Below are 72,089 nucleotides of genomic sequence, written 5' to 3'. Positions count from 1 at the left end.
GTCATTGTTCTCCTCCTCTTTTGTGAATTTTATGCCACTAAGTATATTGTTGATAGTGTAATACGTTCCCTCTAATTTGTTTCATTTAGTGATGACAAAGGTGTCATCCACGTAGTGGTCCAAAAGTTTGGCTTGGATGGTAGGGAGGGCTGTTTGTTTGAGTCTCTGCATTAGTGCTCCTGCTAGGAACCCTGATATTGGTGATCCCAGTGGGTTTCCAATGATTTGTTTATAGGTCTTGTTATTGAATGTGAAGTGGATGGTCAGGCACTTTTTTGTGAATTTTTCCACTGTGATCATTACTGTGGTGAAGGTGCATTTATTGCACACCATTGTCATTATCTCATACACAATATATCAGTGAGAGCTGGCCTGTAAATGAACATATACTTGGAGAATCCCCTCCCCCACTTTCTGTGATGTAAACATAGGTCTCACGGAATAGTCATGACTGGACGCTATGGAACCACAACACGCCAGACAATGATGTCACACTTGACTTTCTTTTCAACATTCCTGTTATTAAAACAAAAGGAGTTTCTTTCACATACTGCTGGAAACTTACATCAGGACAGTCACCTTAAAAAAAAATCACAGTCTCTGGGACAGGCACAATGTCAATGCCGATATACAGCAAGGAACACTGGATACCAGCATAGCAGAAGACAGGAGAGTCATTTCGAAATTTGGAAATAAGCAAGTCCTGTTCATAGACTAGATTACTTATAGTGTGGAAACAGACCCTTTGGCCCAAAAAGTCAACACTGACCTGGCAAAGCACACCCAGCCATACATTTACCCCTTCCACTACAGGCAATTTAGCAGGGCCAATTCACCTGACCTGCACATCTTTGGACTATGGGAGGAAACTGGAGCACCCAGAGGAAACCCACACAGACACAGGGAAAATGTGCAAACTCCACACAGTCAGTCACCTGAGGCAGGAATGGAACCCAGGTCTCTGGCGCTGTGAGACAGCAGTGCTAACTGCTGTGCCACTGTGCAGCCCACCCGAGAGAACAAACACAAAGATCTGGTCAGGCCTTTCTTGTGACAGGACCATTGAGTTACTTTAACTTGGCAGCTGCACAGACCTCCAATCACTCTCATTGTCATGTATTCAAAAGAATTTCTGAACCATCAGGCCCATTACCAGGAGAAAGTGGAAATGCTGTAAGTGTTTCCTTCACCAACTGGCAGCTCTCAGGCATGTCGAAAAGCCACAGCTTACATTGAGGAGTCTGGTGCACACAGTCTTATCAATGGAAGCTATGATGTGGAGGTGCCGGTGTTGGACTGGAGTAGACCAAGTTTTTTAAAAAATTACAACATCAGATCATAGTCCAACAGGTTTAATTGGAAGCTTGTACTTTCAAATAAACCTGTTGAACTATCACCTGCTGTTGTGTGATTTTTAACTTTATCAATGGAATGCTGGGCCAAGCCATGCAGTTGGGGCACAGTTGCTGTTGCAGCCAATGGGGCAAACATTTACCTCTAAAGGTTGTCCTAATTATTAATGACAAGCATCTACATTTACCAGCACTGAGGCACAGAAATAAACAAACCCACCGTGCAAGTACAATATTCTTGGGGAATACCTATAACAAGAGGCAGAGATGAACACACACAGTCCTGGCACTTCAGCATGAGTTATCAGTGATACTCTAATCATTGCTTTTAATGGGTTTTGTGCTTTATATACTTTTCTTTTTGGAAGATTTTGGATCTAATTGAAAGACAAATTTCGCTTTTACTTACTTCATCAAATTTCTCATTCTTTTCAATGCATTAGATTGCTGATCGCATTTGATGCATCTGAACATTTACGTATTTCCTTGTCAGTGTTTAATTCTGATGTTATCAAGTGCATTCAATATGCTTTTTGCATTTTTGAATATATTTGATGCGAAAAATGGCAATGGTACTGAAAACAAACTCCAAATTATCGTACTTGATGTCAAATGATGGCTCATTATTTTTGAGCATATTTGAATATAATGACATTTTTTAATCATTTGTCGGACATGGAGATGGCTGGCTAGGCTGGCATTTGTTGCCTGTTCATACTGTGTCATATTCCAGGATTTAGTCCTTGTGACAGTGAAGGGGCAGTGAGATATTTCCAAATCAGAACAGTGAGCGATTTGGAGGGGAACTTGCAGGGATGATATTTCCATGCACCTGATGCCCTTGTCATTCTAGATGGTACTGTTTGTGGGACTGGATGTGTTGTCTCAGGAACCTTGGGGAATATCTGCAGTCCATTTTGGAGATAGCACACACTGCTGCTGTAGATCATGGGAGGAGAAGGGAGTGAATATTTCTGGATGTGGTAGCAAGAGAACAGGCAGCTTTGTCCTGATTGCTGTCACATTTCTTGTGTCATGTTGGAACGTCATCCATCTCAGTACACAAAGAATATTCCATCACGTTCCTGACTTGTACTTTTGAAATGGTGGACAGACTTTGTGGAGTCAGGAAATAGATTACTCGCTGCAGGGTTCCTTGCCTCTGACTTGAATGTGTAGCCATTGTATTTATATGGTGAGGATCGTTTCTTTTCTGTTCAGTGGTAACCTGCAATGTGTTGATGGCGGGGAACTCTGTCATGGTAATGCTATTGAACATCAAAAGGTTAGATTCTATCATTGCTTATTATTTGTGTGGCATCAGTGTTACTTGCCACTTGTCAGCCAAAGCCTTGATATTGTCCAAGTGTTGCCTCATCAGGGCATGAACAGCTTCAGTACCTGATGAGTAGCAAATGGTGCTGAACTTTGTGCAATCATCAGCAAACATGCCGACTTCTGACCTTATGATGAAGGGAAGGTCATTGATGAAGCAGCTGAAGATGGTTGTGCCAAGGACACCATCCTGCAAATTCCTTCCTCTGATATCCTGGAACTCAGATGATTTGCCTGCAACAGCCACTACCAGCCTCTATCTGTGCTGAGTATGACTCTAACCAGTGGAGATTGATCCTCCTGATTCCCATTGACTGCAGTTTTGCCAGGGCTCCCCCATGCCACCTCAGTCAAATGCAGCCTTGACTTTAAGGGCAGTCACTGTAACCTCACCCCTGAAATTCACTTCATTTTCCATGTTTCAACCTGACTGTAATGAGGTCAGGACCTGAGTGGAACCCAAACTCGGTGTTACTGAGCAGGTTGTCACTGAGTAGAGTCTACTCTACTCGCGGGACTGGACTCCACAGCGCCACAGAACAAGCAGTTGGGCTGGGAGTCCATGAACCACCGCAACCTGCAGTTGCAGGGGACTGCTGCGTGCAGCACCCTACACCCCAGATCCCCGAGAGAAAGGGGGAGGACTCCTGTGTAGAGAGACCTCCACTGGGGATCTCCATCGCCCGGTGGCAAGTGGGCACGCCAAGGCGTGTCCGGACGGTGGATGAGGGAGAAGAGGTGGACGGTGTGCAGCAGTAGTCTTTTCAGGGCCCTCCTTTTTGCATCCTTGAAAGAGACAAAATTAAAATTCCAGAGGCAGCTCAGGTTGTGGGGCACAGGCTCCCGCGGGAAGTATGGGACCTTGGGGCCAACGTGAAATTCCGTCCAGGCTGGGGTGAGTGCGGACGGGATCCCACCGCACACCTGAGCGTCCTCCAATTGGTGCACTACGTTGGGTCCAAGCACCACTGTTTTAAGGCGTCGGATGGCGGTGGCCACATACCGGACGTCTACCGCTGCCCTGCTCGCTATGTCCTGCAGCAGCGTCCAGCCCAGGCCCCTGGCACCCAGCACGGCCCCGACCCTGGTCACCCTCGCCGCCATGGCCCTCCCCTCCGACAGCCATTCGAACCCGCGAGTACGGAGGTGTGGATTCCTGAGCAATGGCTCCCTGATGACAGCTGCAACTCCAGCCGGAGGGTAAGGTTAGTTGGTGTTCACGGATGCGGATCATTAGATGTCTTCCTGTTTGTCCTATATAGTGTTTTGTGCAGTCCTTGCATAGGATTTTGTAAAATACATTGGTTTTGCTCATGCTGGGTATCAGGTCCTTCATTCTGGTGAGTTCTTGTCTGGGGGTGGCTGTGGTTTGTGTGCTGTTATGAGTCCTACTGGTGGTAGTAGTCTGACTGTCAGTTCGGAAATGTTCTTGATGTATGGTAGTGTGGCGAGTCCTTTGGGTTGTGGCATGTCCTCATTCTGTTCTCTTTCACTAAGGCATCTGTTGATGAAATTGCGGGGGTATCCGTTTTTGGGGAATACATTGTATAGGTGTTCTTCTTCCTCTTTTTTGCAATTCAAGTGTACTGCAGTATGTTGTGGCCCTTTTGAACAGTGTCTTGATGCAACTTCTTTTGTGTGTGTTGGGTGGTTGCTTTCGTAGTTTAGGACTTGGTCTGTGTGTGTGGCTTTCCTGTAAACCTTTGTGGTGAATTCTCCGTTCGGTGTTCTCTGTACCATCACGTCTAGGAATGGGAGTTGGTTGTCCTTTTCATCCTCTCGAATGTCACCCAGACAGGGGACGAAACGTCTGCAACACAAATTCCCAGCTCGGCAAACAGAACCACAACAACAAGCACCGGAGCTACAAATCTTCTCACAAAGTTTGAACACCAAAAGGTTGACACATATTTTTGCGTCCTTACCATTCCTTTGGTCTGTTAGGTGCAGAAACCCATGTTAACCCAGTCATATCTACGTGTTGTGAAGGTCAGTGGCTCCCTGCTACGAATCGAGAGTGAGGTGCTGGAAAAGCACAGCAAGTCAGGCAGCATCCGAAGAGCAGGAGAATCGACATTTCGCTTTTGCCTGAAACGTCGATTCTCCTGCTCCACGGATGCTGTCTGACCCGCTGTGCTTTTCCAGCACCACACTCTCGACTCTGATCTCCAGCATATGCAGCCCTCACTTTCTCCTCCCTGATCAACGTAACCGGGGACTAGTGTTAAGTTTCAGTTTCTATTGTCACTCCTCAACCATCCTTCTAAAGTGCATCCATTTCCATCCCCCTGTTCATTCCCATCTGTCCTGTCTCCGCTCATTTCACCACATCTTCCCGTGGGTCTGTTACTGTCAGGCTCACTGTTTCAGTTTGGAGTTAGTTCAGGAGGAAGTTTGTGGAAAGCGAACGACACGTTCTTTAAAGAAAAGCCGTTCAGTGAAATTGCAGATGAGGATTTATTTCCTGGTTAATACAGAGGCTGTCAGCGGGGACAGTGAGCACTGAAATCAATTCTTAAATATTCCAGCAAAGTCAAATTCATTACATCGACTGTTCAATAATTACAGACTGAGTGATAATCATCTCAGTCGCTGATAGCGCCCTGCCTGTCAGAAAGTTTAAAGGCACTGACACAGTGTGGAGAGCAATGACAGATGTTAATCACTCTGGTAACGCTCTAATAATAATTCTGCTGATAAATCCTGTTCTGAAAGTTCTCAGGGGGCCCAAGGCCTCGTATTAAATACTCACGTTGCCGGCTGTTATTGCCTTTTCACAAATTGTTTTCTGTGGGTTCCTCTGAGTAAGTGACTGAAGTTCCCAGTGCTGTGTTTATTAACAGTGAAGGGGGTCTGGATAAACACAGGAAGGGAGCACGGATCTCAGGATGCGAACTCGAGCTTGTCTAGGCGGTCGGACACCTGAGCAGGATTTTGATCAGTGTGTTTGCTGGAGAGCACACAGACATTGGAGAGCGTGTGTGAACAGGAAACTAACCGGCTCAGTGGATCCAAGAGGAGTGACAGCAGAAAATGCAAGTCTTTTCTGGATAGTGGACATGATTTGGAGATGCCGGTGTTGGACTGGAGTGTACAGAGTTAAAAATCACACTACATCAGGTTATAGTCCAACAGGTTTAATTGGAAGCTTCCAATTATGTATAGTGGAGGCCGCGTTGTGTCCTGACAATATATGAATGGTGGCAAATGGAATTTAGTCCCTATAATTATGAAGTGATACATTGTGGGACAACCAACAAGGCAAGTGATTACATGGTGAATGGTAGGACCCAGTAGGTTCAGAGGATCAGAGGGATTTTGGTGTGCATCTCCACAGCTCATTGAAGGCAGCAGGACAGTTCGGTGATGGTATATGAGATATTTGTTTCTCTTACTCAGGGCACTGAGTACAAGAACAAAGAGGTCTGGATTTGTCTGTAATACATACAAAATAATACTTTTCACTGTATATAGGTACATGTAACAATAATTAATCAATTCAATATTATAATTAGATCACTTACAGTGTGAAAACAGGCCCTTTGGCCCAACAAGCCCACACAGACGCATTCGTTGGACAGACAATCGCCCATAGTGGGAAGTGAACACATGACCCTGAGGCTGCAGTGCTAAGCACTGTGCCACTGTGCCACCGTGACACCCCACATGAGCACTGTATGTAACATTCTTATATGCAAAATAAAAATCTGATTGCTTTTCTTTAGAGAGAATTACTTCAGTAGAAAACATTTGATTTTAGCACTGGTACAAACCTCTCATATATTAGAGTCGATCTTTCTCTGCACCTTCTCTTTAGTTATAGGATTATATTCTGCATTCTATTCTATTACCCTGATGTACTTCTGTAAGGTGTCATTTGCCTGGACAGCATGCACAACAATACTTTTACAGTATGTTGGTACACGTGGCAATAATGAATCATATCAAATTGAACTTTCATATCTACTTAATCGGCAAGAAGTTCATGGATATTCTGGATTTCTCAAGGTTGATCTGTTATAAAGAACATAGAGATATACACCAGAGGATTAGGCTCTTCAGCCTTCCAAGCCTGTACCAATCATCATGGCCAAGCTAATCTAAAAAAATCTGCCCTTATTCAGTTTGTATCTCTCTATTCCCTCCCCATTCATGTTACTATCCAGATGTTTCACCAATGTGCCTGCTTCCACCATCTCTTATGGCAACGTGTTCCAGGCACCGATCACTGTCTGTGTCTAAAATGTCTTCACTCATCCCCCTTAAACTTTCCCCCTCTCAACTTGAATCTGAGCCCCCTTGTAATTGAAATTTTAACCCTGGAAAAATTCCTCTGACTGTATACCCTATCTATGCCTCTCATAATGGTGTAGACCTCGATAAGTCTTCTCTCAGCTGCCATTTTTGCAGGGAAAGCAATCCTAGTTTTTTTTTAACATTTTCTCATTGCCAATGCCCTGAGACCAGACAACATCCTGGCACACCTTCTCTGCACTCCTTCCAAAGTTTCCATATCCTTCTGGTAGAGTGATGATCAAAACTGCATATAATGCTCCAAATGCAGCCAAGCAAGTGTTTTGGTTGGAACCATTTGTACCACTGCAGTCGGCAACTGCCTACACTGAGAAGAGTTGCCAAAAGCAACCAAGGGTAGCCTGACATTATTAAGAAAGTTCCTAAGAAATTTGCTCATTTTGGCCAGAGATGATAAACTTGGCATTTCACACCAAGTAGTTTTCAAGAGCAAGAAAGTGATAATATCAAAAGCATTACACCAAGATATTATGGCCATGTTATACCAAGAATAACAGGTACTGAACATACAGAAGGCTAGCACATGAATCTTTAAACTGGCCAGGGATGAATGGGGATATCCAACAACTCATGAATGCACATGAAGCACACCAAATGATTAACCTCCCTTCCTTTCCCCCGACCCCCTTTCCAAACCATCCTCCTTCCTCCCAATCCTCTGTGTGATCCTTCCCTCCAGCTCCCAACTGGATTCATTCCTCCCATCTGCCAATCAGGTCAGACCCTCTACCTGTGTTCATCTGTCACTACCTCATCACTTCCCCTCCGCCCTTCTCCCCACCAAAACCTCCCCCTCTTCCCCCCACTCCATTTTCTGCAGCTCCCCTTTACCCCACCCCATTCTGAAGAAGGATTATATCCGAAATATTGACTTCTCCAAATCCTGATCATGCCTCGCTTCTTGTGTTCTTCCAGCCTCCTGGCTGTTTGAAAATGATTAACCCGAGCAATGGGAGGTGCTTCTACATCCATACATTGTTATTTCCAGTCTTCGGGAAAAAAATAGTAACAGATTTACTGACAGTACATGGGGAAAATCACATCTTTGTGACATTGCTTTTGTAAATTTCTTAAAGTTCAATGGTCTGAGCAACAAAATGAGTGCAACCATCATTGAAACAAAGACTTCGATTATCAGCTTATTCACTGTGCCAAAGCAAATTGTATCTGACAAAAAACACATTTCACTGGCAAAGCATATCAAGATGTATGCTAATTGGGGAGTTACTCATATCATATTGTCATCCCATAATCAAGTTTAGTTTGGTGCATACATCAAATTCATATACTTCAAGTGTCGACCATAAAAACAAGATTTTCTCATTGCAATGCCAAATGTTCAACACTAATTGGGAAAGGACTATCATCCCCAACACAACTTAGACTTGGAAGGACCACCACAATTAGGCACCGGACACAGAGAATGGTTCAGAAATCCAGTCACAAGTGCTTGGATACCAGGAAACGTTTCTAAGATATACAATCAACCCATGTTGTATGAGATCATGATTGATCACCACGCTACATTGTAAAACAACAAAAGCCAACTCCAGAGCAATGTCAGATGTGCTGAGAGTTCGGAATAGAAGACTAAAGGTCATGATTGTGTGATGATGCCAGCATCAAGATGACCAAGAGGAACCGTAAATAACACATACCTCTCCAAATGGGCATATAATTATCAGATCAGGGCATACTGTGAAAAATATTATGTCAAAATTTAAGTTGTTAATCTTGTTAACTTTGTTCATACATATCTGTATAGGTACAGAATTGACAATGTGTAGTTATGCACAACATTGTTTATCGATGTGGGATATCTTTTTGGAAACGTTTGAAAAATTGTGTTATGTCTCACAGCTGAAGTCTAATGTACCTTCAATAACATGTTCATATCATCACTATATCATAACATGTGACTTGAAGCTCTCAGTCTCTAACTTACTGAACTCGGTCCTTTTGCAACATGACATGCCAAGTGAAGCATGCAGTAATGCATATGAATTGTTCAGCTTAAGCCTGGTCGTGCAAATGGATTTAGTGGTGGTGCAGATAACAAGTACTGGACTAAAAATTGCTTGAATTCTTCAGGCCAGGACTTGTACACTTCAGAGTAAGATCCTGGGGAGTGTTGCTAAACAAAGAGACCTTGAGTGCAGATATTTCCTTGAGGGTGGAGTCACATGTAGGCAGGAGAGTGAAGGGGGAGTTTGGTATGCTTGCATTTATTGGTCATTAGATTGAAAAAGGAGTTGGGAGGTAATGTTGTGGCTGTACAGGACATTCTTTAGGCCACTTTTGGATTATTGTGTGCAATTCTGGTCTCTCCCCTATGAGAAAGATGACAAACTTGTGGGGGTTCAGATGAGATCCGCAGGGCTGTTGCTTGGATTGAAGAGTTGGAGCTGTATGAAGACACTGGATAGGTTGGGGCTGTTTTCCCTGGAGAGTCGACAGCTGCGTATTTCAAAAAGTCATGGATAGGGTAAATCGACAAGGACTTTTTCCTGGGTTGGGTGCGTCCAGGACGAGAGTTTCAGGGTGAGAGGGCAAAGATCTAAAAGGGACCTAAGGTGCAACTCTTTCACGCAGAGGGATGTGCATAGATGGAATGAGCTGCTCAAGAAAATGGTGCAGATTGGTACATTTACTACACTGAAAAGGTACCTGGATGGGTTTATGAATTGAAAGGGTTAGAGAGGTATGGGTCAAGTGCTAACAAATAGGACTAGATTTATTTAGGATTTCTGGTCAGCAGGCACAAGTTGGACTGAAGGGTTTGTTTCTGTGCTGTACATCCCTACGAATCTATCTTTTGGCCAAACTAAACTGGGGTCCGTTCAGTTATCGGACCCTCCTGCTCCCTCCAGTAAATAGGATATTGCACATGTAAAAGACTCCATGGTTTGTTCGTTGGAACTGTTGGGAAAGTCTTTGTTCTCCAAAGACTGAACAGACTTGAACGGCTTCAGTGACTGTGCATGTATTTTGTTTTACTGAATGAAGTAAATTTTTGACATAAAAAAGAAATCTGGAGGGGGAAGCAAGATGCAGATTCATAAAGCTAAACCTTGCAGCCTTTTGTGCAGTTCGTGAACATCTAACCAGAGAGGAGACACACGGTGAGTGCCCTCTTGATAGTGGAGGCAATGGCCTAATGGTATTATCGCTGGACCTGTTAATCCAGAAACCCTGGTCATGGTCGAGGGACCCGGTTCAAATACCACTATGGAAGATGGTGACATTTGTATTCAACAAAAATCTGGTAACTTGGGAGTTTAATGAGGACCATGAATTCACTGTTGATTGTTAGTAAAACCCACTTAGTTCACTAATGTCCTTTAGGGAAGAAAACTGCCATCCTGACCTGGTCTGGCCAACATGTGACCCTAGATCCACAGCAATGTGGTTGATTCTTAACTGCTCTCTGGGCAATTAGTGATGGACAATAAATGCTGCCTGAGGCCCTCATCACGTGAACGAATTTAAAAAAAACACAGTGCCTCAATCCATCCCAGAAAATGACTCCCTCGGAAATGAATGAAGGAAATGGAGCGGGCAATGTGTACAAAGTGCGATCCTGAAAAGTAAAATCAGAAAATGAAATGAGTAAACAGTGAATCCTTTTGCAAGTGAGGGTTGCTGGATGATCATCACTGAGAAATATGAACTGGAAGCAGCATAATGAATATCACATCATAGAGTCATAGAGATGTACAGCATGGAAACAGACCCTTTGGTCCAATCCGTCCATGTCGACCATTTATCTCAACCCAATCTAGTCTCACCTACCCGCACCCGGCTCATATATCCATCCAAATGCCTCTTAAATGTTGCAAATTTACCAGCCTCCACTACTTCCTCTGGCAGCTCATTCCATATCTGTACCACCCTCTGTGTGAAAAAGTTGCCCCTTAGGTCTCTTTTATATCTTTCCCCTCTCACCCAAAACCTATGTCCTCTAGCTCTGGACGCCCTGACCCCAGGGAAAAGATTTTGCCTATTTACCCTATCCTGCCCCTCATAATTTTGCAAACCTCTATAAGGTCACCTCTCAGCCTCTGAGGCTCCAGAGAAAACAGCCCCAGCCTGTTCAGCCTCTCCCTATAGCTCAAATCCTCCTGGCAATATCCTTGTAAATCATTTCTGAACCCTTTCAAGTTTCAAAACATCTTTCCATTAGGAAGGAGACCAGAATTGTACGCAATATTCCATCAGAGGCCGAACCAATGTCCTCCCAACTCCTGTACTCAAACTCTGACCAATCAAAGAAAGCATACCAAATGCCTTCTTCGCTATCCTATCTACCTGCAACTCTACTTTCAAGGAATGATGAACCTGCACTCCAAGGTGTCTTTGTTCAGCAACAGTCCCTAGGGCCTTACCATTTAGTGTATAAGTCCTACTAGGATTTGATTTCCCAAAAGTTCAGCCCCTCGCATTTATCTGAATTAAACTCCATCTGCCACTTCTCAGCCCATTGGCCCATCTGGTCAAGATCCTGTTGTAATCTGAGGTCACCCTCTTCGCTGTCCACTACACCTCCAATTTTGGTGTCATTTGCAAACTTACTAACTGTACCTCTTACGTTCGCATCCAAATCATTTATGTAAATGACAAAAAGTAGAGGACACAGCACCGATCCTTGCAGCACTCCACTGGTCACAGGCCTCCAGTCTGAAAAACAACCCTTCACCACCACCCTCTGTCTTCTAACTTTGAGTAAGTTCTGTATCCAAATGACTAGCTCCTCCTGTTTTCCATGAGATCTAACCTTGCGAATCAGTCTCCCATGGGGAACCTTGTCGAATGCCTTACTGAAGTCCACATAATTCACATCTACTAGTCTGCCCTCATCAATCCTCTTTGTTACTTCTTCAAATAACTCAATCAAGTTGAGAGACATGATTTCCCACACACAAAGCCATGTTGACAATCCCTAATAAGCCTTTGCCTTTCCAAGTACATGTACATCCTGTCCCTCAGGATTCCCTCCAACAACTTGCCCACCACTGAGGTCAGGCTCACTGGTCTATTGTTCCCTGGCGTGTTCTTACCACTCTTCTTAAACAGTGGTACCACGTTTGCCAACCTGCAGTCTTCTGGCACCTCACCTGTGACTATCGATGATACAAATATCTCAGCAAGGGGCCCAGCAATCACTTCTCTAGCTTCCCACAGAGTTCTCGGGGACACTTGTTCAGGTCATGGGGATTTATCCATCTTTACCCGTTTGAAGACATCCAGCATTCCTCCTCTGTAATCTAGACATTTTGCAAGATGTCACCATCTATTTCCCTACAGTCAATATCTTCCATACTCTTTTCCACAGTATATATTGATGCAAAATACTCATTGAGTATCTCCCCCATTTTCTCTGGCACCACACAAAGGCCGCCTTGCTGATCTTTGAGGGGCCCAATTATCTCCCTAGTTACCCTTTTGTCCTTAATGTATTTGTAAAAACCCTTTGGATTCTCCTTAATTGTATTTGCCATAGCTATCTCATGTCCCCTTTTAGCCCTCCTGATTTCCCTCTAAAGTATCCTCCTACTTCCTTTATACTCCACGGATTCACTCGAACTATGCTGTCTATACCTTACATATGCTTCCTTCTTTTTCTTAACCAAACCCTCAGTTTCTTTAGTCATCCAGCATTCCCTATACCTACCAGCCTTTCTTTTCACTCTGACAATCATATACTTTCTCTGGATTCTTGTTATCTCATTTCTGAAGGCATCCCATTTCTAGCCATCCCCTGACCTGCGAACATCTGCCCCAAACAGCTTTCAAAAGTTCTTGCCTGAATTGGTCAAAATTGGCCTTTCTCAATTTAGAACTTCAACTTTTAGATCTGGTCTATCCTTTTCCATCACTATTTAAAAACGAATAGAATTATGGTCGCTGGCCCCAAAGTGCTCCCCCATTGACATTCACCTGTCCTGCCTTATTTCCCAAGAGTAGGTCAAATTTTGCACCTTCTCTTGTAGGTACATCCACATACTGAATCAGACAATTGTCTTGTACACACTTAAGAAATTCCTCTCCATCTAAACCTTTAACACTATGGCAGCCCCAGTCTATGTTTGGAAAGTTAAAATCCCCTACCATAACTACCCTATTATTCTTACAGATAGCTGAGATCTCCTTACAAGTTTGTTTCTCAATTTCCCTCTGACTATTAGGGGTTCTATAATACAATCCCAGTAACGTGATCATCCCTTTCTTATTTCTCAGTTCCACCTGAATACCTTCTCTCGATGTATTTCCAGGAATATCCTCCCTCAGCACTGCTGTAATGCTATCGCTTAACAAAAATGCCACTCCCCCTCCTCTCTTGCCTCCTTTTCTATCCTTCCTGTAGCATTTGTATCCTGGAACATTAAGCTACCAGTCCTGCCCATCCCTGAGCCATATTTCTGTAATTGCTATGATGTCCCAGTCCCATGTTCCTACCATGCCCTGAGTTCATCAGCCTTCCCTGTTAGGCCCCTTGCATTGAAATAAATGCAGTTTAATTTATTAGTTTTACCTTGTCTCTGCTTGCCCTGACTTTTTGACTCACTTCTCTTCTCAACTGTACCAGTCTCTTTCCTCACTATCTCCCTGGGTCTCCTCCACCCTCCCTACCTCACCCCTTCCCCCCCCCCCTCACCTGACTAGTTTAAATCCTCCTGAGTAGCTCTAGCAAATTTTCCTGCCAGTATATTAGTCCCCTTCCAATTTAGGTGCAATCCGTCCTTCTTGTACAGGTCACTTCTACCCCAAAAGAGGTTCCAATGATTCAGAAGTGTGAATCCTTCTCCCAAACACCAGCTCCTCAGCCATGCATTCATCTGGTCTATCCTCCTATTCTTGCCCTCGCTAGCTCGTAGCACTCGGAGTAATCCAGATATTACTACTCTCAAGGACCTCCTTTTTAAATTTCTGCCTAACTCTCTGAAATATCCCTTCAGAATCTCAACCTTTTCCCTTCCAATGTTATTGGTTCCAATGTGGACAGTGACCTCTTGCTGGCTCCTCTCCCCCGTGAGAACATTCTGCACCCTGTCTGAGACATCCTTGATCCTGGCACCAGGGAAGCAACACACCATTCTGCTTTTTTGCTGCTGGCCACATAAGCATCTGTCTGTTCCTTGGCCTTCAGAATCCCCTAACACAATTGATCTCTTGGAAGTCGACATATCCCTCCTTGCATTAGAGCCAGTCTCAATACCAGAAACTTGGCTGTTCATGCTACTTTCCCCTGAGAATCCATCAGCCACTATATTTTCCAAAACAGCATACCTGTTTGAAATGGGTATATCCACAAAAGACTCCTGAACTAGCTACCTACCTCTCTTACCATTCCTAGAGTTAACCCATCTATGTGCCTGTATCTGAGACTTACCCCCGCCCCTTCCTATAACTGCCATCAATCACATACTGTTGCTGTTGCAAATTGCTCGTTGCTTCTAACTGTCTCTCCAACTAATCCATTTGATCTGATAATATTCACATCCAACAGCATTTGTGGCACATATAGAACATGGAACATAGAAAAATACAGCACAGAACAGGCCCTTTGGCCCTTGATATTACACCATCTGTGAACTAATCTAAGCCCATCCCCTTACACTATCCCTTCATCATCCATTGTTTAAATCTCACTAATGTTGCTGAGTTAATGACATTCGCAGGCAGGGCACTCCATGCCCTTAGCATTCACTGAGTATAGAACCTGCTCTGACATTTGCCTTAAATCTATCACACCATATGCTTTCTTAACAGCGCTATCAACCTGGGTGGCAACTTTCAGGGATCTATGTACATGGACTCCAAGATCCCTCTGGACACCACATTACCAAGGATCTTTCCATTGACCCAGTATTCTGCCTTCCTGTTATTCTTCCCAAAGTGAATCACCTCACATTTATCTGCATTGAACTCATTTGCCACCTCTCAGCCCAAATCTGCAGTTTATCCAAGATCCCCTGTAACCTGCAATATTCTTCCACACTGTCAACTTTTCCACTGACTTTAGTGTCCTCTGTAAACTTACTAATCAATCCACCTATGCCTGCATCCAAGTCATTTATAAAAGTGACAAACAGCAGTGGTGCTAGCATAGATCCTCTTGGAACACCACCACTAATCGGACTCCGGGCTGAATATTTTCCATCAACCACCACTCACTGCCTTCTTACAGAAAACCAGTTTCTAATCCAAACTGCTAAATCAACCTCAGTCCCGTACCTCTGCATTTTCTCCAACAGCCTACTATGTGGAACATTATCAAAGGCTTTACTGAAGTCCATGTACATCAAGTCAACTGCCCTACTCTCATCCATATGCTTGGTCACCTTCTCAAAAAAAAACTCAATGATGTTTGTGAGATATAACCTGCCCTTTACAAAACCATGTTGACTATCTGAAATCAAATTGTTGCTTGCTAGATGGTTTTAAATCCTATCTCTTAGAATCCGTTCCAAAACCTTTCCTACAACAGATGTAAGGCTTACTGGTCTGTAATTACATGGGTCATCTCTACTGCCCTTCTTGAACAATGTTTGCATTCCTCCAGTCCTCTGGTACTAAACCTGTAGATAATGACGACTCAAAGATCAAGACCAAAAGCTCCAACATCTCCTCCCTTCCCAGAGAATCCTCAGATAAACCTCATCTGGCACAGGAGACTTGTCTCCTTTCACTCCTTCTAGAATTGATGACACCTCCTCCTTACTAACCTCATTCCTATATCCACAGTAACCCTTACACTCTCTTTAATCTCCCACATCTGACAAGAACTACATAAAGGCCATTTTTGCTCCTTCACAATCTACACACCCAGAAAATAACACCCTCCTATTCCTCTACAAAACACTGCCCAAGGTTAAATTCATAATTATGGCTTATATTTTAAATTTAATCAAGAGACATATCTCCAAAAAAAAGAAGAAAGAACCCACTCTACTCACTACTGCAGACTTTCTGTAAGCCACTTAAACAACTAAATTATCTGATTCTGTGCTGTTAACTTCACCCAAACAGTTCCTCCACAATCAGTTGTGAATTTCACAGTTTGTTAATTTTCCTAGACGCACTCCAGAGATACATGAATTCAAAACAGCAATTGCAGTAACTGTGCAGATACTCTCTCTGCTGCACTGTGTTCACCATGTGCTTCCTTTGTCTTTTCTGCTCCCTTTTAAAATTGTTGTTGTTTTGACTTTTTTTTCAAAGGAAATATTTGAATTCTTCATTAATGTGTGATACATTCTGCAGTGTTTCACTGGCTCTGAATTCGTCGACATCAAACAATTTTACTGACATCAGGGTCTTGTTTTCACAGGGACAGCGACACTGCTATCAAGGGGAACAAATGATTCGAGATCTCGGGGATTGAGCAGGTTCACGTCATTGCTGGGCTTCAAGTGCCTGACATATTTCCTTCATCACTTCGGTCAGTACATGTGTGGAGTTTGCATGTTCTCCTTGTGTCTGCGTGGGTTTCCTCCGGGTGCACCGGTTTCCTCCCACAAAAATGTGCAGGTGAGATGATTTGGCCGTGCTAAATTGCCCGTAGTGTTAGTTGAAGGGGTAAATGTAGGGGAATGGGTCTGGGTGGGTTGCTCTTCGGAGGATAGGTGTGGACTTGTTGGGCTGAAGGGCCTGTTTCAACACAATAAATAATCTAACCTAAAAAATTTTCAGAGGGGCTGAATGGCTTCAGTTGTTGTGATCGGCGCTACATAAATGCAGGAAACTCACAGACCCATTTCTGCATCTGTCACCGCAGTATCATCTGGTCATTTTATAATTCTTTTTGTTTGAGGCTGAGTGCCTGTAATCATTCACACAATTCAGGTTCCGGATCCCGATCTGACCCTGAGTTTCACCAAAGGGTTTGTGATCGGCAGTGAGATTCGTGAAACCTGGGTCCCAGCCCATCTTACACACCTTCTCTCCTCCCTCCCGCCCTCTCTCTCACTGTCCCTCCCCCAAAGGTAACCCTCCCGGCCAGGGTGAAGTCCCCCTCGGCGGACTAAAACTGTTTCAACTCAAAATATTGTCTTTCACTGGTTCCCAGGTCAAAATCTTCATAAAACATGGTTACTAATTACTCTTCTCTGACATTTGCCGTGAAATCCATCGGTAAATGATTGAACTGAATGTGTTCACCAGCGCAGTCACATTGAAACTGAAAGTGGTTTGAATCAGGAAGTGCTGAGATTGATCATGGCTTCCAAACAGCAGCTCCTGAGACTGACCGAGGAGGCAATTTGTCCCATTTGTCTGGATTTCTTCACCGATCCGGTTACACTGGATTGTGGACACAACTTCTGCCGCTCCTGTATCACCAAGAGTTGGGAAAAGAAGGAGGCAAACTCCTGCCCGGAATGTAGAGAGGAATTTCCGAAAAGAAATCTCAGGATAAATCGGGCCTTAGCGAATCTGGCCGAGGAGTATCGAAAATTAAAGCTGGATCCGAAAGAGAAGGAAAGTAAACCTCACTGTGAGAAACATCAGGAAGATCTGAAACTGTTTTGTGAAACTGACAAGAAAATGATCTGTCTGATTTGTAGAGATTCGCGGGAACACAGAGAGCACCGCTTCCTGCCGATCAATGAGGCTGTTGAAATCTACAAGGTAAAAGAGAATAATTTATAAATTGCGTGTTTCATCACATATCCCTGATCCCACACCAGACCTAACACAGCTAACTTTTCAATTTCTTTTTCAATCACAGGATCAGCTGAAATCTTCATTAGATTCTCTCACTGAGAAGAAATCGTCGGCTGTACAAACAGAACTGACCCAGAAACGGAAGATTTCCGAAGTGAGGGTGAGCTCTCCCTGTGCTGATTCTGGGATCTGGGTTAGTTTTGTTCCCTTTATCGCGGGACATTAATGAGGTTTCACATTTCATTTGGTAGGAACAGGCGAGCAGTCTGCAGACCCACATCACATCCGAGTTCACTAAAATGCACCAGATTCTCACTGAGAAAGAGCAGCGTTTACTCAGATATCTCAGGGAAGAAGAGGAGAGGGTTGTAGAACCAATGGAGAAAAATCTTGGAGAGATTCAGGAGAATTTAAATTCCATTGAGGAGGATCTCTCAAAGTTGCAGAAACAGATGGAACAAAAAGACGAGCTGATATTTCTGAAGGTGAGGGAATATATTGCACGTTATTTCAGACAGATTTCGGACATGATGACAACTGTAAAAATAATATGGAATGTTGTATAAAAAAGTGAACTGACCTTGTGACTGTCCGGACGGTTCTGCTGTTCAAAGTTAAAAATCACACAACACCAGGTTATAGTCCCACAGGTTTACTTGGAAGCACACTGGCTTTCTGCTGTTGTCACTGTAGAAGGGTCAATGCTCCCGAAACGTTCACTCTGATTTCTTTCCGCAGATTCTTCCAAACCTGCTGTGATTTTCCAGTAATTTCTTTTTGTTTTGTAACCGCTGCCACACTCTCTGCAGATTCTCGGGCACGCCGGCATTCTCCCGAGAATGGGTTGGATGTTTTTATTTGTTTTGTTATGATCTCCGTGTTCCACAATTTTAATTACCTCCTGGAAGTCCCATTGTAATCCAGTTCCAGTTCCACGTGGAGAGTGTGTGGGTGTGTCTGGTACAGTGGGAGTGTGACAGTCACTGTGTCTGTGAGCGGGACTGATGGTTAGCTCCAGATTCTGGATTAGTGGTGCTGGAATAGCACAGCAGTTCAGACAGCGTCGAGCAGTAAAATCGACGTTTAGGGCAAAAGTCCTTCATCAGGAATACAGGCAGAGAGTCTGAAGGGTGGAGAGATAAATGAGAGGAGGGTGGGGGTGGGGAGAAAGTAGCATAGAGTACAATAGGTGAGTGGGGGAGGGGATGAAGGTCGGGGCAGGAGGGTGGAGTGGATAGGTGGAAAAGAAGATAGGCAGGTCGGACAAGTCATGGGGACTGTGCTGAGCTGGAAGTTTGAAACTAGGGTGAGGTGGGGGAAGGGGAAATGAGGAAACTGTTGAAGTCCACATTGATGCCCTGGGGTTGAAGTGTTCCGAGGCAGAAAATGAGGCGTTCTTCCTCCAGGCGTCTGGTGGTGAGGGAGCAGCAGTGAAGGAGAGTTCCATGTCCTCGGCAGAGTGGGAGGGAGAGTTGAAATATTGGGCCACAGAGCGGTGTGGTTGATTGTTGCAGGTGTCCCAGAGATGTTCCCTAAAGCACTCTGTGAGGAGGCGTCCAGTCTCTCCAATGTAGAGGAGACTGCATCGGGAGCAACGGATACAATAAATGATATTGGTGGATGTGCAGGTAAACCTTTGATGGCTGTGGATGGCTCCTTTAGGGCCTTGGATGGAGGTGAGGGAGGAGGTGTGGGTTCAGGTTTTGCAATTCCTGCGGTGGCAGGGGAAGGTGCCAAGATGGGAGGGTGTGTTAAAGTGGGGGGGGGGGCGTGGATCTGACCAGGTAGTCATGGAGGTAACAGTCTTTGCGGAAGGCGGAAAGGGATGGAGAGGGAAATATATCCCTGATGGTGGGGTCTGTTTGGAGGGGGTGGAAATGTCGGCGGATAATTTGGTTTATGCGAAGTTTGAAAGGGTGGAAGGTGAGCACCAGTGGCGTTCTGTCCTTGTTACGGTCGGAGGGGTGTGGTCTGAGGGCAGAGGGCAGATGTAGACGAGATGCATTGGAGGGCATCTTTAACCACGTGGGAAGGGAAATTGCGGTCTCTAAAGAAGGAGGCCATCTGATATGTTCTGTGGTGGAACTGGTCCTCCTGGGAGCAGATACGGCAGAGCTGGAGAAATTGGGAATACGGGATGGCATTTTTGCAGGAGGTAGGGTGGGAAGAGGTGTAATCCAGGTAGCTGTGGGAGTCGGTGGGTTTGTAAAAAATGTCAGTATCAAGTCGGTCATCATTAATGGAGATGGAGAGGTCCAGGAAGGGGAGGGAGGTGTCAGAGGTGGTCCAGGTAAATTTAAGGTCAGGGTGGAATGTGTTGGTGAAGTTGATGAATTGCTCATCCTCCTCGCGAGAGCACGAGGTGGCGCCAATGCAGTCATCAATGTAAGAGAGGAAGAGATGGGGAGTGGTGCGGGTGTAATTATAGAAGATCGACTGTTCTACATAGCCAATAAAAAGACAGGTATAGCTGAGGCCCATACGGGTACCCATAGCTACCCCTTTGGTCTGGAGTAAGTGGGAGGATTCAAAGGAGAAATTATTAAGGGTGAGGACCAGTTTGGCCAAACGAATGAGAGTATTCGTGGAAGGGTACTGTTGGGGAAGTTGGGAGAGGAAGAAACAGAGGGCTTAGAGGCACTGGTCATGGCGGATGGAGGTATAGATGGATTGGATATCCATGGTGAAGATGAGGCATTGGGGGCCATGGAAACAAAAGTCTTGGAGCATGTGGAGGGCGTGGGTGGTGTCTCGAACGTATGTGGGGAGTTCCTGGACTAGGGGGGATAGGACAGTGTCGAGGTAGGTAGAAATGAGTTCAGTGGGGCAGGAGCATTCTGAGACAATGGGTCGGCCAGGGTGGTCAGGCTTGTGCATCTTGGGAAGGAGGTAGAAACGGGCAGTGCGGGGTTCCCGGACTATGAGGTTGGAAGCTGTGAGTGGGTGATCTCCTGAGGTGATGAGATTCTGTATGGTCTAGGAGATGATGGTTTGGTGATGGGGGGTGGGGTCATGGTCGGGGGGGTGGTAGGAAGAGGCGTCCTCGAGTTGACGTTTGGCTTCAGCGGTGTAGAGGTCAGTTCGCCAGACTACTACTGCGCCCCCTTTATCTGCTGGCTTGATGGTGAGGTCGGGATTGTAGGAATTGGAGCAGAGGAATTGAAGGGCTGTGCGTTGTAAGGGTGAGAGGTTGGAGTGGGGGAGGGGGATAGATAGGTTGAGGTGGTTAACATCCCGGCGGCAGTTGGAAATGAAGAGGTCATGGACAGGGAACATACCAGCACGGGGTGTCCAGGTGGATGCAGTTTGTTGGAGGTGGGCAAAGGGGTCCTCGGAAGGTGGGTGGGAGTCCTGATTGTGAAAGTAAGCTCAGAGGCAGAGGTGGCAGAAGAAGTGTTCGATGTCACGGCGTGTATTAAATTCATTGATGCGTGGATGGAGGTTGTTGAAGGTGAGTCATTTGCTGAGGACTGATCATTCGTCTTCAGTGAGGCAAAGGTCTGGATGGATGGTGAAAACACGGCAGGACTGGGAGCTGGGACCTGGTGTGGGTATGGAGCTGGGAGTGGGGGTGAAGCTTGTAACTGTAGTAGGTGTAGTGTTGGAGGAATGGTGGTGGAGTCATGACCAGGGGTGGTGTTCCTCTCAGGGTTCTGGGGGGCAGGGATGGTGACAGTGGGATCTGTGGGGAGGGGGGGGCGTGTCAGCAGAATGCAGGTGAGTGGCATTGGTGGGGGCGGAAGTGGTGGCAAACACGGCAGTGGGAGGGCAGTGGAAGTCACTCAGCATGTGATATCAGCGATGATGTGAGGGGCGGAAGTGATTTCACATGTGGTGCATGAGGAATTGTGTGGGGTGGAAGTGGCTGTGGGAGCGGCCATGCTGGGGGCAGAAGAAACATCATAAATCAGCGATGGGGGGAGCTGCACCAGCCGCATGGCTAATGGCGTCTGTGCAGTTCCAGAGGCCGGGGAATCTACTGGAATGTTTGAGGAGTGCTGGTTATGGAGGTGGGTAGATAAAAGTTTGTTGTATTTACAGTTTTTGATGTTTGAGATGCAGTTGAAATACTGTTTGTTGAGATTATGAATTCTCCTGAGGATGTAGTACAGAGTGGGTCCTTTGCAATTCTGAGAGAGTGTGACCCTCAGCTGAGACAGGGCCTCATTTCAGCAGCCTGTCTGTCTCCTCCTGAAATCTGTCACTGCCATCCTCACTGTTTGTGATTCATTTCTTTCAGGAGGAAGCTTGTCGGAAGAGAAGGTAGGACATGCTCTTTACTGCAACTGTGCACAGTTTGCTCAGTAACTCAGGGACGGGTTATTATGGGGTTATATACTGGTTATTGTCACCGCTTCAAATGGTGATTCATCAGATAACAGTAACTTTGGTTATGATTCACACATGATTGTTTTTATAAGAAGAAGATTGTTACAGGTTTTAAACAGTATTAGATTTTACAAAACTGTTCTACAATATTGTAAACAATGACAAGATGCCTGTAAATACAGCCTGGTTTTCAGGCTGGAAGTGATCACTGCCCTGATTTGGGCTGTTTGCCTAACTGTGACCTTCCCCTGACCCTGTGAGAGACACAATGCCCATGTTTCCAGGGAATGCATGGCTCCTGACCAACTTGAGACAGTCAGAGTTTAAAGGGGGAATCATTTTTGTTTCACCTTTTACAATACTAACTCTCACCGTAGCCTTTATAAAAGGTATAATAAATGCAAAAATACAAATGATAATTAATTAGTACAATCTAATGTTCTGAGGTACTTTACAGGAGAGTTGGAAAGTGTAGAAAAGTGTCACTGAGCTATTAATCCAGGTGATTGCTGTGGGTTTTAGTGGATCTGAAAGGAGGAAAGAGGAATAGAGAGATGGAGAGTCTCGGGGAGAATGGAATTCCAGAGCTGAGAATCTCAGCAGCTGAAGGTCCAACCTCCAATGGGTGGAGAGACTAAAATCACAGATCGTCAGAAGGCCGGAGAAGTAGGACTCTCTGAGGGTTGTGGGACCCATGTGTTGCACAGATGGACGTGGGGCTTTGAGATGTTTCAGGTTTTTTTGCCTCTGTTCCACAAGCTCTGTTTAGAATACAGCAAGGGGATGGGGAAATGTATATCATCTCTATGGTGTGTGATGTCTCAGTTACTATTCTGTTGTCAGGACATGGGCCTTTCTCTGGACCTGGGCATTTCCAATCCTTGCCCTTGCATTGTCAAATTCTTGTTGGATCAGTTACAAAAATAAGAGGAATGTTTCACTTTCTAACCCAGGGACTCAAACATGAAAAATGCGGAAAGCTTGAATACTTAAATGTTTTCGTCAATGTTGGAACAAAGCAGAGGTTATCGTGTCATCTGTTTAATGTTTACAGGATTAGTGATGAGAAGATGACACTCTCAGTTGCTGATAGCTCTCTGTCTCTCAGACTGTTCACCGGCCCTTTACAGTACACTGTCTGGAGAGAAATGATACACACCATTCACCCAGGTAAACATGTGCATTCATTTTCCTAATGATAGATTCAGATGTGCAGGGTCTCCAAGTCCCCAGTTTACATCTTCACATCACTAGTTGTTAATTCTGGAAGACTCTCCCTGGAAACATTGTAGTTTCTGTGGGTCCATTTGGGTAAGTGTCTGAAGCCACCAGCTCTATGTGTCAGAGCAGTGAAGGGTTCTGTCTCACCAGAGGATAGAGCACGGAAACAGGATTTCGAGAGGAGACTGGGCTGGCTGCATCTGGAGTGACATTGGAGGAACAGTTTTTATCATAATATCAGGAAGGCATGTAGACATTAAAGAGCCAGTGTTAAAAGACACATATCTCATGGCGCTTGTGAGAGAAACAAAAACAGAAATTGCTTGAAAACCTCAGCAGGTCTGCGGAGAGAAATCAGAGTTAAACTTTCAGATTGAGTGATCTTTCCTCAAAATTGATAGTAGCTGGGAAAATCAGTTTATATGCAGAAGGTACAGTGGGGAGGAGGTAAGGAGGAAATGATAGGTTGGGATCGACCCCAAAGAGAGAGAAGAATAGTTAGAAAGACAAAAGAGTAGATAATGATTAGGTTAGGAGAGTGAATACCTGGTGATGAAGACTGTTAATGCCGAATAATAGGCAGAGTGTAACGGCAGTGATAACAAGACCTGATATGTGGGGTAGTGGTCTAGTTCATGGTAGAGCTCTGGGCCTAGAATTATTGGACTTGAAATTGAGTCCAAAGACTTGCAGGGTCCGGATGTGGAAAATGAGGTGTTGTTATTCCAGCCTGCACTGAGCTTCAGTGGAGCTCTGCAACAAGCTTGAGACAGAGATGTTGCCCAGAGAACAGGAAGCTGAGTTAAAGTGGTAAGCAGCTGGAAGCTCAGGGTCCTTTTATTTCAGGCAGAACACAGATGCTTTGTTTCCCCAATACAGAGGAGACCACATTGTGAGCAGTGAATGAAGGACACGACATTGTGAAAGTGCTACTCACCTTGTGGGTGTGTTGGACCCTGGATACTGAGGAGGGAGGAGGTAAATGTGCAAGTGTTGTATCTTTGGCAGTTGCTGAGGATGTTGCTGTGGGGCTGTGCGTGGGTGTTGGTAGTGAAGGAAGAGTGCACCAGGGTGAATGGAAGGGAACGGTCCCTGTGAAAGGCTGACAAGGGAGCAGAGGGAAATATGTGCCTGGTGGCAGAAATGCTGTCTGATGTTCTTCTGGTTGTGGATGCTGGTGGGATGGTAGGTTAGGATGAGGGGAATGCTATCACTGTTGTGGCAGAAAAGAGAGGGGGTGTGGGCTGAAGTGTGGGAGGTAGGTCAGACCCAATTGAGGGCACTGTCAACAACATTGCTGTGGAATCTTCAGTTGAGGAAGGATGTGGGCATCTCCGAGGCTCCCTTGTCAAAGTTTGCCTTGTCGGAGCAGATGAGAATGGAGACGGAGGAACTGGGAGAATGGAATAAGAGTGTTTACAGGAAGCAGGATGCAAGGATGTATACTTTAGGGAGCTAGGGGAGTCGGGTTTATAGTGGATATTATTGTTCAGTCTGTCCCCAGAAATGGAAACAGACATGCCAAGGAAAGAAAAAGGAGGAATCAGTGATCGACTAGGTGGCGGTGGGGGTGGGATGGAAGTTGATAATTGGCAGTGTCAGAATTGGGGGAGAGGATGGTCAAGTGGGGAAGGTGGAATTTAGATAGTTTAGCGAAGAGAAGGAGTTGTAAACACTGAGAGACGACATTTTACAAGAGAAGATTTTGGATGGTCTTACTGAAGTGATCAATGATGAAAACCGCAACAAATAAATATCAATTGAAAGAACTGTGGATGCTGTAAATAAGAGACAAAAACAGAATTTGCTGGAAAAGCTCAGTACACTTGGCAGCATCTGTGATGTGTTAAAGGAGCAGGCAACTGGAAGCTCAGGGCCTTTTTTATAGACAGAATGCAAGTGTACATCAAAGCTGTCACCCAGTCAATGCATTATTTCCCCAATGTAGAGGAGACCACATTGTGAGCAGTGAATGCAGTAGATTAGATTGAGTGAAGTGATTGAGTTTTTTGAAAAAGTAACAAAGAGGATTGATGAGGGCAGAGTAGTAGATCTGATCTATATAGACTTCAGTCATGTGTTCGACAAGGTTCCCCATGGGAGACTGATTTGCAAGGCAAGATCGCATGGAATACAGGGAGAACTAGCCATTTGGATACAGAACTGGCTCAAAGATAGAAGACAGAGGGTGGTGGTGGAGGGTTGTTTTTCAGACTGGAGGGCTGTGACCAGTGGAATGCCACAAGGATTGGTGCTGGGTCCTCTACTTTTTGTTATTTACATAAATGATTTGGATGCGAGCATAAGAGGTACAGTTAGTAAATTTGCAGATTACAACAAAATTGCAGGTGTAGTGGACAGCAAAGAGGGTTACCTCAGATTACAACAGAATCTGGACCAGATGGGCCAATGGGCTGAGGAGTAGCAAATGGAGTTTAATTCAGATAAATGCGAAGTGCTGCATTTTGGGAAAGCAAATCATCGCAGGACTTATACACTTAATTTTAAGGTCTTAGGGAGTTTTGCTGAACAAAGAGACCTTGGAGTGCAGGTTCATAGCTCCTTGAAAATGGAGTCACAGGTAGATAGGATAGTGAAGAAGGCATTTGGTATGCTTTCCTTTATTGGTCAGAGTATTGAGTACAGGAGTTGAGAGGTCATGTCGCAACTGTACAGAACATTGCTTAGGCCACTGTCAGGATATTGCATGCAGTTCTGGTCTCCTTCCTATTGGAAAGATGTTGTGAAACCGGAAAGAGTTCAGAAAAGATTTACAAGGATGTTGCCAGGGTTGAAGGATTTGAGCAAAAGGGAGGGACCGAACAGGCTGGGGCTGTTTTCCCTGGAGTGTCAGAGGCTGAGGGGTGACCTGATAGAGGTTTACAAAATTATGAGGGAAATGGATAGGGTAAATTAGCAAAGTCTTTTCCCTGGTGTCGGGAGTCCAGAACTAGAGGGCATAGGTTTAGGGTGAGAGGGGAAAGATATAAAAGAGACCTAAGGGGCAACATTTTCACGCAGAGGGTGGTATGTGTATGGAATGAGCTGCCAGAGGAAGTGGTGGAGGCTGGTACAATTGCAACATTTAAGAGGCATTTGAATGGGTATATGTATAGGAAAGGTTTGGAGGGATATGGGCCGGGTGTTGGCAGGTGGGACTAGATTGGGTTGGGATATCTGGTTGGCATGGACGGGTTGGACAGGAGGGTCTGTTTCCATGCTGTATGTCCTTATGACTCTCTGACTCTAAGTGCAGATAAGGCATTGCTTCACCTGGAGGATCCTTAAATACTGAGGAGGGAGGAAGGAAACGGACAGGTGTTCCACTTTCAGCAGTCTCAGGGGTAGGTGCCATGAGGCTGTGGGGGGCTGTTGGGAGTGAGGGAAGAATAGACCAGGGAATCCTGGAGGGAACACTCCCTGTGGAAGGTGGACAAGGGAGGGGAGAGGAATAGGTGTCTGGTAGTGGCAGAAATTATGGTTGATGATCTTCTGGATGTTGGTGCTGGTGGGATTGTTGATAAGGACCAGGGGAACCTTATCAGTGTTGCAGGAGGGAAGAGAAGGGGTGAGAGTTAAAATGCCAGAGATGGGTTGGACCCAGTTGAGGACCTTGTCAACAACAGTGCTGGGGAATCCATGGTTCAGGAAGAGAGATTGCATATCCACGGGAAAGAGGAGGCAGCTGGCGCCATAAGCTGGAAATTTTGGAATGGGCATAGTGTTTGAGGAATGGTATTTGCAAGTGAGCAGGGACTGGAGCAGGAGAGACAAGACTGCATCACGGTAGGAAATGATGAGCTCTGTGAGGCAGGAGCAGGCAGAAAGAATGGGTCTGCCCAGGTAATCCTGTTTGTGTATTTTGGGAAAGAGGTAGAAGCGAGTTGTGTGGGATTGGGGGATGATCAGCTGGAGGCAGTTGGAGTGGGGGGCGGATCCCCAGATGAAATGAGGTTGGTGATCGTGGTTCGCACAATGGCCTGATGTTCCATCATGGGGTCACAGACGAGAAGCAGATAGGCGGAGGTAGCTGAGAGGTATCTCAGCTTCTGCAATGTAGTGGTCAGTTTGCTGACTATTATAACACCATCCTGATCAGCAGGTTTAATAACAAATAAGGATTGGATCTGAAGGCATTGAGCATGGTGCTGCTTCCCTCTACCATTCGGAATTGAAAAGGTTTATCGATTTTCTTTCCAACTTCCACCTCACTCTCACCTTCACCCAGTCGCTCTCTGAATCCGCCCTTCCCTTCCTCAACATCTCTATTTCTATTTCTGGGGATAGATTGGCCACTAATATCCACAGTAAACCCTCCGACTCCCACAATTACCTGGCCTTTACATTCTCACACACTGCTCCCTGTCAAGTCTCCATTCCATTCTCCTACATATTCCGTCTCCATCATATTCGTTCCGATGATGTTAACTTTGACAAGGGATCCTCTGAAATGTCCACCTTTTTCCTCAACCGAGGATTCCTCTGGGCCCTCAAGTGGGACCAACCCATCTCTCACACTTCAGCCCTCACACCCTCTCTGCAACAGTGATAGGGTTCCCCTTGTCCTTACCTACCATCCCAACAGCATCCATCTCCAGAGGATCATCAGCTGCCATTTCCGCCGTTTCCAGTGAGATGTCACCACCAGACACCACACACCTCCCCTTCCACAGGAACCATTCCCTTTGGGACACTGTTTACTTCCAACGCCCCCTCACAATGTCATAGCACCTTCCCCGCAACTGCTGAAGGTGTAACATCTGTCCATTTACTTCCTCCCTCCTCAGTATCCAAGGGCCCAAACACACCTTCACCTGCCTGCACTTCTCACAATCTCGTCTACTGCATTCACTGCTCACTGTGCAGCCTCCTTTCTATTGGGGATATGAAGGGTCGACTTCAGAACACTTGCATTCTGTTTGCCAAAAAAGACCCTGAAATTCCAGATGCCTTTTAACACACTTCCCTGTAACCTGGTAAAAACAATGGGAGAAAGTGAGGCCTGCAGATGCTGGCGATCAGAGCTGTAAAATGTGTTGCTGGAAAAGCACAGCAGTTCAGGCAGCATCCAACAATCAGAAGAATCGACGTTTCGGGCAAAAGCCCATCATCAGGAATGCAGGCAGAGAGCCAGTAGGGTGGAGAGTTAACTGAGGTGAGGATGGGGGTGGGGAGAAAGTAGCATAGAGTACAGTAGGTGAGTGGGGGAGGGGATGAAGGTGATAGGTAGGAAATGATCTGAGAGTTGCAGTGGGACAGGGACTCCCTGAGATTCTTGTGGAGAGAGGAGGAAAACTTCTTCAAGGCAGGCTTCCTTGCAAGAGGATTCGCAATAGGGTTAAAATCGAGGTAAAAACAATGGTAGAAAGTGAGGACTGCAGTTGCTGGAGATCAGACCTGAAAAATGTGTTGCTGGAAAAGCACAGCAGGTCAGGCAGCAACCAAAGATCCCTGTAACCTGGCCAACACCTCTGCCTCAGGCTTACTGCAGTGCTCCAATGCAGCTCAATGCAAGCTGGAAGTACAGCACCTCACTTTCAGCTTGGGGATCCTACAGCCTTCCAGGCCTAATATCAAATTGAATAACTTTGGGATCTGCGCTCTCACACCACCAGGCCTTGTTATCACAGAGTCTGCTATTCCATACAAACCATTGTTAGCCACTACCAGTCTCCATTAACAGCTATTCACCCCCCTAGCCAGATTGTTATCCACTCATTTGTCTGTCTAACTGCTCTTCTCTCTCTTTGGGCTCAATCCCCACCTATCATTTACTCTTCACCCCTTCTCCCCCACCATATCTCCTGTATATAAACTGACATTTTCTAGCTACCACCAGTTCTGAGGAAACATCACTCAATCCAAAATGTTCACTCTGATTTCTCTGCACAGATGCTGGCAGACCTGTTGAACCTGATAAATATCTATGAGTGTAACATAGTCAAATATTAAACAAAGCAGATATTTATCAACTTCCATAAGGGGAGGGTGAAAAGCCAGCTTGCAGCTAGTGAGGTTGTTACGACTTACACACTTAATGGTCAGGTCCTGGGGTGTGTGTTGCTGAACAAAGAGTGCAGGTTCAGAATTCCTTCAAAGTGAAGTCGCAGGTAGATAGGATAGTGAAGACGACATTTGGTATGCTTTCCTTTCTTGGTCAGAGCATCGAATATAGGAGTTGGGAGGTCATTTTGCAACTGTACAGCACATTGATTAGACCAGTTTTGGAATACTGTGTGCAGTTCTGGTCTCCCTCACATTGGAAGGCTGTTGTGAAACTTGAAAGAGTTCAGAAAAGATTGACAAGGGTGTTGTCGGGATTGAAGGATTTGAGCTAGAGGGAGAGGCTGAACAGGCTGGGACTGTTTTCCTTGGAGCGTCAGAGGCTGAAGGGTGACCTTATAGAGGTTTACAAAATTATGAGGGGCATGGATAGGGTAAATCGGCAAAGTCTTTTCCCTGGGGTCGGGGAGTCTAAAGTAAAAGGCATAGGTTTAGGGTAAGAGGGAAAACAGTTAAAATGGACCTAAAGAGAAACGTTTTCATGCAAACGATGGTCCATCTATGGAATGAGCTGCCAGAGGAAGTGGAGGAGGTTGTCACAATGACAACATTAAAAATGCATCTGGATGGTTATATCAAGAGGATGGATTCAAGAGGGATATGGACCAAGTGCTGGCAAATGGAACTAGATTAGATTATGATATCTGGTCAGCACAGATGAGTCAGAGTGAAGTGTCTATTTCTGTGCTGTACATCTCTCTGACTCTAAATGAGAGAATTAATCTGTGAACAATGATGTCACAGAAACAGCAGTGTGATGATGTAAAGTCATCAGTTTTGACGATATCAGTTGTGGTGGAAAAGTTCAGTGACACCGAGGAAACGAATACATTGTTTTGTTCCTAATAGTGATGCAGGAGATTACAAAGAGGTCCTCAATGGTAGTAATATCTAGATTATTCCCAGTACCATATGCTAATGAGAGTAGGAGTAGTAGGACAATGTGTGGCTAAGGAGCTGAAGTAAGGAGCAAGAATTCACATTTTTGGACCACTGGAACCTTTGTTGGAATAGACCTGTCGAAGACAGATGGGTTGCACCTGCATTCCTGCATTGGAGGGGGATCAGTATTCTGGCAGGGAGATTTGCTCGTGTGACTTGGGAGACTTTAAACTAGTGAGCAGGGAGGGAATGTATTGATGGGACTCAGATAGTGAGATAAGAAATAAGGTGCAGTAGATAAAGGGAGTAAGTTAAGTACTCAAGGTCGGCATAAGCACAGCAGAGAATGAGGTAAGAATGAGCAATTGAACTGCATTTATTTAATGCAAGAGGCCTGAAACATAAGACCGATTAACTTAGGACATGGTTGGGAACATAGGATTGGAATATCATAGCCATTAGTGGTGAAACGTGGCTCAGGGAAGGGAAGGGTGTCATTGTAAAGATAGAAAGGGAGGCAAGAAAGGAGGGGTGTGGTATTTTTAATTAAAGATAACATTATGGTTGTACTTCAGGAGAATACTCCTGGGGACAATCAAGGGACGTTATTTGGGTGTAACTTGGAAAGACCTCATTGGGATTGCAGTATAAGCTGTCAAATAGACAGTGGAAAATTGAGAAGCAACATGCAGGGAGATCTCAGATATCTGTAAGGTTAATAGGGTTGCAATAATAGGGAATTTTAACTTTCCAAGCGTAAACTGGGAATTCCATTGTGTTAAGAAGTTGGATGGTTAGGAGTCTATGTGTGTCCAAGAAAATTTTCTTATTCAATATGCAGGTGCACCTGTGTTCCTGGAGTGTCAAAGGCTGAGGGGTGAACTTATTGAGATTTATAAAATCATGAGGAGCATGGAAAGGGCAAACAGACAAGGTAGGAGTGTGGGAGTCCAGAACTAGTTGGCAGAGGTCTATAGTGAGAGGGAAAAGGTTTAAAAGGGATCTAAGGGGCAAATGTTTCATGCAAAGGTTGCTGCGTGTCTGCAGTGAGATGCAGAGGAAGTGGTGGTACGATTCCAAAATTTAAAAAGCATCTTGATGGGTACACAAATAGGAAGTGTGAGGAACCAAGCTCACGTATCCATAAATTTCAGTCCGAGTCAAATTCTGAAGCAGCGAACTTTATTCAAATGTTCTAGCTAAACAGGTGGCTAACAAGTAGGCACACCAATCCAAAAAATATTTCACAATTTATACAGTTTAACTGAGTTTCTCTTTGTACTTCCCTGTTTACTTCATTGGCCTAGCATATTATGAGTCAAACCTATCACTATTCCTTATTGTATTCCGCTCCTGCCTAGCTGCACTCCACCCTTATTTACTTCTCCCACTACTCTAAGCCTGGCGTCCCTTACTCTTGTTTGTTTTATCCCTTACTTGTAACTAGCTTGGCTCATTCCGGTGCCTACGTGAAGGCAATCTGCTGAGCTGGTGTGGCTCAGTGTCCTTTTCTTCCTACCATCTTCCTTATCTACTAGTCCGTAACATATTCCATTGTTGCTTGTCCTAATCTTGACTGACTCCCTTCATACAGTTTCATCTTTGCATGCAAGTTTAGCTAACCCAGCTCTTTGCTGAAACAATTATGCAATTGTGTAAATTAGCTCAGAAGCAACTGCTTTACTTATATACCACAGGAAGGTTTAGAAGGTTTTTACAGTTTAGTCCAACTGCTGGCAAATGGGACGAGATTAATTTGGATGAGTTGGTCCAAAAGGTCTGTTTCCATGCTGGATACCTTCATGACTCTAGCAACATCTTATTTTCCACTCTGCTGAGGCCACATGGGGAGAACTTTATAAAAATTGGGGATTACATTGTTAGGAATGTACCATAGACCCACCCCAGTCAGAGATTAAGTGCTAACAGGCAGACAAATCTCAGACAAGTGAAAAAACAAAAGGGTTGTTACATCAGAGGAATTCAGCCTCCTCAGGATGAACTGGGACAGGCAGATTGTGAAGGGCTTAGACAGGACAAAATTCTGAAAATGTCTCCACTTAATCTTTTTGAGGAGTGTGTCGAAGATCCAACAGGAGACAGGGCAGGACTGGAACAGCTGAGATTCACCAAGATGTTGCCTGGGCTGGAGCGTTTCACCTCTGAAGACAGACTTGATTGGCTGGAGATGTTTTCATTGAAGCAGAGAAGGCTGAGGGGAGAACCTGATGAAGGTGTAGAAAGTTATGAGGAATGGATTGGACAATAACAGGTACATAGATTTAAGAGAAGGAGCAGGGGTTTTCAAGGGGAATTAAGGATAATATTTTTACCCAAGATCGCAGTTGGCATCAGGACCTCACTGCCTGAAAGGAGACAGAAATCTTTGCAACATTTAGGAAGTTACTCAGATGGAGTGATAGAGTCACACAGGATAGAAACAGGCTCTTCCATCGAATGAGTGCACACAGAACAGATATCCCAAACAGACCCTAGTCCCATTTGCCAGCATTTGGTCCAAATCCCGCGAAACCCTTCCTATTCATATTGCCGTCCTAATGCATTTTAAATGTTGTAATTAGACCAACCTCCACCACTTCCTCTGGCAGACCATTCCATACATGTACTACCCTCTGCGTGAACAAGTTGCCCCTCAGGTTCTTTTTAAATCTTTCCCAACTCACCTTAAATCTGAGCCCTCCAGTTCTGGAGTCACCTACCCTTGGAAAAATACTTTAGCTATTCACCCATTCCATGCCCTTCATGGTTTTATAAATCTCTAAAATGTCACCCCTCAGTCTGCAATGCTACAGGGAAAAAAGCCCCAGCCTATTCAGCCACTCCTTATAACTCAAACCCTCCAGTCCCAGCAACAGTGCTGCAAATGCCTTCCACACTCTCAGACCTCACAACATACTTACCCCATGGTAGGGTGACCAGAATCACACTCCAGTGTGCCACACAGCCACAACATGATGTCGCAACTCCAATACTCAACACACCGACCAATGAAGGCAAGCGTGCCATACTCTCTCTTCACCACCGTGTCTCCCTGCAACTCTACCCCATGTACCTGCACCCCCAGGCCTCCCATTCAGTCACAGCCCCCCAGGGCCACACCATCAACTGTATTACTCTGGCCTGGTTTGGCCGAACAAAATGCAACATCCATCAAAGCTTTACCTGCACATCCAGCAATATCATTTATTGCAACCGTCGTTCCCGATGTGGTCTCCTCTATATTGTGGAGACTGGACGCCTCATAGCAGAGCGCTTCAGGGAACATTTCTGGGACACCTGCACCAATCAACCCACTGCCCTGTGGCCCAATATTTCAACTGCCCCTCCCACTCTGCCAAGGACATGCAGGTCCTGGGCCTCCTCCACTGCTGCTCCCTCACCACCTGACGGCTAGAGGAAGAACGCCTCATCTTCCGCCTCGGAACACTTCAAGCTCCCACAGCCACTCCCACAGCCAGTTCCGCCCCTCACAATTCCTCATGCACCACACGTGACATCACTTCTGCTCCTCACATCATCGCTGATGTCACACGCTCAGTGACTTCCACAGCCCCACTGCCATGTTCACCACCACTTCCGCCCCTCATCAACGCCACTCACCTGTATTCTGCTGACACGCCCCACCCCCACCCCCCACAGATCCCACTGTCACCATCCCTGCCCACCAGAACCCTGAGGGGAACACCACCCCTACTCATGACTCCACCCCCATTCCCCCTAACACTACACCCCACTCCAGTTACAGGCTCTGCCCCCACTCCCAGCTCCACACCTTCACCCGGTCCTAGCTCCCAGCCCTGCCAAGTTTTCAACATTCCCCCTTATCTCCCCCTCACTCAGGATGAACGATCAGTTCTCAGCAAAGGCCTCACCATCATCCCCCTCCGCCCACGCATCAATGAATTTAATATACACCGTGACATCGAACACTTCTTCTGCCACGTCCGCCTCTTACTTACTTTCACAATCAGGACTCCACCTTCCGAGGACCCCTTTGCCCGCTTCCAGCACACTCCATCCATCTGGACACCCCGCGCTGGCCTATGACCCGCCCTCGACCTCTTCATTTCCAATTGCCGCCGAGACATTAACCGTCGCAACCTATTGACCTCCCTCCCCCACTCCAACATCTCAACTCAACCTCACTATCAAAGCAGCAGATAAAGGGGCGCAGTGGTCGTCTGGCGCACTGACCTCTACACCGCTGAAGCCAAACACCAACTCGAAGACACCTTTTCCTACCGCCCCCTCGACCATGACCCCACCCCCCATCACCAAAACATCATCTCCCAGACCGTACAGAACCTCATCACCTCAGGAGATCTCCCACCCGCAGCTTCCAGCCTCATAGTCCAGGAACCCCGCACTGTCCAATTTTACCTCCTTCCCAGGATCCACAAACCTGGTCACCCTGCCCGACCCATTGCCTCAGTTTTCTCCTGCCCAACCAAATGCATCTCTACCTACCTCAATACTGTCCAATCCCCCCTAGTCCAGGAATGCCCCAAATACGTTTGAGACACCACCCATGCCCTCCACCTCCAAGACTTCCGTTTCCCTGACCCCCAATGCCTCATCTTCACCATGGATATCCAATCCCTCTACGCCTCCATCTGCCATGATCAGGGCCTCCAAGCCCTCTGGTTCTTCCTCTCCCAACGTCCCCACAGTACCCTTATACCAACACTCTCATTCGTTTGGTTGAACTGGTCCTCACCCTTAACAATTTCTCCTTCAAATCCTCCTACTTCTTCCAGACCAAAGGGGTTGCCATGGGCACCCGTATGGGCCCCAGCTATGCCTGTCTCTTTGTTGGCTATGTAGAACAGTCCATCTTCTGTAGTTACACCGGCACCACTCCCCACCTCTTCTTCCACTACATTAATGACTGCATTGGCGCCACCTCATGCTCCCGTGAGGAAGTTGAGCAATTCATTAACTTCACCAACACATTCCACCCCGACTTTAAATTCACCTAAACCATCTCTGACACCTGACTCCCCTTCCTGGACCTCTCTATTTCCATTAATGACAACCGACTTGACACTGACAGATTTTATAAACCCACCGTATCCCACAGCTACCTGGATTACATGTCTTCCCATTCTACCTCCTGCAAAAATGCCATCCCCATTCCAAATTTCTCCACCTCCGCCTTATCTACCCCCAGGAGGACCAGTTACACCACAGAACAGACCAGATGTCCTCCCTTCTTTAGACACCGCAATTTCCCTTCCCACATGGTTAAAGATGCCCTCCAACGCATCTCGTCAACATCCCACCCCTCCGCCCTCAAACCCCACCCCTCCAACTGTAACAAGGACAGAACCCCACTGGTGCTCACCTTCCACCCTACCAACCTTCGCATAAACTACATCATTCGATGACATTTCCGCCACCTCCAAACAGACCCTACCACCAGGATTTTATTTCCCTCCCCATCTATTTCTGCTTTCTGCAAAGACCATTCCTTCCGTGACTACCTGGTCAGGTCCACGCCCCAAACAACCCACCCTCCCTTCCTAGCACCCTCTCCTGCCACTGCAGGAATTGCAAAACCTGGGCGCTTAACTCCATCCAAGGCCCCAAAGGAACCTTCCACATCCATCAAAGAACTACCTGAATATCCACCAATATCATTTATTGTATTTGTTGCTCCTGATATGGTCTCCTCTACATTGGGGAGACTGGATGCCTCCTAGCAGAGCACTTCAGGGAACATCTCCGGGACACATGCACCAATCAACCACACCGCCCTGTGGCCCAACATTTCAACTCTCCCTCCCACTCTGCTGAGGACATGCAGGTCCTGGGGCTCTGCCGCCGCCACTCCCTCACCACCTGACACCTGGAGGATGAATGCCTCATCTTCTGCATCGGAACACTCCAAACCCATGGCATCAATGTGGACTTCATCAGTTTCCTCATTTCCCCTTCTCCCACCTCACCTCAGCTACAAGCTTCCAGCTTAGTACCGTCCCCATGACCTGTCCGACTTGCCTATCTTCCTTTCCACCTATCCACTCCACCCTCCTCTCTGACATATCACCTTCATCCCCACCCCATTCACCCATTGTACTCTTTGCTACCTTCCCCCACCCTCCTCTCTGACCTATCACCTCCATCCCCACCCCCATTCACCTATTGTACTCTATGCTACTTTCTGTCCACCCCATCCCCCTCTCATTTATGTCTTCATTCTGCAGGCACCCTGCCTGTATTCCTGATGAAGGGCTTTTGCCCGAAACATCGATTTTCCTGCTCCTCGGATGCTGCCTGTTCTGCTGTGCTTTTCCAGCACCACCCTAATCTAGACTCTGATTTCCAGCATCTGCAGTCCTTGTTTTTACCTTGACCATCTTCCTTGTGAAGTTTCCCTTTTTCCTTTGAGCTAAAGGGGACAGTGAACCTGTATTTCTCCCCTCCAGCTCAGCCATACCCTCCTCCTCATTCTCAACCCCCTTTCTCTCTTCCCCTCACTCTGCATCGCCATCCCTCAACCCTCCCACTCACTCTCCCGATCTCCAAACCTCTAATGTCCACTTATTTTGCAGACCTCCTGTTGTCACCCTCCCATTCTATACTGTCACTCACTCTCCCCTCCCCGATCCCAAACAGTCACCTCCCCTCAAAAAACCTCCATACCCTCTCCCATATCCTTATTCAGCTTCCAAACATTCCCTCCTCCATCACTTACTCCATGTCTTCACTCTTTCATTCCCTCTCCTGAGATTAAAAACCTTCCCCCTTTTCCTCCCATTCTCCATGATGCTCCCCTTCCCCTTCATTAAACCTCCTCTACAAATGCAACCCCACACTACCCTCCCTTAGTCTCCCCTCTGCCTTGCTGCCCATCTCTCCTACCTCCCCTCACTGTCCCCTTTCCCACCCATTCACATCACTTCGCTCTCCTCTTTCCCTTGCATTCACCCACCTTCCACTTCTATCCCCAACTGCCCCAATCTTCTTTTCCAATCCTCCACGTGCTCCCTTCCTCTTGTTATCACACTTCTCGTGCTCACTTTCCCAGCATTCTCCCCTCCTCTCATTCAGCCCTTTCTCTCACTTTCCCTTCCCCATTTTGTCACCTACACTCTCCTACTCACCCTTCCCTCTTAATTTGTCTCTTCCTTCTGGACCCAGCCATCTCCCCTTTCAGTCCATGCCCCATCCCTCTCTCTCATTCTATCCTCTTCCTCACGCTGCCTTCCCCCACTCTGTCCATACTGTTCACTCTGACTAACCCCTTCAATCTCTCCCAACTCTCCTGTACCCTTCACTCTAGTCATCACTCTCCCCTCCCCCTCCTGGCCTCCACCATCTGACACTCCCCTCTGTTGTCCTATACCACCTTGCTCTCCCCTCATTCTCACTCTCCTTTCCCACCCCCTAGTGCTTCTTCTCCCTCTAACTCTGCCACACTCTCTGCCCCTCGCTTTCCCCTCACCTTCTGTTTCAGTTTACTCTCTCCACCACACTCTCCCTTGCCACTACCATCACACTTTTCCCATCTTCTGCCCGCTCCTCCTGGCTCCCCGGATGATCTCATCCCGAGGGATACCCCTTCCCATCGCTCTCATCTGAGCACTCAAGCCTCCGGTGCTCATCCCCCCTCTGAGCTCCCGTCATTCTCTACATAACTCTCGCTCTCATACCACCTCTTCACCCTCCTCTCCTCTCACTCCCACATCTCCTCACTTTCCACCCTCTATCCCACATTACTCACTCTCCCCCTCTTTTTAACTTTGCCCTCCATCCTGTGATAGGGTTAGGTTTAGGATTCTGTTCTTCCTGTGCACTTCATTTCCCCACCCACTCTCCTCCAAATGAGCCTTCTCACCTCCCCTCCCTTACTCCTCCCTCCCCAGCCCTCTGCCTCACCCATCCTTCCTCCTCATTCCTCCACTCTCATCACTCACTGCACTCTCCTTCACTCACTCCTCTTTCCCTGTCCCTCCCCTCCATCAACTCCCCTTTTCCAGACTCGCCCTATCTCCCCTTCACTCCCACCCCCCTCTTTCGCTCAGCCCCTCACTCCCTGCGCCCCTCACTGCCTGCTCACTTTCCCTGACGGTGTTATTTGATCTCTCCCCCAGCTCCAGCCTCTCTGACTCTGGATCCGAACACAGCCCATCCCCGGCTCATCCTGTCTGAGGACCGGACCAGTGTGAGACTCGGAGACAAACACCAGTCGCTCCCTGACTCCCCGGAGAGATTTGATTCCTGGTTCTGTGTCCTGGGATCAGAGGGATTCACATCAGGGAGACATTACTGGGAGGTGAAGGTGGGGGACAAGACCTGGTGGGGTCTGGGAGTGGCCCGAGAGTCTGTGAAGAGGAAAGGGGAGATCAGCCCGAGCCCGGAGACCGGATTCTGGATTGTGAGGCTGTTACCCGGATGTTATTATTTTGCCACCACCTCCCCCTCACCGACCCCCCTCTCCCCGAGTGTGAATCCCCGGAAGATCGGGGTTTTCCTGGACTATGAGGGTGGACAGGTGTCATTTTACAATGCGGACACCATGTCCCATCTCCACACTTTCACCCACACTTTCACTGAGAGGATCTTTCCCATCTTCCATCCGGGATGGAATGACGGCGGGAAAAACTCCGCCCCGCTGACAATCTGCGGGATTAAAGGGCACTGACAGATCCATCCCATAATTTCACCCCGTCCCCCCGCCTCCTGCCAGCTGTAAACTGATGGGGGTCGGTCTCAGTCTGGGGGAAAGAGGGAGGGGGAGAGAAGAAACAAATAGAAGCTCAATTGTAGAGAGGGACTGACTGGGTAGAATGAGCTGTGAGCTGCAGGAACCCGGGGACCTTCCTGCCTGTAATGTTGCTCCACAGGCGGGAGGTGGCGCTACATGACGGTGATGGAGATGAATCAGTCAGTGGGTCTCAGACTGGGCTCAGGGGAGTCTTTCCAGGGGGATACCAAATCATTCCACTGCAGGTCAGGGGAGTCTTTCCAGGGAGGACTGGGCTCAATCAAAATAAAAATTTCAGATCGATCTTCTTTAGACTTCCACCATGTGTCAATAATGTATACCCCATACATAGAACATAGAACAGTACAGCACAGAACAGGCCCTTCATCCCACGATGTTGTGCTGACCACTGATCCTCATGTATGCACCCTCAAATTTCTGTGACCATATGCATGTCCAGCAGTCTCTTAAATGTCCCCAATGACCCTGCCTCCACAACTGCTGCTGGCAACGCATTCCATGCTCTCACAATTCTCTGCGTAAAGAACCCGCCTCTGACATCCCCTCTATACTTTCCACCAAACAGCTTAAAACTATGACTCCTCGTTTGAACAATTTCTGCCCTGGGAAAAAATCTCTGGCTATCAACTCTACCTATGCCCCTCATTATCTTGTACGCCTCAATTAGGTCCCCTCTCTTCCTTCTTTTTTCCAATGAAAAAAGTCAGAGCCCAGTCAACCTCTCTTCGTAAAATAAGCCCTCCATTCCAGGCAGCATCCTGGTAAACCTCCTCTGAACCCTCTCCAATGCATCCACATCTTTCCTATAATTGAGCAACCAGAACTGGACACAGTATTCCAAGTGTGGTCTGACCAAAATTTTAAACAGCTGCAACAAGATCTCATCGCTCTTAAACTCAATCCCCCTGTTAATGAAAGCCAAAACACCACATGCTTTCTGAACAACAACATGATGTAATAACATTGAGAAACTGGTCTTGTTTTGCTCAGGTTTGTAACTATTGCCCAGAATGTTACTGCTCTTTCATAAAATTGGAAAATTTGAAAACCTCAGATTTGAAAGTGATGGGTGAACTGATCATTTATGTCATGATCATATAATATTTAACCATGTTTGAAACCATTCAGTTGATTGAGTTTTTGACTGAAGACACAATTAGGATTCAGAGGGAATTTGATCCTGAACTTGGAAAATGCTTTTGAGAAATTGTCACCTGGAAGAATTAGAATTAAAATCAAAGCCCATGGAGTGAAATGCCAGTGATAATGCCAGGGCGGCATGGTGGCTCAGTGGTCAGCACTGCTGCCTCACGGGATCCAGGTTCAATTCCAACTTTGGGCGACAGCCTGTGTCTGCGTGGGTTTCCTGTGGGTATTCCGGTCTCCTCCAACAATCCAAAGATGTCCATTTAGGTGAATTGGCCATGCTGAGTTGCCCATAATGTTAGGTGAGTTAGTTGGGGGTAGATATAGGGGAATGGGTCTGGGTGGTTACTCTTTGGAGGGTCGGTGTGGACTTGTTGGGCCAAAGGGCCTGTTTCTATACTGTAGGGAATCTAATCTAATCATAACATGAAGATGAATTTGACAGGGTGACAGTGAATGAGGACTTTTGTGATGAGTTTTACAGCAACGTTCTGTGTTGGTCTGTTCCAGGCACAGGTCTGGCAGCATTTGTGCAGAGAAAATATTTTCTCAATCAATCTCTATTTTTTTTCAGGTTTCCAGCATTTGTAATTCTTTGTTTGTTGAACACTAGGTGTGTTACAAACTTCAATTTTCACTGCCAAGGATGCTACAAAAACAGAAATTGCTGGTGAGAATCAGCAATCTGGTAGCGCGAGTGGAGAGAAAGAAGAGACAACATTTAGGTCCAGTGACACTGCTCCAGTTTCTCGAGCATTTTTTTATTTTTGTAGGAAACCTTGTGATTGGCAGTGAAATGCAGATTCTTCCAGATCATTTCAAAGGGTTGATGAAATAGGTTTCAAGTAGGCTGAGGCATTAACTTCCCCACTGCTGACCAAGGACTCCATGTTATCTTCTTGAATTCCCTTTTACATTGCAGGGCTGTGCCTCTGTGGTGAGAAAGGGACTCTGAAGCCTGTCTAACCCGTCACAGAAATCAACATGTTTCTACACCCTCCCACTGGACAGACACAAGCAGATCTGAACAAGAGTCACGCTGGATTTGAAACATTTCGCACACCTCAGCTGCTGCCAGACCTGCTGAGTTTCTCCAGCATTCTCTGTGCTTGTGTGGAATTTGAAGCTGCAGAGGGCTGTTGAGGCTGGGTCATTCAGGATATACAAGGCTCAGATGGACAGATTCTTAACAAGGAAGGAAATCAAAAGTTATGGAATTCAGGCCAGAAAGTCAATTTGAGAGTGCTCAGATTAGCTATAATCTTATTGAATGGCAAAGCAGAGGAGAGGTGACACCTGACAAACCTCAGTGAGTTTTTTGAGGAAGTGACAAAGAAGATTGATGAGTGTGATGGAAGTGTGTTTTTCTGACTGGAGATTTGTGAACAGCAGTGTTGTGCAGTGACCTGTGTTCGAACATAGAACATAGAACAATACAGCACAGTACAGGCCCTTCAGGCCACGATGTTGTGCCGAATATTTATCCTAGCTTAAGCACCAACCATTTGCCGCTTAAAGGTCGCCAATGATTCTGACTCTTCCACTCCCACAGGCAGCGCATTCCATGCCCCCACCACTCTCTGGGTAAAGAACCTACCCCTGACATCCCCCCATACCTTCCACCCTTCACCTTAAATTTACGTTCCCTTGTAACATTCTGTTGTACCCAGGGAAAAAGTTTCTGACTGTCTATCTGTTCCTCTGATCATCTTACAAAACCTCTATCAAGTTACCCCTCATCCTACACCATTCCAATGAGAAAAGGCCTAGCACTCTCAACCTGTCCTTGTACGACCTATTCTCCATTCCAGGCAACATCCTGGTAAATCTTCTCTGCACTCTCTCCACTCTCTCCAAAGCTTCCACATCTTTCCTAAAGTGAGGTGACCAGAACTGCACACAGTGCTCCAAATGTGGCCTAACCAAGGCCCTGTACAGCTGCAACATCACTTCACGACTCTTGAATTCAATCCCTCTGCTAATGAACACGAATACACCATAGGCCTTCTTACAAGCTCTATCCACCTGAGTGGCAACTTTCAAACATCTATGAACATAGACCCCAAGATCCCTCTGCTCCTCCACCTTACTAAGAACCCTACCGTTCACCCTATATTCCGCATTCTTATTTGTCCTTCCAAAATGGACAACCTCACACTTGACAGGGTTGAACTCCATCTGCCACTCCTCAGTCCAGCTCTGCATCATATCTAAGTCCCTTTGCAGGTGACAACAGCCCTCCTCACTATCCACAACTCCACCAATCTTCGTATCATCTGCGAATTTACTGACCCACCCTTCAACCCCCTCTTCCAAGTCATTAATAAAAATTACAAACAGCAGAGGATCCAGAACATATCCCTGTGGAACTCCACTTGTTACTGGGGTCCAGGCTGAATATTTACCATCTACCAACACTCTCTGACTTCGACCAGTTAGCCAGTTTTCTATTCAACTGGCCAAATTTCCCTCTATCCCATGCCTCCAGACTCTCCGCATAAGCCTACCATGGGGAACCTTGTCAAATGCCTTACTAAAATTCATGTACACTACATCCACTGCTCTACCCTCATCCACATGCTTGGTCACCTCCTCAAAGAATTCAATAAGACTTGTAAGGCAAGACCTGCCCCTCACAAATCCGTGCTGGCTGTCCCTAATCACGCAGTGTCTTTCCAGATACTCATAAATCCTATCCCTCAGTACCCTTTCCATTACTTTGCCTACCACCAAAGTAAGACTAACTGGCCTGTAATCCCCGGGGTTATCCCTATTCCCTTTTTTGAACAGGGGCACAACATTCGCCACTCTCCAGTCCCCTGGTGCCACCCCCGTTGACAGTGAAGACGAAAAGGTCATTGCCAACGGTTCTGCAATTTCCTCTCTTGCTTCCCACATAATCCTAGGATATATCCCGTCAGGCCTGGGGACTTGTCTATCCACAAATTGTTCAAAATGTCCAACACATCTTCCTTCATAACAAGTATCTCTTCTAGCTTACCAGTCCGTTTCACACTCTCCTCTTCAACAATACGGTCCCTCTCGTTTGTAAATACTGAAGAAAAGTATTCATTCAAGACCTCTCCTATCTCTTCCGACTCAATACACAGTCTCCCACTACTGTCCTTGATCGGACCTACCCTCATTCTCGTCATTCTCATGTTTCTCACATACGCATAAAATGCCTTGGGGTTAACCTTGAGCCGATCCGCCAAAGAATTTTCATGCCCTCTCTTAGCTCTCCTAATCCCTTTCTTCAGCTCCCTTCTGGCTATCCTGTATCCCTCCAATGCTCTGTCTGAACCTTGTTTCCTCAACCTTATGTAAGCCTCCTTCTTCCTCTTTACAAGACATTCAACCTCCCTCGTCAAACAAGGTTCCCTCACACGACCATCTCTTTCCTGCCTGACAGGTACATACATATCAAGGACACGTCGTATCTGTTCCTTGAAAAAGTTCCACATTTCCACGACATCCTTCCCTGAAAGCCTATGCTCCCAACTTATGCTCCTCAGATCCTGTCTTACAGCATCATATTTACAAATTAAAGCATCGTATTTACGGTGTTGAGACACTGTACAATAATACTTTGGAGAGGAATGTGGATGTCTGAGCTTGCAGTGTGTGACGTGATGATAAAAACCCAGACTGGCACTTGAGATCAGTACTGGGGTAGTGCTGCAGTATTGGGACTGCACTCCATTCAATGACACTTTGATCAAAACCTCATGTAGCGGTGAATATAAAAAAGGTCCCATGGCCAATGTCTATCCCCCATACAACACCAAATCGATTAGATGATGTGTTCACATTGCTGTTTATGGGAGCTTGCTCTGTACAGACTGGCTGCTTTATGTTCCATTTTGCAACATTAAATACAATTTTGAAATACTTCATAGACTGTAAGAAGCTTTGAGATGTCATTAAAAGTGCTTTGCAAATTCCAGTCTTTTTATTTGAGGTATTCAATAGGTTATTCAGGAGCTTGACAGGGTCCCTAATCCATTCAATCACTTGTGACAGTGACTGGCAGTTATAAATATAAGACAGTCACTAATATATCCAGTTGCAGGCTTCCCCTCTGTTGACTATAAGATGCAGCAGCGGAATGAGGTCAAAGAAATGTGATGTGTTGCATCTCTGAAAACCACCCCGGGTCTCCTCCACCATTTGATCATGGCTGATATATTTCTCAGTTCCCATTCTCCTGCTTACTCTCTGTAACCCTGGTCCCTTTACTAATCAAGAAGCTATCCATCTCTGTCTTAAACACACTCAATGACTTGGTCTCCACATCATTTTATAACAATGAGTTCGACAGATTAAACACCCTCTGGTTGAAGAAATTCCTCCTCATTTCAGTTATAGAGTCTGAGTCACAGAGACGTTTAGCAAAGAAACAGACCCTATGATCTAACTTGTCCATGCAAATCAGAGATCCTGAATTAATCTAGTCCTATTTGTCAGCATTTGGCTCTTACCCTCTCAACCCTTTCTACTCATATACCTATCCAAGTGCCTTTTAACTTTGTAATTTTACCAGTCACCACCACTACCTATGGCAGTTTCTTTGAAAACATTGCCCCTTCAGTCCTTTTTCTTTTATATTTTTCCAGATATTTTTATTGAAAGAAGTCGATATTTTTGTAAAATTACAAAATTACAACCAGAATAAACCAACAAAAAACGCTACTATCTCTGTCTCTCTCTCTCTCTCTCTCTCTCTCTCTCTCTCTATATATATATATATATAAAAATAAAAACAAGAAACAAGAATGCAAACAAAACACAACTTTTCTCAGGTGCAAACTGAAGAAATCAGTGAATGCAATAAACAAATAAATAAATAAAACAGCTCAGCACAAGGAAACATTAGCTCTCAACCGCCGAGAGCATTGAGTATTACACATAAATTTATTTGAAATTCTTCCTTCAAAGGCATCAAGTTCACTAAATCATATTGTTATGGTAACACAAAAGCCCTAGTTAAGATGGCAGATAAATCTACATCCAGGTAATCCAAAAGGCTGGCCATATCTTGTACAAATTTTCAGTTTTTCGGCAAACCATATTCATAAGAAAATCCAAAGGAATATGTTCCATAATTAGCCGACACCAAACTAACAGTGACTCTGGGGGTTTTCAGAGGTCCAACACATCACAATTCTGTTCCTCACACGAAAAGTGAGAATATTAAGATTTTTTTCCCATAATCGTCTTAAGAAAAAAATTAAGGAGGGCCACGAGAAGAGAGACTTCGATTCCCAAGAACCTCTCTATTACTCCTGCCACAGCACTCCAATATCTGCCTGATGCAAGACCACTGACAATGAGTGAGAATCCCGATACTTACTTTACATTTAGGACAAAGGGCATATACTCCCACCTTAAATTTTGTGAGATGCTCTGGGGTCAAATGGGCCCTGTGTAGAATCTTTACCTGCATGGCAAGGGTCCTGTCACAGATTGAAGCCTTTCTCGCATTTGCACAAATGTCCTCCCATGTCTCCATAGACATCTCAACCCTGAGCTCTCTCTCCCAGAACCCACAAAGCCGCTCAACGTCTTCTGAAAGATTACTTCTGAATATATGATAAACAGTACTCACAGAGAAGTCAATCAGAGCAGAAAGCGCCCTCTCTTCTGTGACAGATCTGTAGGAGTCGGTCAAAAGAATAGTCCTTTTTTGAATACAATCCCTGACCTGAATAAAACAAAAAAGTTCACTGCCAGCCAAACCATACTTAGGGGTGATTTGGTCCAAGGACATCATTATTTCACCTTCACATAAAACATCCAGACAGGAGATTCCAATAGCTCCCCAAGGCTTAAACACGGGGTCCATTATCCCCAACTGATAACCTGGCATACCAGCTATAAAGGTAAGAAAGACCTTTTGAATATATTATCCTCATTCTGCCAAGTTGCCCTCCATGCTTTGACAGTATTTATAATTGTAGGATTATGACAATATTCCGGAACTCTCTTCAAGTTATCTAAAAACAACAGGCTAATGAGGGGGCATTTTGCCTGGAAGGCCTCAATATCTAGCCATACCGCTGCCAGATCCTCACAAGCCCAGTCGCTAACAAAAGATAATAGAGATCTTTTTTAGCGGGAGGTCGACTGTCTCCAACCCATGGGCCAAGCAGAATTTAGCCAGCTTAATGAGTGGCCACCTATGGTGCCAGATAAAGGAACTAAACCAACTATTATGCTTCTAGAATGTTTGCTGAGGAGAAACCAAGGGCTGAATTCGTTCAGGATATAGCAAATGGGGAAGGTCATTCATTTTAATGAGAGCCACTCAGCCTAGCCAGGATATTGGAAACACCTCACATTGGGAAAAATCTTGCTTAATGCTGTGAAGGAAATGGGCAAAATTGCCCTTAATAAACTGACCAAAAACAAGACAAACAAAGATGCCAAAACAAAGAAATCCACTATGACCATTTAAAGGTGAACTGTGATTCACCCTGCACATCAGATATTCTTGTAAACCCTCCCACATTGGCAAAGCCTCCGGATTTGAGAAATTAATCTTATAACCCAAGAAGGAGCCAAATGAATTGATACATTGTATCAAATGGGGTACAGAGACCTCTGGATTCCACAAAAAGACAAGAATATCATCCGCATATAAGGTGACATTTTGAGATTTTGATCCAACTTCCGGGGCAGCTATATGAGGATCCCTGCAGATAACCTCCCAAACACCAGATCGTTCAAGGGTATGAAAATAGATATGGCCACTTGACCCAATCAAATACCTTTTCTGCATCCAAGGAGATCACTAATCCATGAACCAACTGCTGCTGACACACTTGAATCATATTCAGTAACATCCTGATATTATTGGAGGATCTACGGGCTTTTATAAAACCAGTCTGGTCGTCTCTAACAATGGAAGGCAGCACAGTTTCCAAACTTAATGCAAGATCCTTGGACAAGACTTTAAAATCAGCATTTAAATGTGAGATGGACCTATAGCAGGCACATTCCTCTGGGGTCTTCCCTTTCTTAAGGCTAAGAGAAATATTAGTCTCTCTTGAGGATTTCGGGAGGCGATCGTGGCTGTACAAATAATTACATATGTCTCACATTTATTTCTAATTTCTTTGTAAAACTTAGTAGGAAGATTGTTAGGGCTAGGCACCTTCCCACTCTGCGTCTGCTTCACAGCCTCCTGAATCTCTTGCTCTGTTAAAGGGGCATTGAGGAAAGATGCCTGTTCGGAGGTAATGCCTGGAAGGTTCTTAAAGAAGGACTCCATCTTAACACTCACAACGTTCAGACTGGTATAGTTCAAAATAAAATTGCCAAAATGCAGCATTGATCTTTTTAGAATTGCAAATAACCATTCCAGTCCTGTCCCTAATTGAGGTAATCGTTTAGGGGGCATTACTTCTCCTGGCAAGAAATGTGAGGTACTTGCCCGGCTTGTCACCATGCTCTGACACTCTTTGTTTTGTCAAAGAAAGTTCGTTCCTTTCTGTCTGCGTGAGCGTGGAGTTCAAGGTGGACTGAAGAGCTGTAACCCACTGCAGCTTAGCCACTGAGGGCCGATCACAATATACCTTCCCTGCTGTTTTTAGCCGTGCCTCAAGCAGGCATTGCTGCTCCCTCTTCTGTCATTTCTGTCTGGCAGAATAAGAAATAATTATCCTCTTGCACACGTCTTCGCAGTCTCCCAAAGAATAAATGAGTTACTGGCCATATCTGAATTCATTAAAGAATTATTTGATGAACTTACTGTCCTTAAGAATGAAGGGGTCCATTTGCCAGTGTCAAGAGCCTGTGACATTGCCCTGAACCTCAATCCCTGTATATACTGCAGCGTAGTCAGAAATAGTAATATTTCCAATTGTACAAGATATTACCGAATCAAAGGATAACACAGAAGTTCCGAAAAGATCAATCCTAATACGACATTTGTGCAGATTAAAAAATAACAGAATGTCCCTCGTCACATGATGGAGATGCCTCGAGACATCTACCAATCCCACTTCCGTACATAAGTCTGCTAGTTGCTCAGATTGTAAAGAAAGTGTTGAGGGGCGTCTAGGCATTCTATCACTTCATTGGCTATGAAGAATTTTGGGGCATCCTGACATCAAGAAAGGTATCGTACGAATGCAGGTTTTTCTCTCTGTACTGTATGGAGAGAGTTAACCTGGATTTTGCTCTCAAATCTCTGGAATGAGGGAGCTGCTGGCTGAGCTACTGAGGAGCTATGTTTAGCTGAACACAGTGTGCAAGGAATCTATGGGATGTGGAGTTTGGGGGAAGAACCTTGAACTTGTTTCTCGACGTGGTGCTTGAGGGTAAAAACTGTTCTCTATCTTTAAACAACATTTGGATTTGTCCATGAAGTTCTGTAACCTATACAACTGCATTTCAGGGGTTGGAAAACAGTTGGAAAACCAATTCTGTGTCTTCCCATTAGCATGAATCCTCACCTGAAATGATATAGGCTACTTGACCCATCTGGGCTGCTCCACCATTCAACCATGTGTGATCTGTTTCTCAACCCAAATCCCCTCCACTTCCCACACCCTCAGTCCTTGAACAAGGATAGAACCCACCCCCGGTCCATGCCTTCCACCCCACCAACCTCCGGAGACAATGCATCATCCTCCACCAATTTCACCACCGAGAAAACAGATCACACTACCAGGAATATAGTTCCCTCTCCATCCCTACCTGCATTCTGCAGAGACAATTCCCTCCACGACTCCATTGTTCAGTCCACATCCCCCGCCAAACCACCCTCAACTCAGGGACACACACACTAAACAACCCCACCACCCTGTGGTCAAACACTTAAACTCACCATCACAGTCCACTAAGAACATGCAGGTCCTGGGCGTCCTCCACTGCCAAACTCTAACCACCCGATGCCTGGAGGAAGAACGTCTCCAACCACATGGGATCAATGTAGATTTCACCAGTTTCTTTCTTTCCTCTCTCACCACCTTTTCCCAGATCCAACCCTCTAACTGAGCACCTCCCTCTTGAACTGTCATACCTGCCCATCTACATTCACAACCTTCCTTTCCAACCTGTCACCATAATTCCACAAACTCCATCTACCTATACATTCCTATCTAGCTTCCATTTATCTATCTAGCAACCATCTCCCATTTATCTTTCAGCCCCCTTGCACCAGTCCCTCATTTCCTGATGAAGGGCTTTTGCTCGAAACATCTACTCTCCGAGTCCTCAGATGCTGCCTGACCTGCTGTGCTTTTCTAGCACCACACTTTTTGACTCTGATCCACAGTGCTTGCAGTCCTCACTTTCTCTTATAAATTGCCTTTGCCTAAACTCTCCACTATTATGTCTCTTCCAGAAGCCATTTCCCCTCATTAGCCCTCCATAGCTTCTGTGAATTTATCTCATCAGTTGTCTCACCTTCACAGTTGTCTCTCTACTCCACAACTGCTTTTCATCCTAATGCTATCAATTTGCATCCTCCTGTCCTCTTCCACCTCTTCTATCCACCTGTATCTCTTTTGTCTGAGCTCTGATTGTCCTATTCAACACACTCTCCAGTTCCCCAAACATTGTGGATTCTCTCCGTCATTGCCTCTCAGCCCAGTATCTCTTCATATCGCCTGTTATCTTTATGACCACTTACATACTATATCATCTTGCCACAATGATTGTGTCTCCCCAGCCCCACATGATGGCTTTCCCCTCCTTCTGACACTGATTTCCAAGATTCCAGACAATAAAACCCTGATTCAGTGTGGCGATAGGCTGAGATATCTCCCCGAGAGGGTATAAACCCTGTTGTGGCAGCAAATCTCACACACCACACAAAACATGGAGAGACATTGTCAAATATAATTATAATTCCACTATCCTTAAGAGCTCTATCCAACTCTTCCTTGAAAGTATCCAGTGATTTGGCCTCCACATCCTCTGGGGTGGAGCATTCCATATACCCACCACTCTCTGGATTGCGAAGTTTCTCCTCAACTCTGTTCTAAGTGGCCTACCCCTTATTTTTAAACTGTGTTCTCTGGTTCAGGAGTCACCCATCAGCAGAAACATGCTTCCTGCCTCCAGAGTGTCCAATCCTTTAATAATCTTATACGTCTCAATCAGATCCCCTCTCAGCCTTCTAAACTCAAGGGTATACAAGCCCAGTCACTCCAATCTTTCAGCATAAGATAGTCTCGCCATTCCGGGAATTGACCTCGTGAACCTACACTGCACTCCCTCAATAGCCAGAATGTCTGTTCTCAAATTTGGAGTCCAAAACTGCGCACAATATTCCAGTTGAGGTCTCAACAGGGCCCTATACAGCTGCAGAAGGACCTCTTTGCTTCTATACTCAATTCCTCTTGTTATGAAGGCCAGCATGCTATTAGCTTTCTTCACTACCTGCTGTACCTGCATGCTTGCTTTCATTGACTGATGTACAAGAACAACTAGATCTTGTTGTACTGCCCCTTTACCTAACTTGACTCCATCTAGGTAGTATTCTGCCTTCCTGTTCTTGCCACCAAAGTGGATAACCACACATTTATCCACATTAAACTGCATCTGCCATGCATTCGTCCACTCACCGAGCCTGTCCAGGTCACCCTGTATTCTCCTAATATCCTCCTCACATTTCACCCTGCCACCCAGCTTTGTGTCATCAGCAAATTTGCTAATATTACTTTTAATACCTTCATCTATATCATTAATGTACATTGTAAAAAACTGCAGTCCCAGCACTGATCACTGTGGCACGCTACTGGTGACCAACTGCCATTCCAGAAGGGAGCTGTTTATCACGACAGCCAAACAATTTTCAATCCATGTCAGTACTTTCTCCCTAATACCACGTGCCCTAATTTTGCTCAAAACTTCCTATGTAGGACTTTATCAAAGGCTTTCTGAAAGTCCAGGTATACTACATCCACTGGATCACCCTTGTCCATCTTCAGACTTACATCCTCAAAAAAGTCCAGCAGATTAGTCAAGCATGATGTCCCCTTCATAAATCCATGCTGACTCTGACCTATCCTGTTACAGCTATCCAGATGTCTCGTAATTTCGACATTTATAATTGACTCCAACATTTTTCCCACCACTGAGGTCAGACTAACTGGTATATAGTTCTCTGTTTTCTCTCTCCCTCCTTTCTTAAAAAGTGGGACAACATTAGCCACCCTCCAATCCACAGGAACTGATCCTGAATCTACAGAATATTGGAAAATGATCACCAATGCATCCACGATTTCTAGAGCCATCTCCTTTAGTACCCTGGGATGCAGGCCATCAGGTCCTGGGGACTTTTCAGCCTTCAGACCAAACAGTCGCTCCAACACCATTTCCTGCTTAATATAAATTCCCTTCAGTTCAGGTCCTTCAGCCACTATTACATCTGGGAGATTGCTCACCTCTGCCCCAGTGAAGACAGATCTAAAGTACCGATTCAACTCTTTTGCCATTTCTTTATTCCCCGTTATAAATTAACCCGTTTCTGTCTTCAACGGCCCAATTTTAGTCTTAACCTTTTTTTACTTTTCACATACCTAAAAAAAGCCTTTACTATCCTCCTTTATATTTTTGGCCAGTTTACCTTCGTACCTTATTATTTCTTTGCATATTTCCTTTTTAGTTATCCTCTCTTGTTCCTGAAAAGCTTCCCAGTCCTCTGATTTCCCACTCATCTTTGCTATGTTATACGTTTTCCCTTTTGTCTTTATATGGTCCTTAACTTCCCTCGTCAGCCACGGCCACCCCTGCCTCCCCTTAGGATCTTTCTTCCTTTTTGGAATAAACTGATCCTGCACCTTCGACATTATACCCAGCAATACCTGCCATTGTTGTTTCACTGCCATCCCTGCTAGGGTAATGCACCATTGAACTTTGGCCAGCTCCTCCCTCAGAGCTCCATAGTTCCCCTTATTCAACTGAAATACTGTCACTTCCGATTCTACCCTCTCCCTTTCAAACTGCAAATTAAAGCTTATTGTATTGTGGTCACTACCTTCTAATGACTCCTTTACTTCAAGGTCCCTGATGAAATCCGGTTTATTGCTCAACACCAGATCCAGAACTGCTTTCTCCCTGGTCGGCTTCAGCACAAGCTATTCTAAGAATCCATCTCGGAGGAACTCCACAAACTCACTTTCTTGGGGCCCAGTACCATCCTGATTCTCCCAGTCTACCTGCATGTTGAAATCCACCATAGCAACTGTAGTAATATCTTTGTGACAGGCCAATTTCAGCTCCTTATTCAACTTACACACTACATCCAGGCTATTGTTTGGGGGCCTGTCGTTAACTCCCATTAGTGTCTTTCCACCCTTAAAATTTATCAGCTCTATCCATACTGATTCTACAGCCCCTGATTCTAGGTCCCCCTGGGCAAGGGACTGAATATCATTCCTTACCAACAAGGCCACCTCACCCCCTCTGCCAGTCAGTCTGTGATTGTGATAGCACTTATAGCCTTGAATACTCATTTCCCATGCCCTGTCAACTTGATGCCACGTCTCAGTTATCCCCACAACACTGTAACTGCCAATTTCCAAATAAGCCTCAAGCTCATCCACCTTATTTCTAATGCTTTGTGCATTCATATATAATATTTTTAATTTGTTACTCCCCTCATCCTTCCTATCAATCCCTTTTTCACTTGAACAGATTCATATCAGGGAGATACTGGCAGGTGGAGGTAGGAAACAATGGATTCTGGGAGGAGTCTGGAAGTCTGTGGAGAGGAAAAAGTAAAAGGAAATTTGTCTGAAACTTGACACTGGCTATTGGATTATGTGGCTTTTCACTGGTAAAAAGTTGTTTGGCCAACACCACCACCTTCTCGACCCCTCTCACCGCGAATGTTAAACCCTGGAATATTGGCACTTTGCTGGACTATTAGAATGGACAGGTGCTATTTTACAATGCGGTCAACATGTCCCATCTCCACACATTCACCCACACTTTCACTGAGAGGATCTTTCCCTTCTTCAATTCAGCATCTAAGAATAGTGGAAAGAATTCAATGCCACTGACGATCTGTGAGATTTAAGATCACTCAAAGGGCCTGCATGTAATTTCACACCATCTTCATCTTTTTGCTATAAACTGTCAGCTATAAACTGATGGAGATTTGCCTTCGTTAGCATGAAATGAATACTTTATCTGTTTTGTAACAGAGAAACAGTGATTGACAACACACTGATCAATGCTGTTGGGAAAGTAAAGCATGAACTGCAATAGAATAAAAACCAAAAAAAAAACTGGCTGCTGTAAATCAGACTCAAAAATTCAATTTGCTGGAACAGCTCTGCAGGGCTTGCAGCATTGTGAAGATAAATCAAAATTAATGTTTCGGGAAAGACGCCGCCAGACCTGCTGAGTTTTTCCAGCAACTTCTGTGTTTGTTGATGAAATGTGATGAGTTCTGTGCAAAGTCAGCACTAAGAACGATCTCAAAAAGGTTGCAAGTAATGGGAGGATAGGCACTTGTGTGTCATTGGTCTAATGCTTGGGCTGCTTGTTTTATACCCTCCCCACCTGGAGCTTATATGAAACCTGTTACATAAAATCAAATCACAAGCTCAGCTTTGCAACTGATTGCAGACCATGAGATGTAATTGATTTTGATAAGTTGGATGATAAAATAACAGATTAACTTGGGAAAGGAATCTAAACAGTTAAAACTTGGACAAATTCAATTCACTGCACAATAAATGACAGCGGAAGATGTGGACATCAAGGGGTAGGCCTCAATTTGTATCCCATTGTCACAATCTTTGGGAAGATGGAAGCAAGTAGTGTTTTGGACCTAGTGGAATGCTTGGCATGTTGAGATATGCACAGGGTTAGTTCCAAGATTTTGATGCAGTCACATTGAGGAAATGCCAATATAATTCAAAATCGGGATGGAACTTAGTTTCGAGGGTAACTTGTAGGTCCCTTTATATCTGCTGACCATACATTTCTAGGTGGCAGAGGTCATGGATTTGGAAGGCGCTACCGATTAAGATTCCCAAGGAAAACCTGCAGTTATATATTGCTTTTCATGTAGTTCAGTTCATTCCGTGCATAGAAATCATAGAGTCATACAGAACAGAAACAGACCCTTTAATCCAATTCATCCATGCTGACCATACATCCCAGTCCATCCTAGTCCCATCTGCCAACATTTGGCCCTCTAAATATGTTGAGTTCTGTGTCAAGCCAGCTCTCTGAGGGCACGCAAAAAGTTGCAAGTAATGGGAGCATATGTACTTCTGTGTCAGTGGTCTAATGCTTCTCCACCTGGAGCTTACATGAAACCTGGTTGATAAAATCAAGGCATAAGCCCAAAGTTGCAACTGATTACACACTAGGAGAGGTAATTGATTTGGATAAGTCGACAGATAAAATAACAGATTATCTTGATTATCCAGGGATGGTGTGGTAGCTCAGTGGTTAGCACTGCTACCTCAAACCAGGAACCCAGGCTCGATTCCAGCCTCAGGAGACTGTCTGTGTTGAGCTTGAACATTCTCCCTGTGTCTGCGTGAGTTTCCTCTGGGTTCTCCAGTCCCCTCCCACAGTCCAAAAATGTCGATTAAGATTCCCAAGGAGAACCTGCAGTGATATAATGCTTTCCATGTAGTTCAGATCATTCAGAACACAGAAATCAGAGAGTCATACAGTGCAGAAACAGATGCTTTAATCCCACTCATCCATGCCGACCATACATCACAGTCTGACCGAGCCACATCTGCCAACATTTAGCCCTCAAAACAATTCCTATTCATCCAGCAATCTAGACTCTTTTTAATGTTGTAATTATACCTGCCTCCAGAACTTCCCCAGGCAGCTCGTTGCAAACATGTACTGCCCTTTGTGTGTTATCCCTCAGGCCATTTTATAATCTTTCCCCTCTCACCTTAAACTTCTGCTTTCTAATTTTGGGTTGTCCCACCTAAGAAAAAGGAGATTGGTTAATGACCCCATCCATGTCCCTCATGATTTTATAAACCTCTAAGCTCTCCAGACTGAGAAACAAATCACTGATTCAAGGAGTCATGGACATTTATGAGTAATCCTCCCAGCTGTCCTCTCTGGGTTTCCTTCCTCACCAGAGATCTAGAGCTTCACTGGATTCCCCAGGAGTGAAAGGTCTTGTTTTTAGCCAGCATGGTTTTGTGCAGGGGAGGTCTTGCCGCAGTAACCTGATTGAATTTTTTGAGCAGATAACAAAGGTGATTGATGAGGTACAAGTGGTTGATGTTATTTACATCACAAACTTCTGCAAAGCCTTTCACAAGGGCCCCAATGGCAAATTGTTGCAAAAGGTGAAGTCACCAGATATCAGGGGTGAACTGCTAATGTCGATACAGAATTGGTTTAGTCACAGGAGACAGAAGATAGTGGTGGAAGGATACTGTTCAGAATGGAATGTTGTGACATGTGGTTCCACAGGGATCAGTACTGGGATCTCTGCTGTTTGTGGCCTGCAAAAACGATTTGGTGGAAAACGTGGTAGTATAGATCAGGGACAGGATTGGCTGTTGCAGGTTCCAGGGTTTAAATGTTTTAGTAGGGTCAGAGGTGGGGGTAAAAGAGGGGGGGGTGTGGCTTTGCTTGTCAAAGATAGTATTACAGCGGTGGAAAGGAAGATGGATGAAGATTTGCCATCTGAGGTAGTTTGGGTTGAGGTTAGGAATAGGAGAGGTGAGGTCACCCTGTTAGGAGTCTTTTACAGGCCTCCGAATAGTCCTAGAATCGTTGAAGAAAGGATTGCGAAGATGATTCAGGAGAAGAGTGACAGTAATAGGGTGATTGTTATGGGAGACTTTAACTTTCCTGATATTGATTGGGAAAGCTATAGCTCAAGTTCGTTAGATGGGTCAGTGTTTGTGCAATGTGTGCAGGAGAGTTTCCTGACACAATATGTAGATAAGCCAACAAGAGGTGAGGCCATACTGGATTTGGTTCTGGGTAACGAACCAGGCCAGGTATTAGAACTAGAGGTAGGTGAGCACTTTGGGGACAGTGACCACAATTCGGTGATTTTTAGTCTAGTGATGGAGAGGGATGAGTGTGTACTACAGGGCAAGAGTTATAGCTGGGGGCAGGGAAATTATGATGCGTTGAGGCATGACTTAGGATGTGTGGATTGGAAAAGTAGATTCCAAGGCAAGAGCGTAATTGATATGTGGAACTTGATCAAGGAGCAACTATTGAGTGTCCTTGATAAGTACGTACCTATCAGGCAGGGAGGAAAGGGTCGTGTGAGGGAGCCGTGGTTTAATAAGGAGTTGGAATCCCTTGTTAAATGGAAGAGGGCGGCCTTTGTAAAGATGAGGCGTGAAGGTTCAATAGGGGCGGTTGAGAGTTATAAGGTAGCCCGGAAGGACCTGAAGAGAGAGCTAAGAGCAGCAAGGAGGGGACATGAAAGGTCCTTAGTTGGTAGGATTAGGGAAAACCCTAAGGCTTTCTATAGGTATGTTAGGAATAAAAGAATGACTAGGGAAGGAATAGGTCCAATCAAGGATAGTAATGGGAAGTTGCGTGTGGAGGCTGAAGAGATTGGGGAGGCGCTGAATGAATATTTTTCGTCAGTATTCACTCAGGAACAGGACATTGTTGTCGATATGAATACTGAGGCACGAATAAGTAGAATGGATGGCTTTGAGATATGTAGAGAAGAGGTGTTGGAAATTCTGGCAAGGGTGAAAATAGATAAGTCCCCTGGGCCTGATTGCATTTATCCTAGGATTCTCTGGGAAGCAAGGGAGGAGATTGCAGAGCCATTGGCCTTGATTTTTGTGTCCTCTTTGTCTACAGGAGTAGTGCCAGAGGACTGGAGGCTAGCAAACGTGGTTCCCTTGTTCAAGAAGGGGAGTAGGGATAATCCTGGTAACTATAGGCCAGTGAGTCTCACTTCTGTTGTGGGCAAAGTCTTAGAGAGAATTGTAAGGGATAGGATTTATGCACATCTGGATAAGAATGATGTGATCAAGGATAGTCAGCATGGTTTTGTGAAGGGCAGGTCGTGCCTCACAAACCTTATTGAATTCTTTGAGAAGGTGACGAAGGAGGTAGATGAGGGGAAAGCGGTAGATGTGGTATATATGGATTTTAGTAAGGCGTTTGATAAGGTCCCCCATGGTAGGCTACTGCAGAAAATACAGAGATATGGCATTGAGGGTGAGTTGGAGGTTTGGATTAGGAATTGGCTCTCTGGAAGAAGACAGAGGGTAGTAGTTGATGGCAAAGGTTCATCTTGGAGTGCTGTCACTAGTGGTGTTCCGCAAGGATCTGTTTTGGGACCATTGCTGTTTGTCATTTTTATAAATGACCTGGAGGAAGGGTTAGAAGGTTGGGTGAGCAAGTTTGCGGATGTTACGAAAGTCGGAGGAGTTGTAGACAGTGAGGAAGGATATGGCAGGTTACAGCGGGATATAGAGAAGCTGCAGAGCTGGGCAGAAAGGTGGCAATTGGAGTTCAATGTAGCTAAGTGTGAAGTGATTCACTTTGGTAAGAGTAATAAAAAGATGGATTACTGGGCTAATGGTAGACTACTTGGTAGTGTGGAAGAGCAGAGGGATCTTGGTGTCCATGTACACAGATCTCTGAAAGTTGCCACCCAGGTAAATAGTGCAGTGAAGAAGGCTTATAGCGTACTGGCTTTTATTGGTAGAGGAATTGAGTTCCGGAGTCCTGAGGTCATGCTGCAGTTGTATAAGACTCTGGTGCGGCCGCATCTGGAATATTGTGTGCAGTTTTGGTCGCCATACTATAGGAAGGATGTGGAGGCACTGGAACGGGTGCAGAGGAAGTTTACCAGGATGTTGCCTGGTATGGTAGGAAGATCCTATGAGGAAAGGCTGAGGCACTTGGGGTTGTTTTCTTTGGAGAAAAGAAGGTTTAGGGGTGATTTGATAGAGGTGTACAAGATGATTAGGGGGTTAGATAGGGTTGACAGTGAGAACCTTTTTCCACGTATGGAGTCAGCTATTACAAGGGGGCATAGCTTTAAATTAAGGGGGGGTAGATATAGGACTGATGTTAGGGGTAGGTTCTTCACTCAGCGAGTCGTAGGATCATGGAATGCCCTGCCAGTAGCAGTAGTGGACTCTCCCTCTTTATGGGTATTTAAGCGGGCATTGGATAGGTATATGGAGGATAGTGGGTTAGTGTAGGTTAGGTGGGCTTTGATCGGTGCAACATCGAGGGCCGAAGGGCCTGTACTGCGCTGTATTGTTCTATGTTCTATGTTCTATGTTCTATAATTAGCTGACGTAAAACAGATTAGTGCAGTTGCAGGTAGTGAGGAGAACTTCCAGAAAATACAGCAGAATATAGATCAGATGGAGGCATGGGCAGAAAATTGCAGATGTAGTTTAATCTGGGCAAACGTGAGGTGATGCCTTTTTGAAAAAAATTACAGTTAGAAACTTTGGTGACAGAGCCTTTGGAGGACTGATATGTGGAGGGATTTGGGTGTGCAGGTTCACAGATCACTGAAGGTGGCAATGCAGGTAGTTAAGGTAGGAAGAAGGCCTATGCCATGCTTGGCTTCATTGGAAGGAGCATTAAGTGTAAGGATAAAGACATTATGCTGCAGGTCCATAGAAATTTAGTTACTCCACACTTGGAATATTGCTGTTCTGGGTCTCACTACCAGAAGAATATCAATGATTTGCTCAGGGTACAGAAAAGGATGTTTACCAGGATGTTGCCTGTTATGAGAGATTTTAGCAAAGAAGAAAGGGGGAATAGATTGTGTTAGAGATAACTGAAATGCAAGAGGCTAAAGGGAGACAGGAGAGAAGTTTATAAGATTGTGAGTAGCATGGATAGAGTGAAAATTATGAGGCATTTTTCCCAGGGTGGAGCGGTCAATTACTAGGGGACAGAGGTTCAAGGTGTTGGTGGGATGGGGTGGAGGATTTAAAAGAGATGTGTGAAGCAGATTTCTCACCCAAAGATGAGTGCCTGCAACACGCTGCCAGAAGAGATGGTGGAAGCAGACACAATAGCAGCATTCAAGAAACACCTGAACAAATACTTGAATGGGAAGGGAATTGAGGAATATGGATCCTGCAAGTGAAGACAGTTTTAGGATGGAAGGGCCAAATGTATCTACGCTGGCTTGGAGGACAGAAGGGCCTGGTCCTGTGCTATATTGTTCTTTGTTCTATTACACACAATGTCTGCCCCACCCCGGCTCCTATCTCGGGGACATGAACCATCCCCCTTTCTCTGCCCCAGGATGGTTGCTCTTCCCTGAAGTGATGCTTCCTGGTAGGGAGAGTTAAAAAAGAACCATCTGCAAATGCAAGCTGCTCTTTCTGCAGGCTTTGTGGCCTCCACATTGAGTGTCCGAAACAGCCATCCAGCCACCACTTAAATTTTGCAAATCCAACCAAGGGCCCAGGAGAGGGCAGCCCCGTGCAAGTGCACGCTATCTTACAGTGCAGGAGATAGAGGGAGTAACACACCATGCTGTATGTTGGTCTACAGCTCACCATTGGAAGCCTTTTGCTAGCTGTGGTTACACATTTGTTGTGACATTGTAAAGACAGGTGTTTTCTAACTAATGGAGAAGTGGAGTTCCACACATAGCAAGAAATATAGTGGATTCTCACACATAATAGCAATCACAGCCAGAACAATTCCTTCAAACAGATGTCAGCTCAGTGATGCCCAGAGGGTGAGATGCTTTAGCAAATCTTTTCTGATGGGAACTGCCAAGATCACATTCTCATCGATATTCCAAGGCAGGCATTTTACTTCTGCTCATGCATGAAGAAAGAGGGAATCCTTGGGAAGTAGTCCACAGCTGCTTTGTTCATCCAGACAGGCTGTCATTACTACCAGCATGGCCTTTTGTTATTGCTACCCTTAATTGCCCTGAGAACATTCTGTTGCACTCATTTTTGGTCGATTTGCAACAATCCAATTTGATTGTAGTATTTTCAAGTGATTTGTACACTTCCACAGCCAGTGAGCACTCAACCACTTTGCTATGACTCTGGAGAAACCTGGAGGCCAGAATAGAATTGCAGGTTTCCCTACTGAAAGGAACAACATTTTATTTTTAAAAATTACGTACATTTGAACAATGGATCAAAATTGGAACATATTGCTTTGAACTGTAGTCAGAAAATGACCACAGTTTATAAAGAAATGACTTTTGCTGAATTTGCATGTCGTTTGCAAAGCAAGAGAATTGAATGGGTGCGTAATAAATGGTGTTACTGTGTGGGAAGACTGACAGCAGACAATTTCTCTCTCCTTGTCTTTTTTCAGGAACATTCTAAGCAGTGACAATTGTTTGACAATGGCTCGCTTTTCCAGCGACCAAGAGGAGTGGATTGGAGACAGAGCAAATGAGAAACAGTTTTATTTTATGGTGACCAGTTTTTCCATGTAAGTAAGAAGGGAAAATTTAACTTCTGTCAGGAACGAATCTAGAGAGAACTCTGTCTCTCACACCCACATCTGAAATGTACCAGCAAATCCAACTTTTTAAAAATCTGCTTGTGGGATGGAGACATCTCTGGCTGGATAGTGTGTTGACCTTGAAGTGACTTTTTAGTGATTGGTACATCTGAATGTCTTGCCTTGCAATTTCAGAGGGTAGTTGGGAGTTCATCACATTGGAGTTATATGAAGGGCAGACGAAGTGAGGATGGCAGTTTTCTTGCATGTAAGATATTAATGAATCAGATGGGATTTCCTGAAAATAGTTTCATGATAGTCAGTCAATACTCAATTTCAGATTTTTGATTTTTTTAATATATTCAAATTCCACTTGACTTGAACCTGGATCCACAGAACATGAGCTGAATCTCTGGATTAATACTATAGCAATTATACCTTTGGGCCATTGCTCCTCATTCCTTATGTTAGTCATTCTCATCTCTCCATTTCCACAAAACTATATTTTGCATATCCCAACTGACAGAACAAAAAGAAAACCTTTCATAGTACGGTAAGCATCTATTCTAAATCAGTGACTGAAGATTCAATAATTGGATAAACTGTTGCATTTTCAGCCAATAACTGTGAAAGGATCGAGGGGAGCTGGAAGACATAGAAATGAAATGGCCAATCACAGCCAATCTTGACACTATTAAACAGTACTATCACTGTTTTCACTCCTAAAATCCATATATTTAAGTGTATCTATCTGTGCACTTCTCTGTGCACTTGAGGAGAGTCAGAGTCATAGAGTTTTATGGAAAGGACATTCATCTGTAATATCTTGTTTTTCTTTTTGTTAAAATATACAAGCGTGCGAGTGTATCTGGAAAAAGAAACAAAGAATTGCGATTGTTGGAAATCAGACACAAAAGCAGAAATTGCTGGGAAAACTCAGCAGGTCTGGCAACATCTGTAGAGAGAAATCAGTGTTAATGGTTCAGGCCTGTTGACTTTTCGATATATGAGAATAGTTCTGAAGAAATGTCACTGGGCTTGAAACATTAACCTTGTGTCCGCAGTGTGTTTTAACAATTTACAAAGCAACAAGCTGGCAACTAGGTATTTGTCATGATAATGTAGGAATAAATGTTGTCCAAATCAAGAAGACTGGTCATCACCAAGTGTAACTCAAGGCAGACAGTAAATGATTGCCAGACAGTGATACCTATGTACCATGTCTCATGAATGAATTTTTTCAAAAAAGAAAGGATTAAGAATGCTGTCATGCTACCCTGAATTGTGTCAGTGCTTTGCTTAGATCGATGTAAAAGTGTAGCTATGGCTTTTATTTAACATGCCATCCAGGTGACAACTTTGATCATCCAATATATTTTCTGTTTTTCTTGGGCACATGCAGATCCATCCAGGATGAGTACCTCAGTATCTCACTCTACCACTCGTCCATGGCTCACCTCATGAAGCTGCAGTTCTCGAGCTTCCAGCCGAAACATGTTAAAGAAGCCATCCCCGATGGATAATTCCTGCATATAACACGATTCATAGCCAACTGCCACCGCGACATTAACCGCCTCAACCTGTCCACCCTCTCGCCCACTCCAACCTCTCACAACCCTCCACTCCCTCCGTTCCAACCCCAACCTCACTATCAAACCAGCAGACAAGGGAAGCGCGGTGGTAGTTTGGCGCACCGATTTATACACTGCTGAGGCTAAACGCAAGCTCGCAGACACCTCCTCCTACTGCCCCCTTGACCATGACCCCACTACCACCACCAAACCATCATCTCCCATCCATAACCTCATCACCTCAGGGGATCTCCCATCCACCACCTCCAACCTCATAATCCCACAAACCTGCACCGCCCATTTCAACCTCCTGCCCAAAATCCACAAACCTGACTGCCCTGACCGACCTAGTGTCTCAGCCTGCTCCTGCCCCACCAAACTCATCTCTGCATACCTCGACACGGTCCTATCCCCCTTAGTCCAAGAACTCCCCATCTATGTTCGGGACACCACCTACGTTCAGGACACCACCCACGCCCTCCACCTCCTCCATGAATTTTGCTTCCCCAGCCCCCTACACCTTATCTTCACCATGGACATCCAGTCCCTATACACCTCCATTCCCCATCATGGAGGCCTCAAAACCCTCCACTTCTTACTTTCCCACCAAAACAACAATACCCTTCCACTGACACCCTCCTTCGACTGACTGAACTAGTCCTCACTCTGAACAACTTCTCTTTCCAATCCTCCCTCTTCCTGCAAACCAAAGGAGTAGCCATAGGCCCCCACATGGACCCCATCTATGCCTGCCTCTTCGTCGGATATGTAGAACAGTCCATCTTCCGCAGCTACACTGGCACCACCCCCCAACTTTTCCTCTGCTATATCGATGACTGTATCGGCGCTACTTCGTGCTCCCACGAGGGGGTTGAACAGTTCATCCACTTTACTAACACCTTCCACCTTGACCTCAAATTTACCTGGACCATCATCTCAGACTCCTACCTCCCCTTCCTAGATCTCTCCATTTCTATCTTGGGCGACCGACTCAACACAGACATTTACTATAAACCGAGCGACTCCCACAGCTACCTAGACTACACCTCCTCCCACCCTGCCCCCTGTAAAAACGCCATCACATATTCCCAATTCCTTCGCCTCCACTGCATCTGCTCCCAGATGGACCAATTCCAATACCAAACAACACAGATGGCCACCTTCTTCAAAGACTGCAATTTCCCCTCAGATGTGGTTGACGATGCTCTCCATCATATCTTCTCCACTTCCTGCTTCTCCACCCCTGAACCCCACCCCTCCAATCGCCACCAGGACAGAACCCCACTGGTCCTCACCTACCACCCCACCAACCTCCAGATACATCGTATCGTCCTCTGTCATTTCCGCCACCACCAAATGGACCCCACCACCAAGGATACATTTCTCTCCCCTCCCCTATCAGCATTCTGGAAAGACCACTCCCTTCGTGACTCCCTCATCAGGTCCACACCCCCCACCAACCCAACCTCCACTCCCGGCACCTTTCCCTGCAACTGAAATGCAAAACTTGCACCCACATCTCCCCCCTCACTTCCCTCCAAGGCCCCAAGGGATCCTTCCATATGTGCCACAAATTCACCTGCACCTCCACACACATCATTTACTGCATCCGCTGCACCCGATGTGGCCTCCTCTACATTGGAGAGACAGGCTGCCTACTTGCGGAACGTTTCAGAGAACACCTCTGGGACATCCGCACCAAACCAACCCAACCACCCCATGGCTGAATACTTTAACTCCCCCTCCCACTCCACCAAGGACATTTAGGTCCTTGGCCTCGTCCATCGCCAGACCATGGCAACACGACAGCCTCATCTTCCACTTAGGAACTCTCCAACCAGAAGAGATGAATGTGAATTTCTCCAGCTTCCTCATTTCCACTCCCCCCACATTATCTCAGTCCCAACCCTTGGACTCAGCACTGCCTTCTTCACTTACAATCTTCTTCCCGACCTCTCCGACCCCACCCCCTCTCCGGCCTATCACCCTCACCTTAGCCTCCTTCCACCTATCGCATTCCCAATGCCTCTCCCCCAAGTCCGTCCTCCCTACCTTTAATCTTAGCCTGCTTGGCGTACCTTCCTCATTCCTGAAGAAGGGCTTGTGCCCAAAACGTCGATTCTCCTGCTCCTTGGATGCTGCCTGACCTGATGCACTTTTCCAGCAACACATTTTTCAGCTATAACAGGATTTGTTCAGTTGATGGAAAATATGATGTAAAGATGCTAAAAGATGCCCTCTTAAGAATGGGATGCAATGCTCAGCTTATTGACCACCAGTTCAAACATGGCACAGTGAAAAACAGCAATGACCTCCTCAGAAGACATACACAGGACACGACCGATAGGTAACTTCTGTCATCTAGTACTTCCCTGGAGCAGAGCAATTACGTCATACTCCTTGCAGCCTTCAAAATGTCAATAAACATACTGCCCAGATCATCGCTACACATTCACTTCTCTCTTTCAAACAGCCACCAAACCTCAAACAGATCATCATTCACAGCAAACTACCCAGGACAGCATCGACAACAAATGCACACAACCTTGCCACGACAACCTCTGCAAGACATGCCATATCATTGACATGAATATTACTATCGCACATGGGAACACCACCGACCACATACATGGCAGATAGTCATGTGAATCGGTCAACATTGTCTACCTCATGCTCTGCAGCAAAGGATGCCCTGAGGCATGTTATGTTTGGGAGAACACATAGACACTATGACAACAAATGAATCGACACCATGCAATAATCGACAGATAGGAATGTTTCCTCCTAATCGGGAAACACTTCAGCAGTCAAGGACATTCAGCCACTGATCTTCAGTTAAGCATCATCCAAGGTGTCCTCCAAATACATAACAATTGCAGAATTGCCAAGCAGAAACCAACATCTGGATTAGAGTAGTGCTGTTTTGGGCAAAAGCCCTTCATCAGGAATACAGGCAGAGTTCCTGAAGGGTGGAGAGATAAATGAGAGGAGGGTGGAGGTGGGGAGAAAGTAGCCTAAAATACAATAGGTGAATGGGGGTGGGGATTACAACTTGTCTGGAGGTGGAAGTGGTTGTGTGAGAAACAAAGCTCACACAACTCAATAATTGCAGTCCGAGACAAAATCTGAATCAGCTGTGTCCTTTATTTTACGCTTGCAAGTGGGTGACATGTTCAGTGCCTATAAGGTAGAGGACATACACAACATTTATATAATTTGACTGCTCCTCCCCTGTTTACATCTTCCACTTCCCTAAGACCGGCCCCCATTACCCCTGTTTATCTCTTGCTTTATCTGGCCTTGTCTGTGACAAAATGCTTATTTCTGGCCTCACAAGGCTGTTTGACCTCATCCTGCTGTAAGTCATTGTTAGGCATATTCTTTCTTCATCATTATCTACCCCCTCCATCTGTGCCTTTCCCGAGGCCGTTCTGATCCCTATGACCCTTTTAATTGGGGTTTGTTCCTGTGTTTTTGTAAAAGTGGGAAACAGATGTTTATACCTACTGTTTGTACAGGCGTATCTAGCTTAACTTCATCCCCTCACAACATCTTATCTATTTGCCTGTAATGTCTACCATTGTTTTGCTGGCACATCTCATTCTGACATACAATTTTAGCTAATACAAACACAATTACATATTTCCTGCACATCGTCTCCATTCTTGTTGACTCAGCTCGTGGCTAAAACAATTACACACTGGTGTGAGTTCATTTTACTTTGTAAAATGGAATTGCAGAAGTGACATTAATTTACCTATATCCCACAGTTGCATGGCTGAGTAGTGACCTGAGAAGGCCTGGTGTTTTTTTTGGTTTGTGGAGGCAGCTGATATTACATTGGACATGTGCAGCATGGAGCTCGAGGACGCTCCTTTCATTGATTTTCAAAGAGATAACATTGGTGTGTGGGTAGGTTCTGGAATCCCATGTGTGGCCATGGACATGCGCAGCCTACAGGGAATTCATTCAATGAAACAAATCGAAGCTCAATTGTAGAGAGGGACTGACTGGGTAGAATTAGCTGTGAGCTGCAGGAACCCGGGGACCTTCCTGCCTGTAATGTTGCTCCACAGGCGGGAGGTGGCGCTACATTACGGTGATGGAGGTGAATCAGTCAGTGGGTCTCAGACTGGGCTCAGGGGAGTCTTTTCAGGAGGACACCAAATCAATTCACTGCAGGGTCAGTGGAGTCTTTCCACGGGACTGGGCTCAATCAAAATAAAAATGTCAAACTGATCTTTCGTGTTCCAACATGTATTAGTAATGTATCTCCCACAAATAGAACATAGAACAGTACAGCACAGAACAGGCCCTTCAGCCCACGATGTTGTGCCGACCACTGATCCTCATGTATGCACCCTCAAATTTCTGTGACCATATGCATGTCCAGGAGTCTCTTTTATGTCCCCAATGACCCTGCCTCCACAACTGCTGCTGGCAACGCATTCCATGCTCTCACAACTCTCTGTGTAAAGAACCTGCCTCTGACATCCCCTCGATACTTTCGTCCAACCAGCTTAAAACTATGACCCCTCGTGTTAGTAATTTCTGCCCTGGGAAATAGTCTCTGGCTATCGACTATATCTATGCCTCTCATTATCTTGAATACCTCAATTATGTCCCCTCTCCTCCTTTTCTCTTTTGAAAAAAGTCCGAGCTCCGTCAACCTCTCCTCAGAAGATAAGCCCTCCAGTCCAGGCAGCATTCTGGTAAATCGCCTCTGAACCCGCTCCAAAGCAAATGATTTAATAACATTGAGAAGCTGGTCTTGTTTTGCTCAGCTTTGTAACTATTGTCCAGAATGTTACTGCTCTTTCATATAGTTGGAAAATTTGATAACCTCAGCTTTGAAAGTGATGGTACAAACAATGACTACAGATGCTGGAAACCAGATTCTGGATTAGAGTAGTGCTGGAAGAGCACAGCAGTTCACGCAGCATCCGAGGAGCAGTAAAATCGACTTTTCAGGCAAAAGCCCTTCATCAGGAATACAGGCAGAGAGCGTGAAGGGTGCAGAGATAAGTGAGAGGAGGGTGGGGGTGGGGAGAAAGTAGCATAGAGTACAATAGGTGTGTGGGGGAGGGGATGAAGGTGATAGGTCAGGGGGAAGGGTGGAGTGGATAGGTGGAAAAGAAGATAGGCAGGTAGGACAAGTCATGGGGACAGTGCTGAGCTGGAAGTTTGGAACTGGAGTGAGGTGGGGGAAGGGGAAATGAGGAAACTGTTGAAGTCCACATTGATGCCCAGGGGTTGAAGTGTTCCGAGGCAGAAGCTGAGGCGTTCTTCCTCCAATGGACAATAGGTGCAGGAGTAGGCCATTCCGCTCTTCGAGCCTGCACCACCATTCAATATGATCATGGCTGATCATCCTTAATCAGTATCCTGTTCCTGTCTTATCTCCATAAACCTTGATTCCACTATCCTTCGGAGTTCTATCCAACTCTTTCTTAAATGAATCCAGAGACTGGGCCTCCACTGCCCTCTGGGGCAGAGCATTCCACACAGCCACCACTCTCTGGGTGAAGAAGTTTCTCCTCATCTCTGTCCGAAATGGTGTACCACGTATTGTTAAGCTGTGTCCTCTGGTTCGGCATTCACCCATCAACGGAAACATGTTTCCTGCCTCCAGAGTGTCCAATCCTTTAATAATCTTATATGTCTCAATCAGATCCCCTCTCAGTCTTCTTAACTCAAGGGTATACAAGCCCAGTCGCTCCAGTCTTTCAGTGTAAGGTAGTCCCGCCAATCCAGGAATTGACTTAATGAACCTACGCTGCACTCCCTCAATAGCCAGAATGTCTTTCCTCAAATGTGGAGACCAGAACTGCACAAAGTACTCCAGGTGAGGTCTCACCATGGCCCTGTACAGCTGCAGAAGAACCTCTTTGCTTCTATACTCAATCCCTCTTGTTATGAAGGCCAGCATGCTATTAGCCTTCTTCACTACCTGCTGTACCTACATGCTTACCTTCGTTGATTGGTGTACAAGAACACCCAGATCTCTTTGTACTGCCCCTTTACCTAAATTGATTCCATTTAGGCGGTAATCTGCCTTCCTGTTCTTGCCACCAAAGTGGATAACCATACATTTATCCACATTAAACTGCATCTGCTATGCATCAGACCACTCACCTAACCTGTCCAGCTCACCCTGTAATCTCCTAACATCCTCATCACATTTCACCTTGACACCCAGCTTAGTATCATCAGCAAATGTGCTAATGTTATTACCAATTCCATCTTCTATATCATTAACATAAATTGTAAAAAGCTATGGTTCTAGCACTGATCCTGCGGTACCCCACTGGTCACTACCTGTCATTCCAAAATGGAGCTGTTTATCACTACTCTTTGTTTACTATCAGCCAACCAACTTTCAATCCAAGTTAGTACTTTGCCCCCAATACCATGCACCCTAATTTTGCTCACTAACCTCCTATGTGGGACTTGATCAAAGGCTTTCTGAAAGTCTAGGTACACTACATCTACTGGATCGCCCTCGTCCATCTTCAGAGTTACATCCTCAAAAAATTCCAGAAGATTAGTCAAGCATGATTTCCCCTTCATAAATCCATGCTGACTCTGACCTATCCTGTTACTACTATCCAGATGTGCCATAATTTCATCTTTTATAATAGACTCCAGCATCTTTCCCACCACTGAGGTCAGACTAACTGGTCTATACTTTCCTGCTTTCTTTCTCCCACCTTTCTTAAAAAGTGGTACAACATTAGCCACCCTCCAATCCGCAAGAACTGATCCTGAATCTATCAAACTCTGGAAAATAATCACCAATGCATCCACGATTTCTTGAGCCACCTCCTTCAGTACCCTGGGATGTAGACCATCAGGCCCCGGGGACTTATCAACCTTCAGACCTAACAGTCTCCCCAACACCAATTCCTGGCAAATATAAATTCCCTTAAGTTCAGGTCCTTCAGCCACTGTTACCTCTGGGAGATTGCTCGTGTCTTCCCCAGTGAACACAGATCTGAAGTTCCAATTTAATTCTTCTGCCATTTCTTTGTTCTCCGTAATATAGTCCCCTGTTTCTGTCTTCAAGAGTCCAATTTTAGTCTTAACCATTTTTTTGCCTTTCACATACCTAAAAAAGCTTTTACTATCCTCCTTTATATTTTTGGCCAGTTTACCTTCGTACCTCATTTTTTTCTCTGAGCATTTCCTTCTTAGTAATCCTCTGTTGTTCTTTAAAAGCTTACCAATCCTCCGTTTTGCCACTTATCTTTGCTGTGTTATACTTTTTCTCTTTTAACTTTATATGTTTCTTAACTTGCCTCCTCAACCACGGCCACCCATGCCTCCTCCTAGGATATCTCTTCCTTTTTGGAATGAACTGATCCTGCATCTTCTGCATTATACAGAAATATCCACCATTGTTCCTCCACTGTCATCCCTGCTAAGGTATTCCTTCATTGAACTTTGGCCAGCTCCTCCCTCATAGCTCCATAGTTCCCTTCATTCAACAAAAATATTGTCACTTCCGATTGTACCCTCTCCTTCTCAACTTGCAGATTGAAGCTTATTGTATCATGGTCACTACTTCCCAATGGCTCCTACACTTCGAGGTCCCTGATCAATTCTGGTTCGTTGCACAATACCAGATCCAGAATTGCCTTCTCCCTGGTAGGCTCCAGCATCAGCTGTTCTAAGAATCCATCTCGGAGGCACTCCACAAAGTCTCCTTCTTGAAGTCCAATACCATCCTGATTCTCCCAGACTACCTGCATGTTGAAATCCCCCATAACAACTGCAGTAACATTTTGGCGACAGGCCAATTTCAGGTCCTGATTCAACTTACATCCGACATCCAGACTACTGTTTGGGGACCTGTAGATAACTCCTAAGAGGGTCTTTTTGCCCTTAGAATTTCTCAGCTCTATCCACACTGACTGTGCATCCCCTGATTTTAGGTCCCCCCCCCCCCCCCCCCCGCGAAAGGGACTGAATATCATCCCTTACCAACGTGGCCACCTTACCCCCTCTGCCCATCAGTCTGTCCTTACGATAGCACGTGTAGCCTTCAATATTCACTTCCCAGGCCCTGTCCACTTGAAGCCACGTCTCAGTTATCCCCACGATAGCGTAACTGCCAATTTCCAAAAGAGCCTCAAGCTCATCCATCTTATTTCTAATTCTTCGCGCATTCATGTATAGTATTTTTAATTTGTTACTGCCCTCACCCTTCCCATCAACTCCGATTTCACTCAACCTTACAGCATGATCCCTTTTTGAGTTTTCGGCCTCATTGATACAGTTGTCTTTCTTCACTTCCCTTGTTCTAACTTTTCCTTCAATCTCTTTATTAAACATTCAGTTTGTCCCCTCACCACGCCCCCCGCCCCTCCCCGCTACTTAGTTTATACATAGCTGTGTTGCAGCAGCAAAACTGCCAGCCTATTAAGGTGCAACCCGTCTCTCTTGCATAATGTAAGCTTACCACAAAACATACCCCAGTGATCCAAGAATTTAAATCCTTGCTTCCTGCACCAGGTGTCTGGTGGTGAGGGAGCGGCGATGAAGGAGGCCCAGGACCTCCATGTCCTTGGCAGAGTGGGAGGGGGAATTGAAATGTTGGGCCACAGGGCAGTGTGGTTGATTGGTGCAGGTGTCCCAGAGATGTTCCCCAAAATGCTCTGTAGAGGAGACCGCATCGGGAGCAACAGATACAATAAATTATGTTGGTGGATGTGCAGGGGAAACTTTGATGGATGTGGAAGACTCCTTTAGGGCCTTGGATGAAGGTGTGGGAGCAGGTTTTGGAATTCCTGCGGTGGCAGGACAAGTGCCAGGTTGGGAAGGTGGGTTGTAGGGGGGCGTGGACCTGACCAGGTAGTCACAGAGTGAACGGTCTTTGCGGAACATGGAAAGGGGTGGGGAGGGAAATAAATCCCTGGTGGTGGGGTCTGTTTGGAGGTGGTGGAAATGTCGCCAGATGATTTGGTTTATGCGAAGGTTGGTAGGGTGGAAGGTGAGCACCAGGGGCATTCTGTCCTTGTTACGGTTGGAGGGGTGGGGTCTGAGGGCGGAGGTGCGGGATGTGGACGAGATGCGTTGGAGGGCATCTTTAACCACGTGGTAAGGAAAATAATTTCTTCAATCAAATCAACATAGCGATTCACTAGAGTGAAAACAAGGTTTCTGAAAACATTACTTTATCAATAAATCCAAGAGGGTAAACCTGTTCTCATTTTATTTGTAAATTTCTCCAGATTGTGTATCCTTTTACCTCGCATTCCAACTTCATCTGGATTATTTTATTTATTTGAGCATGGCTGATATATTTCCCAGTCCCCATTCTCCTGCCTTCTCCCTGTAACCCTGGTCCCTTGACTAATCAAGAAGCTATCCATCTCTGTCTTAAACACACACAATGACTTGGTTTCCACATCATTCTGCAACAATGAGTTCAACAGATTAAACACTCTCTGGCTGAAGAAATTCCTCCTCATCTCATTTACAGAGTCAAAGAGTCATACAGATATTCATCATAGAAACAGATCCTATAGTCTAACTCATGCATGCCGACCAGAGATCCTAAATTAATCGAGTCCCATTTGCCAGCATTTGGCCTGTTACCCTGTCAATCCTTTCTGTTCATATACCTATCCACAATGCCTTTTAACTTTGTAATTTTACCAGCCTCCGCCACTTCCTCTGGCAGTTGATTACACATTTTTTTCAAAACATTGCCCCTAAGGTTCCTTTTCCTTTTCTATATCGATATTTTTATTGGAAGAAGTAAATTGTTTTTGAAAAATTACAAAAGCACAACCACAATGAACCAACAAAAAAACACTGCACCTAAAACAAAAAAAAAGAATGCAAACGAAACACAACTATACTCATGTACAAACTGAACAAATCAGTGAATGCAATAAACAAATAAAACAGCTCAGCACAATAAAACATTAGCTCCTGACCTCCGAGAGCATTTAGTATTACACGTGAATTTATTTGAAACAAGGGCAACAAATTCACTAATTCAGATTGTCATGGCTACACAAAAGATCTAGTTAAGGTGGCAGATAAATCTACATC

General features: G+C 45.4%; 1 protein-coding gene across 2 annotated transcripts; it reads left to right on the top strand.

Annotated features, from left to right (window-relative positions):
• The first annotated feature begins 16,987 nt into the window (after window positions 1–16,987).
• Window positions 16,988–43,953, top strand: LOC140455308 (zinc-binding protein A33-like). 2 transcript variants are annotated; one of them, XM_072550080.1, is made up of 6 exons: window positions 16,988–17,630; window positions 17,731–17,820; window positions 17,918–18,151; window positions 21,907–21,929; window positions 23,050–23,165; window positions 38,279–43,953. In XM_072550080.1, exons 1-6 carry the CDS (start codon window positions 17,220–17,222, stop codon window positions 38,827–38,829), a joined length of 1,425 nt encoding a protein of 474 aa, XP_072406181.1. In that variant the 5' UTR covers window positions 16,988–17,219; the 3' UTR covers window positions 38,830–43,953. The 2 variants fall into 2 exon arrangements, with proteins under 2 accessions (XP_072406181.1, XP_072406180.1); XM_072550079.1 differs by having other exon boundaries at window positions 17,731–17,826.
• Window positions 43,954–72,089: the final 28,136 nt, after the last annotated feature.

The sequence above is a fragment of the Chiloscyllium punctatum genome, chromosome 30 (genome assembly GCF_047496795.1).
Source record: "Chiloscyllium punctatum isolate Juve2018m chromosome 30, sChiPun1.3, whole genome shotgun sequence".
NCBI lineage: Eukaryota > Metazoa > Chordata > Chondrichthyes > Orectolobiformes > Hemiscylliidae > Chiloscyllium > Chiloscyllium punctatum.
This window is presented reverse-complemented; position numbering and strand designations above follow the sequence as displayed.

Coding starts and splice junctions, on each gene's coding strand:
- LOC140455308 (XM_072550079.1), top strand. CDS start 17,220: ATGGCTTCCAAACAGCAGCTCCTGAGACTGACCGAGGAGGCAATTTGT. Junction 17,827..17,917: donor GGAAGATTTCCGAAGTGAGG/GTGAGCTCTCCC, acceptor TTCATTTGGTAG/GAACAGGCGAGCAGTCTGCA. Junction 18,152..21,906: donor ACGAGCTGATATTTCTGAAG/GTGAGGGAATAT, acceptor CATTTCTTTCAG/GAGGAAGCTTGTCGGAAGAG.